The sequence below is a fragment of the Aplidium turbinatum genome, chromosome 15 (genome assembly GCF_918807975.1).
Source record: "Aplidium turbinatum chromosome 15, kaAplTurb1.1, whole genome shotgun sequence".
Lineage (NCBI taxonomy): Eukaryota > Metazoa > Chordata > Ascidiacea > Aplousobranchia > Polyclinidae > Aplidium > Aplidium turbinatum.
In genome coordinates, this window is record NC_137486.1 from 4,014,062 (window position 1) to 4,086,150 (window position 72,089).

Below are 72,089 nucleotides of genomic sequence, written 5' to 3' on the forward strand. Positions count from 1 at the left end.
CAGGCACTTGTTAAAAAAAGAAAAAAAATTGGTGCTGTTGCAGAATATGTTCCATGCTATCCTCGTTCGTTGAATTTAGTTGGTGTATGCGCAGCACAATCGTGTTCAGAAACAGTTCTGTTCTTTGACTTCGTTGAAAATATCTATGTAGGCCTAGTCTATTCTTTGCTACTTCAACACACCAGTGGTCCGTTCTGGAGTGTTCAGATGGTGGAGCGTTAAAGAAGCTCTCTGAAACACGATGTTCCGGAAGAGCTGATGCCATTAAGGTAATTAAAGAACGTTTTCTTTTCAAAAAGGAGGCACTGGAGAAACTTGTAAATGGCCAAGTGCAAAAGGCAGAATGTCGACAGCAGGCAAATGGACTCCTCGAGAAAATGAAGTTGCTCGAAATTAGAATCTTAGAGGTTTTTTAAAATAGCTTACCCGATCCCTTCCAGGCAAGTCAAGCCTCTCTTCAAACAAATTGGCAACATCTCAACATTGCTTCAGCGTTGTGTGCCTCTTTGGCAGGATCCCTACAGACTTTCAGAGAACAATTCGCTAAGTATGAGTCAGAGGCGCAGAAGCTGACTCAAGTGCCGGATTACCGACCAACAAGCACAAGAAGAATTGTACAAAATCGAACGCACGATGAGAATGTAGGCAGTGACTGTTTAGTTTCAAATGCAATGGATATCAACTAAAGACAGATTCCCGGTGGAAGTTTTCCTTGCAGTATTGGACAGCCTACAATCTGCGCTGGAGCAACGTCGCAAGGCATACACCAATTCGTAAAGCACATTGCTATTGATTGCTCCTCTCCAGAACTCAACTATTTCACTTCGATTAAAGAAAACAATATTGACACCACGTTTTCTAACATTGACAATTTTTTACGCATTTATCTATGTATGATGTTAACTAATTGAGTAATTGTACTGGAGAGTGGAGAGAGATCATTTTCAAAATTGAAGTTGATTAAAAACTAGCCTATCTGTGAAACACGATGGGGCAAGAGCGGTTACACTATAATAAAAAATTATCAAATCTATAAAATACCGGTATTCAATTTCTTCCCAGTCATTATTTGTAGGCCTACATCGAATCAATCTGCTACAGGCCCCGCACTTGGTTAATCCGGCACTGCAGCCAGAAATTAGCAAGAAGAAAACATTGAGACTTAGCTTTATTTCCGAAAAATGCCGAAGAAAACATGATCTTATCCTTTTGCTATGCCACCGGACAGCACCATTTTACAGGAATATTCATACCTACATTTTTGTTGAAAATGCTCTCAGAATGCACCAAATTCAAAGTAATTTTTCAAAATTTTCTGGGGGAGGCCCCCCAGACCCCCCGCCGCTGGGTCGTCAAAACCCCCCCCTTTCAAAATTCCTGGCTACGCTACTGGTCTTTTCTTCCTTTTTTTCCTCACTTCAAATTTTGGTTAGTTTTTTCTTCATTTGCTTTGTCGTTTCTCCCATAAAAATTCCAGACAACACATTATTCACTCTACATTTCAGCACTAGTACAACCAGAAAGAGAGAGCAAAACGAGGCGAGGACAAATCAGTCATTTTGTTTTTAGAGTGTTGCCAGACAATATTTATTCCTTTTTTGTTTTGTTGTGTAACGGGGATCGCCACACATATGTTTTCTTGTGCAGCTCGATCATACAGAGTGACCAAGTGAAGTGTTTTTAGTTATAGCCTATTCTTCATTGTTTAAAAGTTAGAAGACTACATGCACTACATTTTCACCTGACTCTTGTGGATTTGGTAGCCATAGAAATTTACAATCCAGATCATGTACCGTATAAGCAATCATTTATTAATCTATATTTTGAACTTCATGGCCTTTAAATAGCTTAGCCTTTAAATAGCTTAGAGCCTTAGACCTAACGTATACTGAATTGTTCTAATGATGTCTAATGAGGGGAAAAAAGCAGTTGGAGAATCTGTCTTTGGTTCAGAAAACACTCTCGGTGTTCAACCGTTTCGCGCCGCCAAACAGGTATCGTACTTAGCTCTGTTAATGCTCACTTTGGTTATTACTGATAGTATATCTTATGCTTGTTTACTTTTTCTGACTTTAAGGAAGTTGTTTTTAAAATTGTCAAAATCCTGGGGTTAGTTGGAAAACGTCAGTTCACTGCACGCTAATTAACTGGATACTCTTTTTTCAACCAACCAACATTTACATGGGGTTGTAAGCAAATTATGTTTACTTGCTTTGAAATCAAAATGCAATAAATTCTACACCTAATCACCGTAAAAACGTTTTTTAATGAACTCATTCTTAAAACTTGTGATACCGTATATTTTAAGCTATTCAAATTAAAATTTTACCAGTATATCTGCTCAAAAAAGTACATTGGAGCTTATAGTACGTACTATCATACCACGACGATATACTCGCATCATATTACATCATCATACTGGTATCAAAACATTTTCCAACTAACCCCACCCACTATTTTCCAACTGGCCCCATTAGCATATGTCAAACTATTTTCCTAAAATATTTAAGCATGGTGCATTTGACTGAAATTTGTTTATTTCTTGTTGGTGGTATAAACTACATCACATGGTGGTAGTAAATATTTAAAAAATTCATCGAGATTTTAAAAAAATGATAATTTTTCAACTAACCCCGCCTTCTAACTAACCCCACCCTCCCCTACTTCAAAAAGCGACACTTCACACTAGAAACCCCCAAGGCGTCAGCGCCGCCATTTTGAACACTGCGGGAGAATGCTTTGATCGAAGTTCCAACGCCTGGCATCAAACATTTCGCAACCAGGGTTGCCAGATGGCTTTTTTTTAGGCCAAATTCCAGAAAACTGGCCTTTTTAAATTGCAGTTGGCCTAAAAAAATGATGAAAATAAGGCCAGAAAATCTGGCCTTATTTGGCCCTTTTTATAGCTGCAAATTTTAACCGGTTTAGAAAGTATTATTTTAAGGAAATTCAATTTCAATTGGATTATAAAGTAGGCCTATCACTTTTTTCCACATGTGCTGTTGATGCAAAATAAAAGAACTTCTCTCTCTCACTTATCATCACTTAGAGCCTGACCTATATTCGTTTTAATTTTAATTAGTGAGTAGAGACATAGGTAGAGAGTAGAGAATGTGTTAGCGGTGGACAGGGCGGTTCTATTAAGTTGCACCATGGCCACCTGGAGATGCGGCCTGATTTGTCACATTTTGCAGATTTTGATTACAGCTACTGCTAGTGCTTGATTGACATTTTTTGAGATGTTTTTACTTTTTGCGGTTTCCTAATGACATAAAACTTTTTTGTTGCCTTGGGGAAGTAGTAGCAAATGAGAAAAAGTAAGTTGAAAAACGCAAAATCAGACTGTTATTGAAAATTAACAGTCTGACTAAAATTTTCGAAATCAAATTTACTTTGTTTTTCAACATGTGAGTATGTTAAAACCTATTGTGTCATCTGGGGAAAAGAACAAAGAAAGCTGCAATCGGCTGCTTCTATTTCAATTTTTCATGTGTAATATGCTGTATTTTTGTTTGTTTTATTAGGTGCCCTGCAAAGATGAGTGTTAAGATCAAACGCATCACAACTGCTACCAAGAAAGATCCAATGGTGTCCTCTTTTCCTCGTTACTTTGTTTTGTTACTTTTAAGGAAAAACACAACCACACTTTGGAGTCTTGTGCTGCATTAGAGCAACTTAAAATTCTGCCTGATACGAAAGCAACTTTTTTTTTTTTAGATATTTTCAAAGTGGATTTACTGCTGCTGAAGCTTTGTCAGTAGAGCAGTCAAAGCTTTCTGCAGCAGGTAATTTGTCAGACATAGCAAATAGCCACATGAACCCAAAGCGTGACTCCGTGTATTACTGGTGGAGGTTATGGCGCCAATTATGTGGTACATACACAAGCGAGAAAATGTTTCAATGCATCAAAGACTTTGCACAAACATTACAATCAAAAGTGCAATTAAAGGAATTTGGGAATGGTTCATTTGTTTGTGTGGTTGTTACCCCTTTGATGGAACGTGTTCATGGAATGCAACAATCTTGTGAAATAGTTTTGTGGACTCCACATTTCATTTAGGCAAGTAAAATCTACGCATCTTCAGTTGATGCAAAGTTGGCCGTCTGTATATTTTAGGTGTTTCCAACGTTTTTTGACCCAAACTCTACTACAGTTCGAATCTGTTAATTGCATATTGCAGCATTAGGCCTCGGCCCATTCTGGAAACTAGTAAGAAAAACTACTTTTACGTTTCAGCAGCAAACAACACTTCACACTTACTGCAAAAGTTAGGACTAACATGGGTTTTAAAACAAAGTGTTGATGGGCAGCCAAATAATAGACCTAATTTTAAGTGTTTCACACTTCATTCACAGTTGCCAGGTATTCTTCAAATTCTCAGATATATTGCAATGATTTAGCTTAATACTTGCAAGTTTAAATTAGGCCAAGAATTCCAAAATTATGATCCATCAATAACAAAACAGTAGCAATTTGTTGTTTTGGATTTGTTTGAAAGTATATTCTTCAGAAAGAGTTCTGTTTCGTTTCATTTCAGCTTTAAGAACTGCATTTGAAAAACTCGTAAACAATAATTATAACTGATATATGTTGCTTCCACATCATACAATTGCATAGCATTATTTGCAACTCCACAATAATACCTTGCGTAAATTGTGCACCTGGCAACTCTACCTCAAGCTAAAACATCACTCTTTCTCAGAGAAATTTTCTCCTGGGAGAAGTGTGAATCGCTTGCTGCTTTCTGATTGGTCAATTTTGCTTATGGTGCCGTCCAACAGGAGGTTTTACAAATACGCGTACCGGTTGGCAGTACACAATCCTGATCTGTCTTAAGCTAGTGCTTAAATTGCTGTTTGCTTTAAATGTTCTTTATTGCAATGCTGTATTTGAAGAGCCCAGTTCCAAAACCGCTTAGGAGCCACTTTTACCAAAATTGAGTTTAGAGTGTCATTAGGTAGAGTATTAGCATAGGTACCTACTATCCATTCCTTTTTTTCCAAAACCTTCTCTTTCTGCTTCAAATTCGACACTAAAAATTGCGTTTTCTTCCAAAACCGCTTACGCGCCATCACACTTTGTTTCCAAAACCACTTGTATCCGTATTAACTAATCACATTAAGCTATTGTGTCACGTGACATATCGCTGATCGTTGAACCGTTTTTCTCATTATTTCGTGTAAGCAGCAGTGTTACCATTTGGCAAATTTCACTGCCAAATGCGAGAACTTTGGCAGAATTTTACGTTATTTGGCAGTAAAATTTTGAGTTGGCAGAATCTTGGCAAATTTTTTCGGTGAGTTGGCATTCAAGTTGGCAAAATTTGAAATGTGTTTGGCAGTTTCAAGTTTAAACCATCCACTATCTGGCAACGATGATTAGCAATGTTGGTAGGCTTGTAGCGTACTGTTGCAGTACTTGTACTTTATTTTATTACTTTATTTGTTTAGTAGGCTACTTTATTTAGTACTTGAGCTTTAAGCTGTGTTTTAAATGGATTCTGGGGATGAATTTGTGGTGGTCAACCTGGAAAACCCCAAAAAAAGGAAAAAAAATAAGGCTGAGTGGAGAAAGAATAAGGCCAAGCGAATTCTTCATTCTCGAGAAGGTAAGACTATAGGCTTTTCGCTCTATAACCCCAATAAGTTGCTGTGGGATTTTACTCATTGCGACAAAAATTTGCTTAGTTTTGCTTAATAATACTTTGTCACAGTTGATTAAATAAGTTTTCGCAAGATAATGTTTGCTTCATAGTTAAACGTAAAGAATCTCAGTAGGAAAATCCAACTGTTTGAATGAAAGTAGGCTACAAGTAATATTACAAATAGGCTAAAATATGTATTTTTTGTTTGTTTGCAGGAAAGAGTGCTTCTAAAAATTGTCAACATAAGAGTCATATTAGTTACTGCAAACAGGAAAAACTGCTAGCTGAAGACGTTATGGAACTATTCAACGATTTTTACGTTGAATCAGACAAACAACGTCAAGATCAATTAGTCCTAAATTCAATTGTTCTAATGCCCATTAAGCGGAGAAGAGTTTCCAATAATCAACGCAAAAGAATGGTTGAGTACAAAATACACTACTATGTAAGTAGGCTACAGTGAATGTCAAATTCTTTCATTTTTCAAATAGCCTACGTTGATTTTAAGCAGAGAAGTCTTTCAAATTTGGTGACACTTTTTATTATTTTGCAACAGGTAAAAGATCAAGATGGCAATCACCATGAAGTCTGCAGCAAAACATTTTTGTCCATATTTTGTATAAGTGCAAGTCGTGTTAAATCCCTTGCTTCTCACAAATGGCAAACCATAAATCCCAGACTTGAAAGACGAGGGGGAAAGAGGTTGAAGCTTGGCTACGAAGACCTTAAGGAGGAAACAAAATTACACATCAGCCGCTATCGTTGTGTTTCGTCTCACTACGGTAGGGACAAAACGCCTATTAAAAAGTATTTGCCTAGTGCTCTGAATGTCAGGAAGATGTACAAGTCGTTTCTGGAAGGATATTTGGGAACACTAGATGTTAAGTATTCCCTTTATTACAAGATATTTGTGACTTGCTTTAATCTTGGGTTTGGAAACCCCAAGACAGATGTTTGCTCAACCTGCGTGAAGATAAAGTCTACATTCAGTGCAACTGCGAATGCGAACCAAAAAAGGGAGTTGGTCACTGAGCTACTGGTCCACAAAATGCGCGCAAAAAAATTTTATACCTTGCTCAAGGAGGAACAAGACGACTCGGTGCTAACAGTTTGCTTTGGCCTTATGCAAAATCAGCCTCTGCCAAAGTCCTCAATAGGCGAAGCTTATTATTCTCGGCAGTTGTGGCAGTTTTTCCTTGGTGTACTTGTTCACCGACCTGGTGAACAAGACAGAGACAATGTATCATTTTATACATGGGGTGAGCATGAACAAGGTAGAGGAGCCAACTCTGTGGCTAGCGCAATCACCCACTTTATCGAGGAGCGACTTGCAACAACTCCTAGCAATGGCATTACAACGATTCGCTTGTTTAGTGACTTTTGCGTAGGGCAAAACAAAAATTATTCAGTTTTACTTGCTCTGCACATACTAGCAGCTAAGCACAAACTGAAATTCATTCATTATTTTCCAGTTAGAGGCCATTCCTACATGCCTCCTGATAGGGCATTTGGAAGAGTGGAAAAAAAATTAAGACGTCATGAAACAATTTTGTTGCCTTCTCAGTATTTCACTATTTTCAATGAAGTTGGCCGGGTTCTCCAGTACGGCAAGGACTGGAAAGTTTATGATTTTAAAAAGGTCTCGGACAGGGTTGTCAAAAGGCAGCCTGGATTTAGAATCACAGATGCGAAGATACTGGAAGTGGCACCGCCACCATCAAAGATGACCGTGAAGAATTTTTATTCTGCCATGGGATGCCAACATTCTATCCTGAAAAGAGGCATCCGCCTGAGTTCGCTGCAAGCTGAAGAACTTCCTCCAACAAACAACGTCAAAGCGCTAAAAAAGCGAGATGTTCTTCAGCTTTTGCAGGCAATGGGGCAGAATGGGAATACTCCAGTAATGGATTTTTACCAGGCTGTATGTGAAACAACTCGAAGTGAAGCAAATGAGAGTGACTGTGATGATGCCATTCGAATTTCAAATGAAGATAGCTGGTAGAAGACCACAAATGTGACAGTTTTATGACGAAAAACTCTTTGTTTTTTTATTTCGTTTGTTTTGTGGTTAATATCGTTGGTTTGGTGAATAAACGAATTGGTTTCGTTGATTCTGGCATTTTTTTCTCCAGTTCATTTCCAAAAGCGCTTATATCCACATTTCTAATTTTATAAAAACGCGATTCTAAGCCCTGTAATATTCCTTAGATCTGGACAAACGTCATGGCTCAATTCAGTAGGTAGTTATACATCGTTAGAAATCAAAAGCGCATTACATTTACCAAGCGAAACTGTCATAAACGTTTTTCGTGGTTTTCTCGAAATCACCGAAAGTGGATGTAAGCGGTTTTGGAAACAAGCTCTTCATTTGTGTATTGCCTTCAGAGATGCACAATACAGAATATCGAATCTTAAAGATTCGAATCTTAATGTATTCGAATCGCATTTGCAGTTTCTTTTCGGATATCAGAATTCGAAAATAAATCTGTTAAATGAACAGTGTGCGACGTTAAACAAATGTAAAGTTGATATTTTCCGTCTTGCGCGCCGACTTTTTTCTTCATGGACTGTTTGTTCCAAGCGCCCTTTTTCTTCCTTCCATAGGGTTTACGCAGTTATCAGAACTGCAGACACGCAGTGCGTTCCCGTACGAGTGAATAATTTGTGTGTGCGCCCACGAATGATTCATTACGTCCTACAAATCCTACATTGGTGTTACAGCTCACTGCTTGGACACCAAGAGTGGTCAGTTACAAACTTTGTTATAGCTACTAAGCAAGTCATGGACTCACACACTGATGATAATGTAGCATATTGGATTGAGTCCACACTTGAGGAGTATTCACTGAGCCCTAGTCAAATATTTGCTGTGGTGTCAGACAACGGTAGCAACATGGTTCGTGCATGTGATATTTTAACTGAACGGCATAACTGGACACATGTTTGATGCTCGGCACATACTCTGCAATTGTGTATCAAAGATGCTTGTTATTTACCTGTTATAAAAGCTGCTCTTGCAGCTGCAAGACACCTGATGCAATATTTTAAGCAGCCACATAAGGCAGCAGAAGCTTTACGATTATTACAGCGGCAACAGGGTGAAACTGAAAGTGGTACAAACATTTTTGTACAAATATTTTTGCTTTTTGTTCCATATTATTTGGAAAAAATTGCCGCATAATTTCAGAATAGATTCGAAATTCTGGATTCGAAATTGAGTATTCTAGAATAGCCAGGTATTCTGTATTGTGCATCCCTAATTGCCTTTTATTTTTCAATATATCATGATCATGATGTGTAAGAGACAAAAAATGAAAGCACTAAATTACTTTGCCAGTGATGTTTTTGCTTGATATTACCCCCTGATTTCATAATTTTTAATGCATATTAATATTTAAGGTGTCTTCAGTGAATCTACAACTCTTGGTTTAGAATATTATTCCAAGGACTACCCAGCCTTCCAGGACACTGCACATTTTATTTCCTTTATTTTAAACGTATAGAAAGTGATGTCTTTGAAAACGTCATCAAAAGGTAATTTCCCTGGCATACCTGTTTTATTCACTTGATAGTTTCTTGCTGAAAAGTTTCTATCAAGTTTTCTGATAACACTATTGCCTTTTTAGATTTTAAAGTAGAAATAAAACATGATTCGTTTGACACATAGATCTCGCGAAAATCCACCAACACCTGCTTAATTTTAAATTATAACTCTTTTTGCTAAATAAATGGAAATCTGGATTGATTTTATATGGATACATTAATATTTATTTTAAAAAATAATGTGGGTTCATTTGTGAAAACCTTTATTAACCTCAGCAAGTCAGCAAGGTAGGCCATTGAACAAGAAACTTTCGAATGCTGAATGTGATTACTGATGTGCAGTCACTACCTCACTGGGAAATTTTTTTACATGTATGCTATCATATGGATACTTCATAAGTATGTGGCTTCTTTTGTCTTGCATATAATTCCTAATCAATTGTGGTACCATTTTGACTTAAGGGAATTTGGTATCTTTTCAGGTTTCCGAAAAAAGGATGAAATGTGTTACCCGCTGCAATGCATTGATGATGTCCCATCAAAGAGTGCAGCATTTTTGAATGAAGCAGCTACTGTTTTTAAAAGCTGGAAAACATCTCGAAATACAGGATTAACCAACGAAACTTTTCTCGCCTGCATCCAAAGCATTGAAGCAATGCAAGAAATTGCAAATGTTTTGTAACATGGTTTTTCTTGCTTGTTGCCTGGAAACTTTATATCCGATCCACTGGAGGCCCGTTTCGGTTGGTATCGGCAAGTGAATGGTGCAAATTATTTTATGTCTGTAAAACAAGTTTTCGAGGCAGAAAATAAAATCCGCATTTCATGCGCAATGCAACAAGAAAGCTTGCTAAGGGCATGCAACATGTCTGGTTTGAATATTTTTCCCTCTGCAACTTCTACTGCAAGAAACCTCGAACATGCATGGCTGAATGAGTTTCTTACTGAAAACAGTATTGATTTGGATATCATGTCAGCAGCTGATATGAATGTAACTTACTTTGTCAGTGGTTACATTGGTAGAAGCGTATCTCGACGCAGAAAGAGTCAGGCCTGTTCAACCGAACCGTTCTGTTGCTGTTTAGAGTTATTCCGCAATTTCTTCAGAAAAACTCATTAAAGATAGGTTCTTTTCTTGCACTAATCCTCTTTCTTCGTTTATGTGTGCTGTTGCTTTGGTCAATGATGTTGGATTGTCACGCACGTTGGAGGTAAGCATATTAAATTGATTGTGCAGATAATTATCAAATAACGTAACGTTATATTATCCCAAGACACGAATTGCTCAAACGCTGTTGTCAACGCCTTGATTTGTATAATGTATATTTTTGTTTCTAATCTATCGCAGAAATTCAGAGCAACGGAGATGATAAAAGATAAAGTGACTGATGTGCGATAAATGCTTATTTATAAATTATAATAAACGTGAAAATATATGATGCCTGGCTGTTACTATATATTGTCACTAATTAAGTATAGCTAATAAATCATTGTTACTGCTGTTCTTTCGGATTAGCCACGTTCACGGTTAAGTTTTTGGTGATGATGGAGGTTTGGTAAATGTACATATGCCAAGTTGCCAACGTAGGCCGAAAAAAAGAAAATCAGGCATAAAACATCTGCGTGACGTTGCCTCAATATATTCAATGTTTATTGGGTAACTGTTTTACCTAAATTTATGTAAATTGAAGTACAGAGTACAGTATATAGTTGCCACTATCGCATAATTGTTAAAAAAAATTGACATGTGACACTCAACTTGGTTCATTGGTCCCACATCAACTTGGTTCATTGGTCCCACATCACTTGAAATAATTTCTATCATTTTATCTTGTTTCCTACTTTGTTAACGACTTCTTAAATTGCATTCAAAATGAGGTAAAGCCTCTCACGAATACAATTGCACGTTTTAAGAGAAAAACGCTTTTCCAGAAAAATAATCAAAAAGTAAAAATGGGTCACTAAAGTCACAGACAAACAGGTCACAAACACAGGATACTACTTCACCAAAGACAATAAATTTGTTCTATTAATTTATCAAAAATAATGCAAATAAATATAACAACAAACTCCCATCTTTCCATGGTTTCCGTGGAAATCGTCATAATGGCATTCTTTCGGCCAGCCTATCGACATTTTTCTGAACTTCATAGCGTTCGGATGAGGCAATTCCAACCACACATACCACCTGGTACTGCGGTTTAATGAATGAAGATAAGGGCTTCAGAAACAGGGAACTTGAATTTACTTTCTTGCTTACCTGCGATAAAAGGTGTGAGCATTACATACGTACTGCATAAAATTATATAAATGTTTGCAGCTTTACTATAGCAGGCAATAAAAGCCAACGGAGTGGATACATAAGACTGTATATAAGAGGGTGCAGTGTACTCATTAGGAAAAAAAATGAAAATTTAAATGTTTGTTGAATTAATGATTTCAAACTGGGAGTGACCAGTAGAAAATAGTTTTATTGAATCTTCATTAATGTTACTCACCAGAGCAGATTCTACTTCTCTCCTTTGATGACTGGGATCAAAGAGCACTACACGTGAAGGCCTGGTGCATTTATCATTATATTCAACACCAAATATAGTTCTACTGTGGCCAGCATGCTGCAAATATACGGGAGGAAGCTTTTCCCTGTGGACTAAACGTTACAAGAAGAAATTATAGCTTACAAGGATATCAAGTCTGTGACTCTGTATTAGCAGCCAATCAGTTGTAATAGGCGTTTTGCGTAATAAAACATATAATTTACTCTTTGCAAATATTAATAACATTGAAGAATATAAACTATGATTTTGCAAAAAAAAAGTACATCCAGTCACAGCATGGGATGGAATAATTTGGTTGATGCAATACACTTCTTCATCATTCCATCTCAACGATATTAGATGTTTACTTCAGTCATATCTCGTACAATGTATCATGCTCCCCTTATGACTAATAGTGGTAAGTACACATTGCAAAGACTCTTACGGTTACCTTGATTGGTGGATTCACGGGATTGGAAGTAACCAGCTAACCAATCAAATAAAAGAAGGTGACGTCGCGATTTCATGTCTGAAAACCTGACAAAAAGATGACAAAGCAAACATTTTACTCAACCTTGTCATCATCTCTGACTTGTGTAAAAAGGAGTGTTCTTCCTGACAGTTAACACAAGGCTTTGAAGTGCTCTCTAGAACAGCGAGCAATTGCCATTCACTAACCCAAACGGTGCAGCCCAACCTAATGGGTGAAACACCTGTTGATCGCATTTTACAACACTGGCAATTGGCATGTCTGAGATAAAAGAGATGATCAGTCAAACACGTCCAATAGAAATATAAGTTTATCTTAATGTGTCAGCTAGCCAGCATAAAAAATCATCTTGTTTTTGACTGCTGATGTTACACATCCCTACCTGATTCTTTTACAATTATAAACTCCACATGGTCATGTATTTCAAATGAAAAGTGAAAACACAAACACGTTAAACTTAAATTAAAACTTTATTCGACACCTTTTGCGATTGCTCAAAGTACTCATCAGATTTTATAGATCATAACCTTAGCCGACTAGATAGCTTAGTCATGTAACAGGCTGTATCAAACGGCAAAATACATACATCGCTTCGTACAAGTTTCAAACACAGGAAGTAACAGTTAAGGAAATTCACAAACCTGTGAAAGTCAACTATTCTACAATGAAATCCAAGGCTTGAAAGAACAGTGAAAACCTCAGTGGAACCAATCCATTTTCTAGTTCCAACCAATTTATTCTCCAATTGAGCCCGCCCACTAGCATCAAAACCATTTGACCAAGCAGTTTCAATCATACGCTGTAGTTTGGGAATAGACGGGATGCTTCCTAAAATATATTTGTCATGTATAAAGTTTTGAATAGTTGTAGGTGTATGCATGCACCAGTATTGACCAATGACCGTCATCTATCAATCTCCATGACAACTTTTGGTTGGTTGAGCTACGCAAAAGGTTACAAGTGCCTTGACTACAGCTCTCTCATTACCGTACATAACAAGTTTAAAATCAAATGCAAAAACGTCGGCTGCATAGTCGAGTGGCGAGAGCCCTGAAACGACACCGCTCAAGCGCATGTGGCTGTGTCTATGGCAGGATACTTAAAGGCGTGCCTAATAAAGGTGGTCACGAAGATTGGCTTCCTTGCCTTCCCGTCCACTTAATCTAAATGTTCAACGACCGGGTGTAAGCCTGGATATGACAAACAAAATGCAAAAACGGGTACACCCAAACACAAATGAAAAAATCGACAGTAGGTTTTATTTCTAAACAGTGGCTTGGGATATTGTTTCACAACAAAAATTCAAGCATTGCATTTTACAGTGTCGTAGTTTTGAAGATTTGTATGCAGCTAGGAGAATTGCAATCACCCACCCAATAGATGGTACTGGAAACAAAAAAAAAAGTGGTCACGGCACTCAAAAAAAAAAACAATATAAACCTCTAAGTGATGTCAAGTGATCCTGGAAAATTGGTAAGCATTGCAAAGATGTAAGCATCATCTGAATGTTCCTATATCCACATCCCCATCCCGTATCTCCATAATCCCGACCTTTTAGAATGATAGATGATATTATACATGATAGATAATAATATTAAACATGTGAAACACTAGGGTGGAGTGAAAAAAGTTTTTTGTTTAAATCGAAAAAAACGGGGTTCTTAAATCCCGACAAATGACCTAAAACTTCATTAAAAATTGATTTTAGGGGGTTGCCCCCATTTTCCATCCGGCAACTCCCCAATTTATGCTCGCGAGGGGATAAATTGCCTATCTCGGTAACCACTGGTCGTAGAGTCATGATATATAGCTCAAAAGCTGCCAAAACATCATGTTTTTATCTGTCCTAAGAAGAAAGTTTGCTCTATTTACAATACAAAACGAGTTATAGCCAAAAAACCAAAATATACACACATTTTTGTTAAAATTCAGCATTTTTTCTGACAAATTGTGATCTGTCATAAGTTTTTTGAAAAAAAAATCTGATATGTTGCACAAGATATAGTAACACACTGATAATATCGAATGTAAAAGATGCAGGGAGGAACTACGGCAAGAAGAGCAACAAAATTTCAGTATAGTGAATGGTCTATAGGCTACTTTGATGGACGTAAAAATATAACACAAACGGTTGTGCAAGGTCCAAACAAAAAGCACTACAGATCTGTTCAATTGGAAGAACACTATACTGCAGTTGGCGAGCCGGGGAATTATTACCTCACCCACTTTTCTCCTGAAGATGGCAAGGGCAGAACCATAGCTCAACATCTATTCAATTCATTACAAGGTACAGAATTGCAAAATAAACTGGCAGTTGTTGGTACTGATGGCACTGTATCAATGACAGGAAAACACAACGGATGCATTCGAGGCTTGGAAGAGTTGCTGAATAAGCCACTTCAATGGATAGTATGTCTGCTACATAGGCTACTAATGAATTGCCTTTGGGACATGTGTTTGCAGGTCTCGATGGTGCTACAAGTGGCCCAGACACATTTGCAGGTCCAATTGGAAAAAAAAAACTACATGGAACTGTATCCTGTTGGCCAGTTACTCAATTCAATGAGCTCTCGCCACCACTTTTGGCCTTTCCAAAGCTCCCATCTGAAGTTGTGAATAACTTAAGTACGGACCAGTTCTATGCTTATAAAATGTGCTGGGCAATTATTGAAGGTAACGTTGATGATGATCTGGCTTATTTGGCGGTTGGACCAGTTGTGCAATGTGCATTCAAGATGGCTAACTTTGGGATGCAGAATTTTACGTTATTATGTGACAGTGGATAAACCGCCTTTGAACCTGGAGATTCTGGTTCGTTTTTGCCTTGAAGTATATTTTCCGACTTGGTTTGAAATCAAGCTAAACAACCATATAACGCATGGATCCATAAACTTTTTCAACTTGATTCAACGAGTTTTGAATTTTTCTGACCAAAACGTTCGAGAAATTGCTTTGAATGTGGTAACAAGAAACGGTTATTTCACACACCCCAAAAATATTCTGATTGCAATGCTGGGGGATGATAATGAAGACATACGAAATAAGGGTGTGACCAAGGTGCTTGCAATTCCCAAACATGCCGCTGAAACAAATTCACTTATGGACATTGAAAGTAATAGCAGTTCCAACCCATTGAACTGCAGTCCAATTCGTTTGTTCTGTGTTCCAAAGTTGAACTTGGAAGCAAAGGCATACCACGAGTTAGTTGATATTGAACCTTATCAACAAATTTCTCCAGCAATGGAGCACTTAACTGATGCAGAGTTGGAAGAATGCCGTGAGGAGCCTCTGATTTTGTTTTATCCATACCACAATCAAAACAGTGGAACGACATGTGAAACTCGTAACAAAAGCATCAGCACAAGTTTCAGGATTTGAAAGACAAGATAGACTCATTCGCCAAAAAGTTAAGTCTTGTAAACTGATGAAAAAATTTGACACAAAAATGCATTTTAAATAAGTCGTTTTAATTCAATTGACATACCTATTCAATTTTTTTTTGTGATTATCGTGCCATCAGAAGGCCTGAATTGTCATTTTAAAAACTGAGCCTTTTAGGATTAGCAAAGCTCACACTTGAAATATTTCAACTGAGGAATTACAAATCAACGAAATTATGAAAAAACGTTAAGTTTGGGGGCGACTGGGATATGAGTTTACCACTCTTCGAGTCTCCAGCCACCCAAATATATGTCAAACACAATCTGCCTCCAGCCGTAATCAAACTCGTGCTTTGCCGCTGCAGTATTGAAAACCACGTGCAGTTCCGCTCGGCCATGTCGCTAACATGTCACACCAGGCAAAGCAACTTGTTTTTGCAAAATGAATATGAGTTCTTTGAAGTTCATCACCAAACACTTGTGATATTTTTGCACTGCTGCAATTAACATTATGCTTAATGTGAGTGCTTCATTATGATGTTTTGAACTGATGTTAAAAGGACTGTGTTGTGAATATTTTTGGATTATGGGCCCAATCTTCGGTATTATCAGTGTGTTACTATATCTTGTGCAACATATCAGATTTTTTTTTCAAAAAACTTATGACAGATCACAATTTGTCAGAAAAAATGCTGAATTTTAACAAAAATGTGTGTATATTTTGGTTTTTTGGCTATAACTCGTTTTGTATTGTAAATAGAGCAAACTTTCTTCTTAGGACAGATAGAAACATGATGTTTTGGCAGCTTTTGAGCTATATATCATGACTCTACGACCAGTGGTTACCGAGGTAGGCAATTTTACCCCCTCGCGAGCATAAATTGGGGAGTTGCCGGCTGGAAAATGGGGGCAACCCCTTAACTGTTTGAAGGTTGGGGGGGGGCTGTCAATTCAACTTTTTTGCATCAACAGTTGTATCTCTAAAACCACTGAGGCTGCGACTATGAGATTTCTTGACTTTTCCTAACTTTCATTCACCTCTATTGAGCTGAAATTTTGAGCGAATAAAGGTTATAAATTGAGAGATATAAGGCATTTCTCAGCACATCCTCTGAAATATTTCATATTCTATTGTTCAAAATTTTCCCACCAGCTGGATGAAAGTAATTAATTTGGCCCATGTCTCGTTAATCCTAACTGCTTCACAGCGTGAAGGAAATTGACAGTATGCGTGGACCTTTTGTTCTCACCACGGCTGATAAGCGACGTCGATACAAGAAAAGCTTCAACTTTGATACGATGAGTTACCGTCGCTTGCGGTTGAAATTGCGTAAAATTAAACATAAGACTTGGTGCCAATGCATCTAGAGCGAGAATAGTTTTTCGCAGACAATTATGTCCTTTCAATCAAACAAAGCATAGGCTACAACGTTATTGCCTACTATAGAAGCTGCTCTGTAACATATTATGATTTTGGTTTCAAATCTTTCCTTTTGTCCGACACACTATCAAAAGCAGAAAAGGCGTCGATGTTCCCAAAGCTTCTCACATATGGGTCATTCCATGTCAACTCAACAGGGTGTGCAAGCTCGACCCTCTTAGATTTTCTTGAAATTCACACTAAAGTTTCATATTGATGTATAATGAACACAAAAAATATTTCAGCTCATTATCTCAAGACGTTTAGAAATTACAGCCCTTCAAAGTCACCAAGATCCCTCAAAATGCGTTCGCATGTAAATTTTCCTCCATGTTTGGGTCTTCACAACTTTTCATGTAAAGCATTTACAAATCTGAAATTTGGTATTCTGATTAAGAAGTAGCCCTAGTTTTCATATCTACCATCGAAATTGCTAATTTCAAATTAGTTTTAGATATAGAACCTTTCAAAAATTGAAATTTTTTACATTTGAAAAAATTACATCAATTTTTGATGTCTGCTATCTCCCAAACCAATAGTCCCAAAACTACCATTTTGCATCTTATTATTCTATACTAGTTGGTAATTAACCTCCATGAGACTTACACTAAAAAAATGTGAAATTATTGAAGTTTGGAGGGTGCAAAGATGAAGCGCGAGCAAAAAAGCGCAAAATGCGCCATCTTGTGGTTAATATTTGACCCTGTGGACAGTCATTCAGGAAGTTGAAACTTTCAGAAAAAAATCTTCTTTGCCTAAGCTATAAACAGTTCAAGTTTCAAATATGTAACCCAACTCCTTCAATAGTAAATGCAGCTGTGAAATCATGAGTTTGACCATCACATTCAAAAGTCTTGGGGGTGTAAGGTAGTGTGGCTTAATTGGCAAACATGAAAATGTTTTGAATTTTGCTGAGGACACCCTTTTAAATTGTGAAGTTGTCAGAAAAAATAACTCCTTCAAAACATTTTTGAATTTGAAATTGATTTAGGGGTGGCCCTCTCCCCCTGAAGTTCTGCGCCCTCCCCTAAAATACCAAATCTTCATATCTCAAAAACTGCTGGAGCTAGAGATACAGTTTTTGTGTCAAAAGATGCAGAAAACATGATTTCCTATCTGCTTTCTGAACAGTGATTGTGTCTATCTTGAGTAGAAAAGCAGTTATTTAAAAAAAAACTTGTTTTGGGTATTCTAGCACAAAACAGCGCTGAACAAGTATTGTGGTCCAAGTTATTCAATACACAAAGTTCATAAACTAACTTGTATATAACTGGTTAGTTTCAAGATAAAAATGAAACTAAACAAACAAGCAAGCAAACAAAGAAAAAAAAGTCAAATGAATCAGTAATAGGTCACAACTCGCAGCTATAACTAAGTCAAAACAGGAGAGTTGTATTGTTTCATGTTTTTGTGAATCTCTGCTATTTACTGTTGACTTTTTAAGATCATAGCATGCATAACCATCACAACGGGTAGATGGCTTTTCCGTGTTTCAGCATAATTATCTTTAAATGCCTTGCTCTATAGCACATTGAGTTGGTAACAGTAAAATAAAGCAGCACTAACACAACAAAGCAATTATGGTACTGTAGTTAGCAAAGCACATTCAACAGTATGAGGCAAAGAATATTGCACAGCAAAATAATATAACTCCATAAGTGTACAGGATATATTTGTCACAGGACATCCCCGGCCAGGAATAAAAAAAAAAAAATTAACACTGAGATTTGCAAGTCAGAACATCTTACATAAGACTTAAACACTGGAAGCAAAGTAACGGACACAAAAGATTGTGGCAAGTCATTACAATTCATTTGCAGTGTGATGGCAAAATAATCATAATTTGATCATAGTCCATTGTGTTTAATCTGTACTGTCTGCCACCATGCCCTTGCAACTGTAGAGGACTTATTATACACAAAATATCCCGGAATGGAACCCAGTACTCATTCGTGAGTTGTGAGAGCATCTTCTGATGTGATGCTGCTACTACCTATTGCTGATTCATTTGTTTTTTTTCTTTGTTTGCTTGCTTGTTTGTTTAGTTTCATTTTTACCTTGAAACTAACCAGCTATACAAGTTAGTTTATGAACTTTGTGCATTGAATAACTTGGACCAAAATACTTGTTCAGCGCTGCTTTGTGCTGGAATACCCGAAACAAGTTTTTTGAAATAACTGTTTTTCTACTCAAGATAGGCACAATCATTGTTCAGAAAGCAGATAGGAAATCATGTTTTCTGCATCTTTTGACACAAAAACTGTATCTCTAGCTCCAGCAGTTTTTGAGATATGAAGATTTGGTATTTTGGGGGAGGGCGCAGAACTTCAGGGGGAGAGGGCCACCCCTAAATCAATTTCAAAAATGTTTTGAAGGAGTTATTTTTTCTGACAACTTCACAATTTAAAAGGGTGTCCTCAGCAAAATTCAAAACATTTTCATGTTTGCCAAGTAAGCCACACTACCTCACACCCCCAAGACTTTTGCATGTGATGGTCAAACTCATGATTTCACAGCTGCATTTACTATTGAAGGAGTTGGGTTACATATTTGAAACTTGAACTGTTTATAGCTTAGGCAAAGAAGATTTTTTTCTGAAAGTTTCAACTTCCTGAATGACTGTCCACAGGGTCAAATATTAACCACAAGATGGCGCATTTTGCGCTTTTTTGCTCGCGCTTCATCTTTGCACCCTCCAAACTTCAATAATTTCACATTTTTTTAGTGTAAGTCTCATGGGGGTTAATTACCAACTAGTATAGAATAATAATATGCAAAATGGTAGTTCTGGGACTATTGGTTTGGGAGATAGCGGACATCAAAAATTGATGTAATTTTTTCAAATGTAAAAAATTTCAATTTTTGAAAGGTTCTATATCTAAAACTAATTTGAAATTAGCAATTTCAATGGTAGATATGAAAACTAGGGCTGCTTCTTAATCAGAATACCAAATTTCAGATTTGTAAATGCTTTACATGAAAAGTTGTGAAGACCCAAACATGGAGGAAAATTTACATGCGAACGCATTTTGAGGGATCTTGGTGACTTTGAAGGGCTGTAATTTCTAAACGTCTTGAGATAATGAGCTGAAATTTTGTTTGTGTTCATTATACATCAATATGAAACTTTAGTGTGAATTTCAAGAAAATCTAAGAGGGTCGAGCTTGCACTTTTCCAAAAACCTGTTGAGTTGACATGGAATGACCCATATACTTGTAAACTTATATTTCACATGAGACAACTTGACAAGTAAATACACAAGAAGCGGATTCTTCTCCGTCAACTTCCGCAACAGCGATTCCGATCGAGATTGACGACCAGTTACCTTCCATGGGCGATGTTCAACCGGAGTTTGCGCCATCAGGACGGATTATAACATCAAAAAGACTGGTGAACAGTATAGATTCCTATCTCGACATGAACAACTACGATGCTGTTGAGTTTTCCTGACACACTGAAGTCTTATACAACTTTTGTAGAAAAGCCAAAGAACAGACAAGAGGGCGGCGTCAGCATTACTTGGTCTAATGCGAGACCGGTGCACAATGGGAGAAGGGGCCGGGCTAACATTATATCTGGCCCGATTGGTGTTAGAGGACGGAATGGCCCGTTTCGGTGAGTCCGATTCGGTGAGTCCGATTCGGTTAGTCCGATTCGGTGAGTCCGATCCCTTAACGGGGGATTTTTTTAATTTTTTTTTTAAATTATCGGGTACCGTAGCCTAATTATCATTGCCGTTTTAGGGTTAGGGGTTAGGAGTTAAGGTTAGGGGTTAGAAGTTAGGAACTCACCGAATCAGACTCACCGAATCGGACTCACCGAATCGGACTCACCGAATAGTAGCAGACCCGTTAGAGGAGAAGCCAAAGAAGCCAAGACCCCTCGGCAAGCATGGGAACTATTTTTTTCTTTAAACATTTTGAACATTATTGTTCAAGAAACAAATAGAAAAATTGCCACACTCATTTCTCAATTGCCAGAGAGAATTTTAGATGACAGCAGGTACTGCTATTTTGGCCCAACCAACAACGAGGAGATGCTGGCCTTTGTTGAATTGGAGTATTTTCGGGGGCTTTTAGGACAGGCTGGTCATTCCACGGATGTATTGTTCAATCAACTGCAAGGACATCCCGTGTTTAGTGCAACAATGAGCAAGAACCGCTTTAAATTTTTATTTTCAAACATTTCGTTCGACGACCAAAATACTAGGCCGCAACGTTGGAAGAATGACCGGTTGGCCGCATTTCGAGTCGTTTTCGAAATGTTTAACGAAAACTGCGGCAAACATGTCATTCCAGGTGACTACTTGTCGTTGGACAAAACGCTATACCCCATGAGGACACAAATTGCCTTCAAGCAATATAATCCAAACAAGCCTGCGAAATATGGCCTTCTGTTCAAGTCGGTAAACGCCAGCAGATTCCCATACACATTTGCGGCATCGGTCTATTCAGGTAAACCAAAGGAAGAGCCATTTAATTTTTACGTTCGTGGAACAGAAGAACTGGTAAAAGGAATGGTGATGAGCCTGGAACAACACGGTGACCTTCAAGGTCGGAATATTTTGTATGACCGCTTTTACACCTCCATACTACTCGCGCAGTGGTTGCTTGACAGGGGTATAACGTCAGCTGGAACCCTCAACGCTATACGTAGAGGAATACCCCTGGAAGTGAAGCAAGTGAGTGGTAGGGAGAAATCTTCGTACGAAATTTATTGGCAGACGAGTGAGGCTGATCTCAGCCTACATTCTTATGTAGTAAAAACGAAGAATTCTGGCATGCGGAATGTGTTGATGTTGATGACCATGCAACCTCTATTGGGGATTACCAAGGATGACGGCAAAAAGAAGCCAGGCTTGTATAAGCTTTACGACTTCACAAAGGGTGGCACCGATATCATCAACCAAAGGATGGGTTGGTTCATTCACGTGCAAAGCGAAGTCCCCATGGTGGACAACTACTGCGTTTGCTTATTGAGAAGGTGCCAAAGCCACAAAAAATAAACTACCAAAAAACCGTGGCCAATGTCAATGCTGTGAAAAGCCTTTATGCCCTGCACATTCCATACGAGTACGTCAAGTTTGCTTTTGCGCAGAATAAACTATTTGAATGATTGCGGTTTTATAAACTTTGGCTTCAACCACAGCCTAAATAAAACGCGGAGCTCAATGAGAGATTTTCCTTTTTTCCTTTTATTAGACAGATAGCTATTTTTACGTTGATTCAACATATCAAGACGTTGAATACTTGTAAACATGTGCGGTTTTGCAATTAGATTGCTTATCAAAATCATCTATCCTTTTTTGTATAAAAAGTGGGTCATAAAACTAATCGTAATACTCGATGTAAAATTCAGCATTTTTATATGCTGAAACAGTATTGTATTCATATTTTATAAATCCATTTTCTATTTAGAAAATATCAATATAATGCGGTTTGAGCATAGCTGAATTTTAGCACGGATACAACGACTGATTTTATGACTTTTATACAAACAAGGACAGAAGAGAAGTAATCTAATTGCAAACCCGCGCATGTTTACATCGTCTTGCAATGTTGAATCCACGTCGAAATGATTGTATTAGCGTTGTATTCAATTTCTCGTATTATCGAACTGTAAATGTGCAGCCACTTGTAATTTCAATGTGCCTCATTGCATATTCTTAAATATTTCTGAATTTGTGTGTACATAACCTGACAGAACACAGGTTGCTTTACCATTGAATCAAGTTGAAAAACGTTGCTGCAAGAGCCTTGTGCCAATTGCTGCAGTCCGGTATTGCTGTAACCAAATCAAAATACTTATCAATATTTTGCTGCCAAACTGACATTTTTATCGCATAAACGCCCATTAGGCAAAAAAAAAAGGCAGCTAATTCTTTGTAAAGTACTTCTCCAGGTTCACAATGATTTGACGCATAATAAATACTACTTTGAATAAATCTAAATATTGTTTGGATTTTAGTGTGTGGCATATGAATCTTAGAGAGCTTATTGAATCCACAAGAAAATGACCCGAGGCATTACAGATTTTCTTTTTGATGAAAAGCGTTGTGACGTTCTGTTAATTAATGAACCGTAACTGTTTTATTTTGAATTTCTTTCTGACTTCTGTTTATGTAAAGCATCATCGACTTTATCGGGTAATCTTACTCCTAGTACTAGCCTTGTATGTAGCCGAGTTCACATTGAACTTACATTGAGAGACGCTGTTGCAACTACAATACATTGCATTTAAACCGCTTTTTTTGTTGCATGATCTTCCATTCGTTTCGTGGATTACATAATAGTATTTGATAAACGCCACCCTGCTTCTTCAGCTGGTCTACATTTGTTAATAAAGCGTAGGAGTTGCTGTTCTTGGAACCGAGGTCACAAGATCATAATCCAAATTAGTGTGACACGCGTTCAGAAATCTCATTACTGCATGTAATTGATGAAGCATTGTTCTTTTAGTCAAGAAGCGAGCTTTATTTTGAGCGTGGGAAAAGTTATTATTTTGCATGAAAAATATAGATTCAAATTGAGATTATGTAAAAAAAATTTAATCACAACATGGCAATGCATGTTCTTCATTACTCTACCAAAAAATAATGTGTAAACTCACGCTACAATTGCTTTAATCGCAAAATAATCCAAAAGTCATAAGTCACCTCAACATTTCAACGTCTATGAGCAGTTCTAAAATTCACATAGGTTTAATTTTCGGATATGCTCAGCGTGAATAATTTTACAAAGTGAATCCCAAAGTTTGAAGCCGTACCTTAAAAAATAACAGAGATATCACTCCTAAAGCATAAGAAGAATCGACAGCCCCCCCCCCAAACTGAGCAAGACTCCAGGGAGCCCAACCTCGTAAGGGTTAAAATCAATTTTTAATGAAGTTTTAGGTCATTTGTCGGGATTTAAGAACCCCGTTTTTTTCGATTTTAACAAAAAACTTTTTTCACTCCACCCTAGTGAAACACGTCAAGTAAATTCAAACAAATAATAATAAACAGTGAAAACAAAACATAAATAACCCAGTACAAAAATGACATAGCCTACCCACCAAAATGACTGCCATGAGCACATAAGACCCAGTGCAAGTCTAATGGCTTATAGCGCTGTAATTTATCAGCCAGCCTACTACACACATCGATGGTACACGTTGAAGCATCATCAACTCCAGTATCTAGGTTTTCAAGCAAATCAAATTTCTTTCTGAAAAAAAAAACAATCTTATCAGATGCAAGTGATATCGGGATTGTAATACATCAAAGATGTTAATAAAATACTTAATGCCTACAGATTGCTGCACTTTTCATCACGGCTGCAGCGCTGCTAAAAAGAAGTCTGGCTCTGGCTCCAGAGCTGTCAGGTTTAGCACCAGTGCCTCAAAAACTGTCAGGCTTATATGTTATATCAGTGGCTTCGACTTCAGCCCCGGAGCTGTAAAGCTTTATAGCAGTAGCTCCAGAGCTGTCTGACATGGGTTTCATGCCAGTGGCTCTGGAGAGAAAATAGATGTATGTCCAACATAAGTGCATTTTTTAAATTCTGATGAGGGCTTAAGTTGAGCCGAAAACATTCAACTGTTTATAAAACTATTTGTGAATGTGTAAAATATAGTGTTATAATTAGGGCAACCAAAAGCCAATAAAGTCAAAATTTTTCTGCCTTGTTCAAAGTGTATAAAACGTCTATAAACTAAATTTCAGGCTGACACAAAGAAAGGTTTCAAAGGTATTAAGTAAAAAAATGTCAAATTTTATGGTTAGGTCAAAATTTTCTTTTAACGTAGTTTTTCTTCTCTCTATTCATATTTTATTAAAGCTACACAGATACTGATTTTTTGTTATAATTTTTTTTGCTATTCTGACATATTAATAATCCATTTATTGCAATTTCTGAGGTAATAATCTTGTTTCGCCCACTACCGACGATTGAATATTAAGTGGGCTAGGCGTGGAAGGCAGGTAACGTTATTTTTGTTCTTGGTTAGATGAATACTCAAACCATTATACACATAGTATTGAGTTTTAGGGCTTCCTGATGTTCTCAAATTTGCCTTTAGCTAGCCTATAATTATGCAAATTCTTCTAAAGTTTGTAGTACACTGCTTGATTACGCTTCTGAGTTTACCTCAACCCCTAAAGGTGAATGACAGAAGCCAGAAACTTTAAAGGCAATAATGTTAAACATTACTTGATGTTGAAGTATAATACTGCAGAACCCTCCTAGTAATTTTGGGATATTTAAAGACAATCCATATTTATCTTTTGCAGTTTTTCGAGTTACTTTAAGTACTTGTTCGTTAGCTGTGGTGTCGTTGAGTCTTCTACATTTTTCTTTTATTTCATTAGAAAAAGAAGATATCCTTACCTAACGGTTTAATTTCTAATATGCTTTGTATTTAGATTTGGGTTGCAAACGCAAAAAACTATTGGTCAAAATTTGTAAATTATATATAAAGTCAAAATTTCATGTTTTTAGGTCAAAAAATTGGTTGCCCCAGTTATAATGCTCAGTCAAACAGTGCTGTATTGTTATCTTCAGTATTTTAAAACAGTGCTGTATGGAGTATTCTAAAACGGGTCTGCTACTATTCGGCGAGTCCGATTCGACTAGTCCGATTCGGCGAGCTCCCTATTCGGCGAGAGCCCTTTTCGGCGAGTGCCCTATTCGGCGAGTTTTTGAAATTTTTGAAAGGAAATTATCGGGTACCGTAGCTTAATTATAATTGCCGTTTTTACATCGTTTTAACGTCGCTAAACGTTGAAATCGTGCAGAAAAGAATAAAAAGAATATGTTTGAACTATTAAATTAAAATTCGTCATGTCAGTTCAGTTGTTTTTATTTCTGACCATCATATGAAAAACAATACACGTCAACATAGCAAAGGTAGAAGCGACAAAACGCGAACGTTAAAAAGTGCTTGAATTCGTCATGTCAGTTCAGTTGTTTTTCTTTCTGATCATGATATCAAAAACAATACACGTCAACATAGCAAAGGTGTAGAAAAAGGTAGAAGCGACAAAACGCGAACGTTAAAACGTGCTTGTGACCGAAGTAAGTTATTGAGTTGAAAGAAATTTGGCACAGTCGCAACACTTTCTAAAAAATTAAAGATATGAAGGGAAAATAAAACAAAGAAAATGTTCCAAAAAAAAAAAAAAAAATAGATCATGTTTATGTCTATAAGTTAGTACTTTTGAATAGTTAAAATGATTAGTTTGGACCAACAAATGTGTGGCCTACAGCTTGGATTGAAAGGAAATTATCGGGTAGGCTACCGTAGCCTAGTTATCCCGACCAGCAAAAATTTGTTCCAAGAACACAGTTCATTTTTACATTGTAGTAACAGAACGAAAAGGCTAAACAAATGTGTGGCCTATCGTGTTAACGTCGCTAAACATTGAAATCGTGTAGAAAAGGGAGCTTTTGCTGACTAGGATACTTTGAAACTGAGAAACATTCACAGAAGCCCTACGATTTGTTCCAAGAACCCATTTAGCATAACATTTCATTTGTACATTGATTCAACGTCTGAATACATTATCTTAAAAATGCAACGTATCGTAGGGCTTCTGTGAATGCTTCTGTGAATAACTCCGTAGAACGTAGCGATAACTCCGAGTGTGGCAATAAAAGCAATCCTAGTGTGACGACATAATTACGTCATCCATCTGCGTGACATTTCGCCGAAATTACCTTGCTGCTGATGAAACACGCTTTCGCCCCCACGGCCAAAAAAATACTTAGGCGCCTATGATTTTAACTATTCAAAAGTACTAACTTATAGACATAAACATTATTTTTTTTGTAACATTTTCTTTGTTTTATTTTTCCTTCATATCTTAAATTTTTCTGAAGGTGATGCAACCTTGCCAAATTTCTTTCAACTCAGTAACTTACTTCGGTCACAAGCACGTTTTAACGTTCGCGTTTTGTCGCTTCTACCTTTTTCTACACCTTTGCTATGTTGACGTGTATTGTTTTTGATATCATGATCAGAAATAAAAACAACTGAACTGACATGACGAATTCAAGCACGTTTTAACGTTCGCGTTTTGTCACTTCTACCTCTGCTATATTGACGTGTATTGTTTTTGATATGATGGTCAAAAATAAAAATAACTGAACTGACATAACGAATTCAAGCACGTTTTAACGCTCGCGTTTTGTCTCTTCTACCTTTGCTATGTTGACGTGTATCGTTTTTGATATGATGGTCAAAAATAAAAACAACTGAACTGACATGACGAATTTTAATTTAATAGTTCAAACATTTTCTTTTTATTCCTTTCTGCACGATTTCAACGTTTAGCGACGTTAAAACGATGTAAAAACGGCAATTGTAATTAGGCTAAGGTACCCGATAATTTCCTTTTAAAAATTTCAAAAACTCGCCGAATAGGGCACTCGCCGAAAAAGGCTCTCGCCGAATCGGACTAGTCGAATCGGACTCGCCGAATCGGACTCGCCGAAACGGGTCTGCTACTATTCGGCGAGTCCGATTCGGCGAGTCCGATTCGACTAGTCCGATTCGGCGAGTTCCCTATTCGGCGAGAGCCTTTTTCGGCGAGTGCCCTATTCGGCGAGTTTTTGAAAGGAAATTATCGGGTACCGTAGCCTAATTATAATTGCCGTTTTTACATCGTTTTAACGTCGCTAAACGTTGAAATCGTGCAGAAAGAAATAAAAATAAAATGTTTGAACTATTAAATTAAAATTCGTCATGTCTGTAACAGTTATTTTTATTTTTGACCATCATATCAAAAACAATACACGTCAACATAGCAAAGGTGTAGAAAAAGGTAGACGCGACAAAACGCGAACGTTAAAACGTGCTTGTGACCGAAGTAAGTTATTGAGTTGAAAGAAATTTGGCACGATCGCAACACCTTCAGAAAAATTTAAGATATGAAGGCAAAATAAAACAAAGAAAATGTTACAAAAAAAAAATTATGTTTATGTCTATAAGTTAGTACTTTTGAATAGTTAAAGTGATTAGTTTGGATCAACAAATGTGTGGCCTACAGCTTGGATTGAAAGGAAATTATTGGGTACCGTAGCCTAGTTATCCTGACCAGCAAAAATTGACGTTTTTACATCGTTTTAACGTCGCCAAATGTTGAAATCCTGTAGAAAAGAGAACTTTGCTGACTGGGATACTTTGAAGCTGAGAAACATTCACAGAAGCCCTGCGATTTGTTCCAAGAACCCATTTAGCATAACATTTCATTTGTACATTGATTCAACGTCTGAATACATTATCTTAAAAATGCAACGTATCGTAGGGCTTCTGTGAATGTTTCTCAGTTTCAACGTATCCTAGTCAGCAAAGTTCTCTTTTCTACACGATTTCAACGTTTAGCGACGTTAAAACGATAGACCGCACATTTGGTTATCTGTTACTACAATGTAAAAATGAACTGTTAGGCTAACTGGGTTCTTGAACAAATTTTTGCTGGTCGGGATAACTAGGCTACGGTACCCGATAATTTCCTTTCAATCCAAGCTGTAGGCCACACATTTGTTGATCCAAACTAATCATTTTAACTATTCAAAAGTACTAACTTATAGACATAAACATGTTTTTTTTTTTTGTAATATTTTCTTTGCTTTATTTTCCCTTCATATCTTAAATTTTTCAGAAGGTGTTGCGATCGTGCCAAATTTCTTTCAACTCAATAAGTTACTTCGGTCACAAGCACGTTTTAACGTTCGCGTTTTGTCGCGTGTACCTTTTTCTACACCTTTGCTATGTTGACGTGAATTGTTTTTGATATCATGATCGGAAATAAAAATAACTGTTACTGACATGACGAATTCAAGCACGTTTTAACGTTCGCGTTTTGTCGCTTCTACCTTTGCTATGTTGACGTGTATTGTTTTTGATATGATGGTCAAAAATAACTGAACTGACATGACGAATGTTAATTTAATAGTTCAAACATTTTATTTTTATTCCTTTCTGCACGATTTCAACGTTTAGCGACGTTAAAACGATGTAAAAACGGCAATTGTAATTAGGCTACGGTACCCGATAATTTCCTTTTAAACATTCCAAAAACTCGCCGAATAGGGCACTCGCCGAAAAAGGCTCTCGGCGAATAGGGAACTCGCCGAATCGGACTAGTCGAATCGGACTCGCCGAATAGGACTCGCCGAAACGGGCCATTCCGCGCCGAAACGGGCCATTCCGTTCTAAAACACTGTCTTTCAAAACAATGACAAATATAAACAGTATGGACAGTGTGGTAACATCTGCTTATAAGTAATTTGTAGGATGTATGTAGCATATCAGTTTCCTAGCCTACATAGTTTCAATATATATCCTTCATGTGCTATGTCTCTTGATAGTAGGCTACTACATAAAAACTTCTCATATAGTGTGTGACTTCATAATTTTTGTTACATACTTCAGCAGGTAGCTAATGGGCTAGCCTGCAACTAACTGCGCATTATTTTACACTCATCAAATGAAACGCATAGCTGCTCATTATTTCACTACCAACTAGCGAGATTCATCCATATTTTTTATTAGACAACATTTACATACAGTATGTTTTATGTACGGCATAATAAGTATATATGATTTTACTAGTTGATCTGTGACAAAACAATATGCTTAGTAGAAAATGCATCAATATATGACATAGTTGATCATCTCTCATCATAGTCTTGTCGCATAGATTTAATAAAATTAACTCATGAGTTTCTTAGCCAATTAGAGCATGAGCTGTTACATTTTTGCGGAATGGCCCGTTTCGGTGAGTCCGATTTGGTGAGTCCGATCCCTATTCAGTGATCTTTTTAATTTTTTTTTTAATTATTGGGTACCGTAGCCTAATTATCATTGCCGTTTTAGGGTTAGGGGTTAGAGGTTAGAAACTCATCGAATAGTAGCAGACCCACATTTTTGGTGGCTCCAGCTCCACAGCAAACAGAGTTAAAGGCTCCAAAGTAAGCAGAGTTAACGGCTTCGGCTCCATTGAAAACACTTGGCTCTGCGGCCCTGCTTTTCACTAACCAGATAGCCAAAGACAGTCCTGTTTTGTAAGCTCTTATCCCTAGCCAAGTACAACCTCAACAGCAAACACAAAAAATAATCTATGGGCACACCATTCGGAATTTAGATTCACGTCTACACCACCCTGCCATTTGAGTACCGTATAAAGTCATTATATACGATTTGAAGGGATTCAGGTGTGGTTAACAGCATAAGGCTCATGTCATAATAACTTGTTCTGAATTTAGATTTCCAATACCTACACATAATACTCTGTTATCGAAAGCTTTTTTCTGCCAACATCCTTTTCCATGGATTTAACAGCTTGGGAAATATAGTTTCCACCAGGGTTAAAATGTTGTTCTTCCTTCAGCATTTCTAATTGAACTTCTTCAGCCACTTGTCGCCCCAATTTTTCTTCATGCATTTGACGTATCTCCTCCTTTTCAAGTTCTACAACAAATGCAGATGCATTTATAGTACATTTACTAATAACATAGGGTAGGCTATATATTGTAATAAATTCAAAATGACTACTTTTTAGTATACGCCAATTTTTTTTGTAATGAAAAGAGCTTTGTATAAATGATATTTCTCAAATAACAAACAACACACTGAAACACATAATGACAAGTGGGTTATATCTTTCCTAGCAATAGGTGCAACGTTTATGATATGTGATGTATGCAAAAAGATAATCATCATAAACACCTAAACTTTTCAGTAGGCTATTAAGTACACGGTAAATATTTAGTAGACTAAATACTGACATTAAAATCCAAAATTATAATGGTTTTCATTTTTTAAAAAAGGTAGAGGCTATATTCCGCTGTTTACTCAAGACAATGACCTCAATATGGAGTGCACTCTGGCGTGTTGTTGCATAGGCTCCCTTTCTGTTTGCGCACATATAGAGTGCCAACTGCGAAACGTAAAGTTGTGCAAGCTTTAATACACGTATCAAGGAGGCAGCATCAAAAATTTGGCAAAACTAAAACCCTTAATACAAGTGATAAAACTATTTTGTTGAAATTAGTATTGTTAATTTTTGCAGCCACCAAACTTACTTGCTGACAATAACAATTAGAGTGCATAAAATCGGTCATTTTTGTAAACTTGGCTAGCAAATAACATAAAAAGAAATTTGACTCAGTGATCAAGAGCATGTGCAAAGGACGTGGTCAACCCCTTTTTGTGAATGAAAATTTACCAAAAAAAATTCTCCAACTCCAACAGAATTAAAGAAATTCTAAAAATTAAACTTAATTAACTGCTGGAAGCAGCAAAAAGCACTACAGACGAAATCGGTTAATCGTATCACCTATTTGCCAGACGTTTTGATACGATTATTCGTTTTAACCAATTTGCTAAAAAAAAGGTTTGTCGTGAACGGGTGTAATTGTTGAGAAGACGTCTGTGCTGAATAGGCTGCAACGCACATTACAACTGATACTTCCTACAACTGTTTACAATTCCGGTTAAACTTTAAAGAGTTTCCTAGTTTTCTGTTACATAACACTATGCTGTATGTTCCAGCCAGCAAAACTGGTTCTTTTTACATTGATTTATCGTCTGCAGACGTTGAATCAATGTAAAAAAGACCAGCTTTGCTGACTGGGAGAGCTTGTATGATCAAAGCATTTTTCTGCAAACTGCGGCAATCGGACTTGCTTTCATCTCACCGATCTCTGTGACCTCTGTGATGTCACAACGCGACCTTTGACCGTTGAAGTTTTTTTATTCAAGCTTGCTATTTTTAGCCTACCAGTTGTGTAGTTTTGAGAACGGAATGTGGCCTACAAAAATAGAGGTATGGTAGAAAAACACGGCTCACACTTACTGTTTGTTTTGAAATCGCGTAGATTTTTTTCAAGTCTTTTGCGCTGTCTGGTAAAATAATTAATTTGCAATGTTCTTCAACTGAACGAAACTGCACAAATGAAATTACGCACTGCATTTTACAACAGTAGGCTACTTTTATTCGGCAATTTTAAAAAATTCTCCAAAGTTTTCTGGTTTAAACTTTTGGACATGCTTCCCTCTCAAGCCAAAATAATTTGTCGGCGTCCATTCCTTGAAAGGCTAGTCGCCGACGGATGACATCAAAAGCATTTAAACTTCTTTATTGGGAAGTGTGATTATTCCTTTTGTCTGCTCTTCTGTTTTAATGAAGCCCAGCCGTGCGAAAATTGGTTGTTTGCAGTGCGATGTCTAGCACATATTATGGTCTGGGATTACAGACACTTGCCTTTGTTTTGATCGCTAGCGTCTGTCACGCCTTTGCTTCATTTCGCCTTTGAACATTGCAGACAAAATGAGACATTCTCTTTTTGCTTACGGGTACAATTATACGATTAAATAAATGAAGTATGCAAACGTGAAGTAAATCCTGATGCTTTTATCCGACTTATTCTTTTAAGCGGTATACGCTTAACCGATGTTTTTACTTAACATTAGATTAGATTTGGTTTGGGATTTCAGGTTTTGATTCAAATAAACGATTGATACGTTTAAGCGGTATACTATTAACCGATTTCGTCTGTATTATCAATCAAGTTCTAAAAAATGCTTCTGGGAATATCAAACTGGCGCCGTTTGGAATCTGAAACTGATACAGTTGCTATGAGCAATGGACATTCACACTAAAATCTGTCCTATTTAAAGGTAAGAAATGCAGCTTTTTGTTGTTGTTAATATAAGATAATTCGAGAAAAATTATGTCATGCTTTAGTGAACAGGTACAATGGTGCATATAGCCTCTGACACTATATCACAATACATAGTAAGAATAGCCACTGTAAAAAAAATTCTTTCAAACATGAATTTAAACTTACGTTGTGCAAGAATTCTATCTGAATCTGTATAATCTGATGAAATAACTTGATGACTGCATGAAGGTGCAGCATCATCTGTAGTTGCCTCAGTTGAAAAGTCTTGCCAACAACTTTTAGTTTTTTTAAGATGATTAGTTTTTGTAAATGCTGCTCTTGAACCATTTGGTTGATTATCATCTAAAAAATGTGTTTCAACATGCATGGAAATGCTTGTGTTAGGAAAACTGGCATCACATACAGGGCAGGCTTCATAACTTTCTTGGCCTTTCATATATTTTGATCCATCATTTGCAACAGAACCTAAAAAAATTCATTGAATATATATAATACTCAGAAAAAATGTAAAATTGCCTTAAACCTTGCATACATGTAAAATGTGTTGTAAAAACAAAAATTAATTATTTTTTTACATACTCTCTGGCTTCTTTCTGCTTATGCTTTGCAGAACAAGCAAATTACAACTAATTTAGTAAAGCCATGAAACGAGCTTGCATGCAATCCACAGTCCACACACTATATTTGTTGATTCCAATCTGTGATGTACTATGCCATCACGGTATTGTAGACCAGAGCAGAGACTTGCACAACAGCTGTGAAAAATATCAGGCAATAAGCATATTCAACTTACTAGTATGTTTAGTTGGTGTCTTCATTTCTTCAACATGAACTGTTGCAACATGGATCTGTAGTTCACTGGTATCCAAGCTTGAATAAGGACAAAAAGGGCATGAGTTGACATGATCAAAATGTATTTTCATGTGATGCATTAGCTTGGCTTCACTGTCATATATACCACCACATACATGACATGTGGAATCTACACATTCTTCAAAACATGCCATTCCTAATGTGCATTCTTAGTGTATAAAACTTGCAGACATTTTGTGGATGTATTTTAATATTGCAGACTGTAAGTTGCTAAAAACGAGCAGCCCAGGCTCATCAGTCAGTTATCCGGTCTTTCCAAAAGAAAACCCAATAACCCATGCAGCCAGAGTTGCCAGAGAAAGTAGCCCAATTTCTGCACGATGTTTTTCTTTCAAGAAAAGTTGCATTTTGTATGTTGCATAATTTTCCAACATGTCCCAATTGTAAGATATTGCATAGTATATCAGTTCCTACAGTACAGTTAAACTTTGCAACCTTAAATTACCTAAACAGAAAAAAGATTATATTTCCAGTCAGTAATCGGAAAGATCACAAGAACTATCAAATACAAGAGCAGAAATATATGCAAAATAATGCTTACACCAACAGACCAAGAAATGAACACCACTACCGTTAATTGTTTTAATGAAACCTATACGAGTACTCAAAAAAAGTCTATTGATTGTTTTACAATACAATACCACTAAGTGATGTATATAACACAAAAATGTCAACATAAATCTTACAATTTTCTATGTAACCTTGCAGTAGCGTATTTAGGGGGGAGGATAAAGGGCGATGGCCTCCCCCTAATGATCAGGTAAAAAAAAATACAAATTTTGCAAAAAAAAGTTTTAGCCCAAGACATAATTGCTTGGATGATTCGTCCTAGCGCGGGAAGGGGGCGGGAGTAAAGCCTACTTTTTGCAATGTAATTTGTCAACAGTTTTTCTTCCTTGACAATTGCATGGCACAAATTCATGAGAGATTTAATGAACACTGCTCGCTAGCTTTTAAAGTCAGCACATTTCTGCCTTCATTGATTCATGAAGATGAAGACTGCCCGATCGAGGAGATTTTCGACTGCTACCATGAAATGCTGGATGTTGAACCAAGCAATTGCTTTGCAGCTACTGTTGAGTTGCGAAGATGGAGAAAGAGAATTGGCTTGCAGTTTCTGTGGATAAACAACTCGGCACTTATCCGATTATCCATGAATTACTTCGAATCTTTGCTTCGCTTTCAGTTACAACTGCCTCCAATGAGCGATGTTTCAGTTCACTAAAGTAGCCTACCTGAAAAATTATTACAGCACGACCATGACCGAGCCACGTTTGGATGGTCTAGCTCCGATGTTTTTAAACAAGGATATTGTACTCGAGTATGATGCAGTCATTGATATATTTGCCAACTGCAGTCATTGCATTAAACTGTAAATTGTCATTGCGAATCGCCGAGAATGTTCAAAAGGTATTCGAGGTCGGAAGGACTAACTTATTGTTTATGTTCTAAAGTGTCTGATATCTTTCGTTGGTTCATTGATTGCAACAGTAACTTAATTCTGCGGATTCGCTCTTGATATTGGACCCCTCCCCTTATGTGACGGTTTCAGCTAACCCTCTTCCCCCTCCTTTCTGACGCATCATATGACATTTTGGTATAGCCTACAGCCGCCGAGTCAGCCGCCACGCGGCTGACTGACACAATGTCTTGGCCTCCCCCTAACAAACTTTCTAAATACGCCACTGTAACCTTGTGTGTTCTGTGACTTGTGTTGTGTTTATGAATATGCGCCTGTCTCTTTAGTGTCTGATGCAAATAAATAATTATAATAATAATAACAATACCCACATGGCAATGACAAATCCACTTACGAAGTTAAGACATTATTTATGCATTCATATCTAGGTAGTACTGCATAATTGTGCTGATTGAAATATTCATTGCTATCAAATATCTCTTTTAATACCGGTAGGCCTATATGTGATCTAGACAGTAGAGGCTACAATGCTCGGCCAACTGGGTAACTCAGCAAGTCGCCCATTGGCTAGGAACGGTACACGTGGTCACGTGGACCTGGTCATCACGCCATTTTTACCAAAAAAAGAGAGAAGGGAAAAACGTAAAAATGCTCGAAAGTGAGAGACGTGATGTAAGTCGATTATTCTGTGATTCTTTCCACTTTCATCTTTGTTAGGCATTGGGAAGTAAAAAGTAGCTCAAAAAGTCGCAAATGATGTCAAAAAATTGCAAACTTTCAAATTCAAGTCGCGAAGCGAATTAAAAGTAGCCCAATTCGCGATAAGTAGCCCAATCTGGCAACTTTGCATGCAGCCATGGCATGTGAAGTTGTGATTTGTGAACATTTGCATTTGTAAGAGCCTGCAAAGCATGAACCAATCAGAAGCTGCGTTGTCTGTGACGTCATTACGTAAATGGAAGTGTTGTCATTGCTGGTGCGAAAATGCAAAGAACGATTGATGATTATGTGCCTGATCTGATACAGACGTTGGCGATCATGGTCTTCCAAACTTCTCTGTCATTTGCCATTCGTATAAAATCGTTCGTTTTAACTGTTGTGTTTGTGGCCCATTGATTCAAGCTGTTTAAATAAGTTAATCTTTGTCGACCTCTGCTTCTTTTTCCCTGTATCATCCCCAATAGAGCTAATTTTTCCAAATCTCCATGTCTGTGAATATGACCTACAAATTGCATCTGACGCCTTCTAACTGTTGTTATTAATCTCCTTTCTGCATTTGCCAATTTCATAACTTCGTCATTACTCTTCTTTTCAGTCCAAGATATCCTCAACATCCTTCTGAGAAACCACATCTCAGCAGCCTCTAGTCTTTTCTTCATATCTTTACTTATTGTCCAGCATTCACATCCGTAGGTTAGAATTGATTCTACATATGCTTTTAAAACTTTAATTTTGGTCTTTATTGTCATGTTGCGATTCCTGAAGACTGTGCTCATTTTACTGAAAGTATCCTTTGCTATGGCGATTCTCTTTTTAATTTCAGTGTCACTTTTGCCATCGGAAGTTATAATATATCCAAGATATTTAAATTTATCAACTTGTTTCACTGTAACACCATTGAGTGTTAGGTTGCAATTTGGATAAGTTTTCTTTTTTGATACCGTCATGCATTCTGTTTTTCTTGAATTTAACTCTAAACCCATTGCTTTACTGTTATTGACAACAGAATTTAATAAGTCCTGTAGATTGTTTGCAGATTCTGCTATCAAGACTGTATCATCAGCGTATCTCAAGTTTGTTATATTTTGTCCTCCAACCTTTACTCCATTCATATTTTCGATGTCTCTCAAAATCATCTCACTGTAAACGTTGAAAAGATCTGGAGATAGGACACATCCTTGTCTGACGCCACGTTGTATCGATTTGAATTCGCTAAGATCGTTATTTATACGTATTGCAGCCGTTTGTTCCCAATAGAGGTTTCGTATGACTCTGAGGTCTTTACCGTCGATATCTAAAGAATGCAGTATATGGAATAATTTGGCATGTTGAACCTTATCAAAAGCTTTAGAAAAGTCTATGAAACATAGATAAAGATCCTTGTTCTTTTCTATACATCTCTCTGTTAACATTTTTAATGTAAAAAAACAGAAATTTTAGAACGAAAGAACGAAAGAACGAACGAAAGAACGATTAAGTTGACTGATTGATTGAATCTTTATCCTCGGACTGGGAAAGCTGCTTGCAGAGCTTAATCCTGGCAGTTTCGCATACTTGTAGAGGCTTTGAATCACTGACGCAGGCGCGGTCACCGAGATTGACAGAGTGAAGTTTCCGATTGTTGAAGTCTTGTTGCCTGGAAACTATTTCATCCATTAGATGCCGCTAAATGGAGAGCAGTCCTTAACGTGCGTTGCTCAAGCGCACACCCCGTGTGTCGAACCAGCGCCACTTGATCTTGAAGCTTCTTCGTTCCAGAAGTGACGCGCTAACCAATTGAGCTATCGGGGCGGAAGTTAACACAAATGTTTATCTATTTTTCTAACATGCCGAATTGGATTTTTTTTTTTCTCTTTCACTTTTGTTATGGTTTAACGTGTAAAACATACGGTAGCCTAACCCAAATTTATCATATTACTGTGACATGCCACTACTACATCCCAGCTGGCGATGCCTGTCGTTTTTGCATTAATTCAACGTTTGCTAACTGTCATCAATTATATCTGTATTTTTTGTCATGTGTGATTTTGTTTATAGATAAACTGCCATTTAAAACACTGGTTTTGATGTGTAAAAACCCGGGTTAGATGTCGTGTAAAAACACGGGTTAGATGTCGTGTAAAAACACGGGTGTGGTGTCGTGTAAACATACGGGTTAGATGTCGTGTAAAACACGGGTTAAATGTCGTGTAAAAACACGGGTTAGATGTCGTGTAAAACACGGGTTAGATGTCGTGTAAAAACACGAGTGTGGTGTCGTGTAAATATACGGGTTAGATGTCGTGTAAAAACACGGGTTAGATGTCGTGTAAAACACGGGTTAGATGTAGTGTAAAAACACGGGTTGCGTTTGTGCAAACACCCGTGTAATACACGGGTGCACGTCACGGGTTTTACACGAGAAACTGGGGTACAAGGACACCTATATTTCTCGTGTTTTTCACAAGCCAATGTTTATGAGAATGTTTCATGTTAAGCATACGTTTACATAGCACTTCATAGTGTATTATACAAAGTACAAATATGTAGGTTACAATATAGAGTGTGGCCGCGGGCCACATTATCATGTAAAGACCGGAAACTGTCTGCGGACCGCTCAAAATCTCGTCGCGGGCCGGATCCGGCCCACGGGCCGTATGTTGCCCGCCCCTGGGCTACACATTGCTTGATAAAATAAAACAAACAGTAGGCTAAACCTAAGTTTTTGATAGACTAATAAGCAAAAAAGCGAAGAACCTTAAATTGCTTAGTCAGGGTATGACGACTTTATTAGAACAACTCAAACAATGAAAACCGAAGTTTATTGCTGCGACAGCATTCTTACACCACAACAGCAAAAAGGCCAAACATGAGATAAATTGGATTGTGACGACAAGGATTTTTCGTGCTTCTAAGCGCGCAACTAGCCTGCATTCAGTGATGGGCATTATCGGCGATAATTTATCGGCGATAATTATCGGCGATAAATTTTTATCGCTTATCGTTATCGCTTAATTATTTTTTCAGTTATCGTTTATCGTTATCGCCAAAGGCAATATTTGATTATCGCCGATAATTAATCGCCGATAAATTTTATTTCGGATCAACACACAAGTGGAAAGATCATGAAAAGTAATATTTTTACTAGCCACCTAGTTAATGATACTAAAATTAAAACCAGTTCTTCTTCAGTGCCTGAAGTGTGTGTGCACAGGTCGTTGTCAGGGGAGAAGACACGCCCCTCTGCAGCGACGGCCCTGACAACACAATAATTCTTAGAGTTGCAAATTGCAATGCAATGAAATGCATGCAACAAGTCTCTTGTTGTTTTGCTGCAATGAGCAATCGCGAGTGAATTTTACAATTAAAATGTAAGCGCATGGCGGTACAGATTCCTTTGAAGCGAAGCGAAAGAAATGGGCAAGTGGTTTGTGAAAGTGTCGCAATACGAGGCCGCTTTTACATCGGAAACATGGTCTTTCGCGCCACCTCACGATCAACTATTTTATTTTTGTGTTTTCTTTTTTTGTTGGAAGTGTTAGTTTTTAGTAATTGTCGTAAAAAAATAAAATCTCTCGGGTCAAAACATGAAACTTACTGTTTTAAGCGCACGAAATCTTTAGATGAGTAGATTAACTAAAATTGTAAGAACTTGCCTTGAGACGTGTACGTCACAAACTCAGTTTAAAAGACAAAATTCATACATAATAACAACACAAGATCGGTTATAGACTGTAAGATCGATTTTTTTCTAGCTTGGCGATATAACTTTAATCCAAAATAATAACCAAATGCGTAAGTGCCATTTAACTTAAAAAGTTAACCCATTTGTGCCGAAAGTGAAAGTAGGCCTACTTAAAAAAAAATTCGGAAAATTTAAATATTGCATAATTATGACCTAAAAAATATATCACAATTATTTTTTTCCTAATTGTGTTTGTACTTTGTAAAAAAAGCCGTCCTATATATAAGACGCTCGGCAAATCCGTTATCAAATTTCACAAGTTTCTTGTGCGTAATGCTTAAGTGTTATTACATTTTACTTATTGCTCAAAGTGATAAATGGGAAATGTCTTGTTCATGTTTTGTCATGTCAATATTGTCATCGAGCATTTTATTGAAATGAAAGTTCAAAAAATATGAAGATGAAAATTAGCAAAGTAACTCAACATCACTGAAACAAGTCATTGCGGAATATGATATTGCTTGAAGCATTTGACATGCAGACCGACATCATATTTTTTGCATCTTGTAGTAGTTTTTGCATGACAATAGGCGCATCGAGTTGCGTGGTAAAATTATGCTAAATACAGTATTACCTTTCTCATTTACTTATGCGAATGCGACATAGCCTACCTCAATCAAATATTTTTATTCCCACTAATGCAGTGCCTACATTGTAATTCTTATCTCAACAACTCAGCGTTCTGCCATTGCTTTAATGATGGTGTTCACAAAGAAAACAAAAAAAATTATCAGTAAATTACGATAATTATGTTATTGCTCTAAAACAAACACAACTAATTTGACAAGCTTGATAGATTTCACAGTATGCACATTTTTACTACCAATAACGTTTAAGATTACTGATAAATTTTCAAGCATTTGGCGTTTTTTGGAATTTTTTAAATTATTGCTGACTTTGCTGTAGCCTAAACAGCCCTTTGAGTAGAAAGCAAAATACAAAGTTTGAAATTTTTTATGGTATTTTCATTTGATTTATTCATTTTGCCTACTGCACGTAAGCGGCAGTGTAACTCAATTGATAAAAGCAGCCAACTGGCATCTGAAGGTATAATTATGAGCACGGCGGTTACCTCAGTGGTTTGATTCTGGATCAAGAGGTTGAAGATTCGATACCTACTGCCGCTGTTGCGATTCTATTCATGCATAACTTTAAAAAAGTTTTGTCCCTTTACACTACAGTAACTTATATTATGTTCGATTTTTCGTCATGTTGATGAAAACAGTTCGTGCTGCATGGAATGGGGCAGCGCTATAATCAAGAAAAAAACAATTATCGTTATCGGACATTATCGGCGATAATTTATCGCTTATCGTTATCGCTTAACTTTTTTTTGATTTATCGTTTATCGTTATCGCTTTAGGCATTTTTTGTTTATCGATTATCGTTATCGCTTAACTGAAAAATGAGTTATCGCGCCCAACACTGCCTGCATTGACATAGAACACACTAGTCACGCATCATCGCCACCCATTTGTTCATTTTAAATGCCATCTCACTTGTCTGGTCACCACAGCTGGGCAGTAGCGCGTTAGTTTTTGTAGTGGCTGCAGCGCCAAATTTTAGTTGGAGTAGCGACGCTACTTTCTCCTAATGTAACGGAGAGGCGCTATACACTTGCTTCTGTGGCATTTCCGCTACTGGCTACTTTTCAATTATGAATCGTTTCTAGAGATTTTTGATGGAAACACTAGAGCATAAGAATAAAATTTCACCAAGAACGTGTTTTTCGTAACGACGTACGTTGAAACCGTAGTGTAAACAAATGTGATAAGTTATTGAAAGGTGATAAGTTATTGAAAGGTGATAAGTTATTGAAAGGTCATACTATTCGTTTTCAATGTCATTTTTAATTTACAAGGCAAAGCTTTCCAGTGTCAGTTTTAGACAAAATTCCGAAGTAATTTTGTAAGAATTGAGGTAGCACGCTACGTTTTATCGACTAGTAGCCTAGCAAGTTGTGGTAGCGGCGCTCTTTTGGTAGCCTTTAACGGTAGCGCGCAACTTTTGAGGTAGTAGATGCCCACCTGTGCTGGTCACGCAGTGCATGCATTCACCTTAATGTTATCCATTCAAAAAAATGAGAAAATAAATATAAACTTCAAGAATCTACAGACAATTCGAATTCATGAACATGCGTTTAGTGAAAACAGTAAAAGCGTTTACAGGCGATGTCAATATAAACGGTGATAAATAATATAGAGCTTATTCTTTAATTCAGCTTTACAATAATTTAATTGAATAATTCAGATGAAGAATACAAAAAGTCTTGGCTGATATTGAAAGGTATGATATGAAGTCGATCAATTTCATTCACGGCAGCACATTTAACAAACAATATTTTTTCAATTTCACGGATCTCTTCTTCGAGCTCCTTTGCACTGAACATTGCAAATTTTGTCGCTCAGTTTCTCTGTGAAAGCTAAATCAAGGTCTTCGAATCCGCCTTCGGCTGTTAGAAAGTTTTCTTTTTTCCCTGCCAGCTTGAGAAGTTGTCCTCTGTTCTCCTGTGTTGTGGGGCTAATGCCAAGAGCGAATGTCTACAGACAGAATAAATAGTTTTAGTTCTAATAGGCTACTGGCTACAATATAATTTAGAGCAGAAAACATCATGAATGCAGTTGCAGCATCATTGTGAGTACCACAACACTGTGTAACACATTAATCACTAACATAGGCTTGATCGCTGAGATTGGTAGTTTAAAACTTCCACTTGTAGCTTATCCTAATGATGTTACCCATTTACAAAATGTCGATGAATAATAATCGTTAATAGAATTTGCGCATCATCTTTCATTTCTTGCCTGATAGGTCGTTTGGTAAACACTTTGTTTTCAAAAGAAGAAGCATCAACTCTGGATAGGTTTGTTCAACTCTCCGAGTGCACGGTTGAACAAAGACAGTTTCCTATCTAGCGGCGTCTATAACTTAGTAGCCAGACGGAGTAATTTAATTTTAAGTGTTTCATAGACTCGGTTGCTGTCAGCAAGTGTGCGAATGTGAATGCTTGAATGCTTCTGTGTGTCTAGTTGCTAGAATGAAGACTCGAAACAGGCTTTTTCAGTGGGAGATCAAGATCCTTGTAATCATTTTATCATAGTTCTTACGCAATATGGTTATATGCAGTGGCGTACGCAGGGGGTGAGGAGCATTGAGTTATAACCACATCCTTCCAAAAATATTTTTTAAATATCTTGGTGATGTAACTTGAAGTAACTTATATTGAAACGTATGTCAAATTAAATCAAGCGCATTTGAATTCAAAGAATTCCGTAACAGATCTGCAATAATTGTATGGTATTTGCCAAAATGGAAGAGGAACAAGAGTGGAGCCTAATAGTGAGGCAGAAAACAAGCACTGTAGGATGGATAAACACCACCGGAGACTGGAGTGTTGTAATCTGACGCCAGTGAAAATATATTTCTAACGGTTTTCCGATAGACTGTTGAATTATACTAGTTTAAAATAACTTTGTATCTCACTTCAACGCCTCGTTTTCTCAGTTGCTTCGCAGTATACTTGACTCCATCATCGGACAAGCCATCGGTAACAATAAGGAGAATATCATCAGCATTGGGTCGATTTCCATGCTCTTCCTGCAGCAACTCGTCTCTCACGTATCGCAAAGCGCTTCCAGTATTCGTACCTTATAAAATAAATGTTCACATTCATCAAATTTACCATTTTGTTATAAATTAAACTGATCTTTAGAAAAAAGAACGCAAAACAATTTTTTTTCATTTCAAAATGTTTTTGAAATATTTTTCCATTAACATCCTTTACTGTGAATATTTAAGGATGTAAAATTCTTCCAAGAAGTTGGCACAAAGCTACAAATTTTTGTAGCCAGAACATAACTTTTGTAGCCAGAACGTAGCAGGAACTTCTGTGTTTACATATTCTTGTGTTTCGTTTTCAACTAAGTCGAAATGGACTTTTTTTATTCGAAATGAAACAAAAAACGTAAATCGAAATGTAGGCCTATCCTATCAATTTCAAGACAAATAATTGTGCATCGACAAGAACTATTTTCAACATCCTATTTGGCTCACCACGGCCATCGTAAGGGATCCTTTGATACGCATCCATGAATTCGGTTATGTTTTGAACCGAATTGAAAAGGATTTTCGAAGTTGTGTCCACGTCATCGTTGTAGCGAATTACTGAGATTTGAGCTGCATCGGGAGATATCGTGAATCGGCTGCAATAATAATAATGCTTGTTTTTTTATAGCGCTGTATCCATCGCAGAATGCGTTGTCCCTCACCGCTTTACAAAGCAGACAGTGTCAATAGAAATTGTTCATTTGTTTTTTTGTTTCATTACAACTCTCAATAACAATGCACTGCAGGCAATGTCAATAACAATAACATACACGATGCACATAACAATGCACAAATTTCAAGGTTGCGACCGTGCCACATTTTAAACTGATTGTCCTGCTTTAGTATCATGCACGTTATAAGGTCCGGGTTTTGTCGCTTCTACCTTTTTCTAGACCTCTGCTATGCTTGACACATATTTTATTTTCGTTGTGATGGTCAGAAATAAAAACAAACTGAACTGAACAATATCATTTCATGTTTTGAAAGGTTTCGTAACCACCTGTAGCCTATTATGTCTATTGTGGTCATTCAAAGAAACGTAAGTACAGCAGGCAATTTAGTTGTTTTATATTAGAAACATTTGAACTTAGTCAAAGGGCTTAAAGTAACGTGTAGCTGGGTAGTATAGAACTCTGCAATGTGTAGCCTTACAAAAAACGTAAATGATTACCATGACGTATTTCTATTAAAGCATGCTTTATTGTAGCATGCTGCATGTTAGTATGTGTAATCCCGAGCAAACAGATACATAGGTAAAAGCCTGTGCATTACACAAGTCTATATAGATAGGCTACAATAAAGCAAGTGACATAACATTTACTTAGTTAGATTCGAAACAAATTCTTTCATTATCTTCCAGTTATCGAGTCCGATTGAGGAAGAGGAATCAAGAAGGACAATTAAGTCTATCTTTGCGTATTTCGGACAGATTTCTGGAAAAAAGTGTTTTCTGATCAGAACCAATACAACGTGAAAAGAGTGGGCTATAGCCTAATAGGCATAATTACAAAGTCACGCTATAGTTAGTGTCTTTATAAAATTTGTAATTTTCCAACTAGTTTAACGTGTTCATAATGTATCTACTCTAGCCTATAGGCTACAGCTTTAATGAGCTATCCTACGGATTGATATCTATTTAAGAATTCAGGAAGATGATTGATAACAAATACTCCAGTTTTCGCCTAGCCTACATTTCCTTTTGCCACACTGATGGAAAGGTTGGTGTCTTCGGCTAAACTTAAATCTTACAACATATGAAAAAAGAAAAGCTTATTTTGATGCAACTTGCATTTGGAAAATGTGCCAGCAAAGAAAGTGCGACTATCTATACAAGTAGCCTACTGAAAAGTTTGGGTGTTCATCAGGATTATTATTTTTTCCAGCAGTAGTTGCAACGCTCTTCTGATGAAGCGATAACGAACAATATATCTGCTTTTTACTTTCGCTTTCATCGGATGAACGTTACAACTACAGTATTACTAAACAAATGTGTTGCATGAACGACCACATTAAAAAAACACAGCCGCACACAAATGTTTCCTTACGGATACAGCAGGGCTTATGGGAAGACCACTTCCGGTTTATTTGGCAAAAATTTGTGTCTACGCCGGAAGGGTGGAGCAAGTAGCCATTCTCCTTATCACAAGTAAACGTGCAGTTGGAAGAAGTGAACGCCCCGTTTGTGCATGACATGGATCCGTGTGCTGGTGGAGCTTGCCGAGGACACTTCAGATCTGGTGCAAGTAGGAACATTTCAAGCACAATTTATATAATGTATAAATATATAATAATATTTAAGGGTATAGCAATAGCTTACTAAGTAGGCTACGAGTAAGAAGATTGTTGAATTTAGGGCTGTGGAGTCGGGCGAAAAATAACGACCCCGACTCTTCGGTTAATAACTGGCCAACTCCGACTCCGAAAACATATATGGTGGCAAAGCTATAATTATAAAAAGATAAGAAATTGTTGAACTCCCTTTAACAAAAAAGACACACAATGGTCAGGGGCGCGGGAACGATTTTTGACTGGGGGGGGCAGGATTATAAAAAAGGGAACTTTTATTGCTGAAAGACCTTTTTTTAAGTTTTAAGATATAGCGATGATACTCATCTATCAGCTCATTATCGAGTAATGATACAACTGTCCGATATACAAAGAACAATGGCACGGAAGGGCATCATAGGCTACTATGCAGTGGCGTAGCAACGCAATATGCCGCCCTTGGATTTTTGCACAAAACACCGCCCAAACCCCCTTGACACCGTCGTAAAATCGGATTAAAATTCCACACAACAGAAGAATTAAAGCATTTTTTTTACTTTTATTGAAAGTTCAATATAAAACTACTTCTTACTCAGACAGCTGAAGGATTCTTTGTCTCCTTTAATTACTCTAATCGGTGGCATAAATGGCCCTTTTTTATTCTTAAACCTTTCGGGCCCTAGTTTCATCATCTCAACTCTCGTGTTATGAGTTAATGTTTCTGGCCAAGTAGCCACATCGTTATGAGAATAATAGATAGCATCTGTTTTATCTTTATCTGAAAGTATTTCATTCACAGGCTGACTTCTTTCAATGATCACTTTGTCATTGTTTTGCTCGAGATAGCCTACACTTCTTCCGTCTCAACTTGTGGTAGAGATTTACTGTGCTAATCTCTTCTGTTTTTTTAGCAGAGGCAATTTTTATGAACTTCAAAATGACTCCTTCATTTTTTTAGTTCCTCTTCTCCAGCTTTCTTTTTCTTTCTAAATAAATCTTCACTTTCTTTTACTCTCGTCATAGGCAAAATTAACTTAAAAAACTGCAACTTAAATCTTGTTTTGGAATCTGCAGCACATTAGTTAAAAGCAATAACCACAAATGCAAATTTGCTGAGTTAAGCTAAGTGATCTATTTCAGACCTGAAACTTTAAACCTTTCACTAACCTAACCCATCTTCACACATAAATATGGAGGAATCCGTCTATCTACCACAGACAGATGGTAAAGGTGGCAGTTGACTCGATGACCTCAAGGTCCATTCCTGTCTCCTCCCGCAAGTGAAATAAACTTAACTATCAAAGCTAAATTGACTGAACAATGCTATATATATAGCTTACAAGTTACAACCGACATTCTATCATTACTTCAACAGTATGAATATCATTAAACCGTTACAAATACCACATAGGGAGACACAATCTAAAAAAGTTGCAAATTAGTTTGTAGGCATAACTTGTTTAATTTTTTGGCTTCACTTAGATCAGTGTTAACTTAGGTCGTTTAGGTCTGAGTCTCTCCGAGAATAAATTAATGTAACTGTCTTTGTTCGTTTATACTTTAAAAGGTTATCAGTATCACATTTTGCCGCCCTCTAGCAACGTACCGCCCCTGGATTTATCCACAAGATCCAATGGGTAGTTACGCCACTGCTACTATGTTAATGTTATAGTGATGTAACCTACCGTGATACAGAATTTTATATCGTGAATAGGCTATTATTTTGAGACAAAAATGAAAGATTATAATTAGGCTAAAGCGAATAGCAGGAATTGCAAAATGTGCAGTAGCTTACATAACCTTAAAAGGGCACCATTGCCCCTCCTGCCCCCCATCCACAGGAAAATTGAGGGCAGGGGGAGCATTTTCCCCTTTACCCCGCTTCCGGCGCCCCTGACAATGGTGTCACTGAATCGACGACGAGGAAACACAAAGTTTTTTCTCTAAAGAATAAGCGATCTCCAGCACCAAATAAATTCAATGAAACACAAGTCAGAATTTGATATTCCTTCTGCGAGATTATACTTTTGATGGTAGGCTTACATTGAAAACCTATTGGTTATTGCAACATAAGCTACATACGTTTGCACTTCGGCGTACGACGGTTGAAAACTGCTGTATTAGTTCTTCTGCGGTAGACGCATTTGCTTGCTCTTTTTCCAGCCAAACGATATCCTGTTGCAGAACATCATATTTTAAGAAGTTGTAGCCTATAATTACTCTATAAGGGCCTATATGTAGGCCTATTTGCTTGAGAATTAACCAACCAACAAACAATAGCCGACTAGTCACCATTGAGCGTCAAGATAATCTAAGAAACCAGGCATCAGCTTTAAAGAATTTAACTACACTTTTTGGTGTAATTTTTGAAAAATGATATTGTTTGTAAAGTTTGAGTAAAGTCCAAAGAAGTTTAAAATTTTACAAAACACATTCCTTAGGCCCACACCGCCAAGCTACATGTTTACAGAGTAGCAATTGGGTATTGACTTACCACTCAGTCAGCAAATTAGTCCATTTTACATTGATTCAAAATTTGCAAACGTTGAACCAATGTAAAATAGGCTGACTTGCTTCTGTCCTAGACTGTTTCCTCTCAAGTTAAATCAACTCAGGCAACTATTCACACCCTAGGGTAGCAATCAAATGAATACTTGCCCCTAACTAAAGCCTCAAATGACAAAAATAATATTTATTACACAGCATATAGATATAATACGCTAAATCAAATGTAGTTATTACTATCTGAAGCCTTTACAAATTGTTTCACCTAACGGATCATCAGAAGGTCTTATTCAAATAGAATCTATTTGAATATTTGAATAAGATTTGAATAAGATTCTATTTGAATAAGACCTTCTGATGATCCGTTAGGTGAAACAATTTGTAAAGGCTTCAGATAGTAATAACTACATTTGATTTAATTCGCTCTGCTTTGCCTTTTTGCTTGGCATTGAGCACTTTTTGTAGTATTAATAGTTTTCATTGTTTTGATATAATACGCTATATTATTTATATCTTTACCTTTATTGCATGCAAATTTGCATATAGAGCCTATTTTGTTTTCCGGAACTTTCGAGCATTCTTTAATTCCAAACTTGGGGGCTTCTATCACCGGACAAACTTTTGGACGAGGCAAGTGATCCTTGGAATGCTTCTTAGAAGGAATACGTTCTAAAATTTGCAACTACGTATCAGTATCTTTCAATTGAAAGCAAAAAGTAAAAAATCGGTTGCCAGATGTAGTAGCCTACTGTAAAGCTGGCTAAAAAAATAGGAAAGCTTGACTCGTAGTTCACATTAGCTATTCCTGGCTCACCAGCCAGAGCACATTATCTATGCCATCGCCTTCAAATTGTCGCATGATTGCTGATCAAAAAGAAAAAAACAACTAGGGACAAATTTGTTGAAATACAATTTCTAGTTTAGTTTGTCGCTCGATGATAGTTTCCGTTTTCATTTTTGTGCCAACTTTGATCTTGTATCTTTGACGTTTACTTTTCGACTTATCGTCAAGGCTTTGACTTATAAAGTTTGCAATGGGCACACAGCCAAATATTAAAGTCTTTGGTATGACCAGACCTGAAATCCAACCAAAGGCTATCAAAACCAGGGGAAGAGATAGTCACCAATCCCTATGGAACTGCCCAGACAGAAAATCAACCATTTTCGGCTACATTGATTCAACGTTTGCAGACGAGGGGGGGCTCGCGCCACTATGGGGTGCGAGACCTGTACCCAGCCGATGCGTGATAGTTATAAAATTGCATAAGAAGCTATGACGCGTTATTAGTGGGCTTTCCACCAACATTCTAGACTGCAGAGGATTACATTGTAGAAGGAGATGTGAGAATAGGTTGAGTTTAAAGTGGTGCCAAACAAGAAAAAAGTTAGAATCCCTTTGGATATATCGAGGCTTCAAAACGAGAAAACATTGTACACTGTTTGCTATTGACAAGCCCTCCAGACATGATGCAATGATATTGACAATAATTACGTGATTGGCAATTCATTCCTCTGGCATTGCAGCCGGTGAAGTTGCAGCAGCATCGGCAAACAGAGTTCAACTTTGGACGACGACATCTTGCGTTCTGCAAGATGAATCACAATGATATTTTGATAATCATAATGAATTTTATCTCTTGTCGTTGTGATGTAAAAAGACGTAATAAAGAGCAATTACAAAATGAGAGAAAAACAATGATGAAAAGAGTAGAAATCAGTGTTACTACATGTCTTGTGGTAGCTGTACAGTAGTGTTAGGGTACTACATAGTAGACTAAGTCTAAGCCCTACAAGTATTTCTTTAAATTTCCGAAGCAGCTCACATTTAGGTCATTTTGACAGGCCAAATCTTGCTTGCATCTCTTTGTGATACGGTATCCTCCTGAATCTCTCCTGACTTCACTTAGACAGGATTGCTGAAAAAATTGCAAAAATTGTATTTCTAAATTCAATCAAATTGCAGCGTCATCACTTTTTTCAATTTTGAAGCAACTCACGTTTTCAAGTAGAAATCTTTCTGTTATGAATCAAATGTTAACTTCATTTTTAAGTTTTAAAACGACTAATTTGTATAACCTTAATAATAAATATTTACCTGGTTTGATGAGCAGGTGTGCAATCGGCCTCTTGTTTTGCATTCCTTAACTGTGCGAGCATTTTCGCAAGTCCAACATTGTAAAGCTGCGAAAAATACAAGTGACAGTTAATTTACAGTTTCAGTTAGTTAGCTAAGATACAGTCACACGACCATTGCTTAAAATATAAATGAATGGCAATATAGCCTAATATTAAAATGAAAAACGAAATAGGCGCAGACCATCAAGAATGTGGTATGTGGACAAATAATAATTAACGACTATAGACAGGATTCGTCTATAAAACTGGATTTAATATGTCAAAAATAGAAAAACTTGGCCTTTCATTGCCTCCAACCCTAAATGAAAAAAAGGAACTCGATGAAGATGATAATATTAGATCTACTCTAAACACGAAAAAACAAAATACTATATGAAGCAACGAAGCAAGGCCAAGGCAACATCAAACTTTAATTTCTTTTACTATTTGATGTTATACCAACCTGGACAGCAAACTAGTAAATTTTTATATTGTTTCAACTTTTGTGAAAATTAAAAAGGGCTAACTTCTAGGCTAGAAGGATACATTGTTTCTTCTAGTCTATATTTCTTAAACAAAGCCTGTGCTATTTTTCTACAGTCTGGGTTTCCTGCTTAGCCTATTTAAATGTATCCCTTTGATTGGTGTAATTTACCAAGAGTTTGGATGATGTTTCATAAATTCAAGAAATGCGAGAACTTGTTAGCCTATTCTTGTTTTAGAACGCAAAGTTACTTTGTTGTATTACTACATGACATAGTCTAAAATTTAAATTTTGAAAAGTTTTTAATGATTCTATTGAAATAATTTGACTTTGCACCTATCCTTGGTTGAAACCTGTAGTAAATCGTCAACTGAAAACGTTATATAAAAAATCTCACCTTTTACGCTGAAAAAAATTGCGGAAAAAGTAATCAACAAACATTGAAGCTTCATGTTGTACAGCAAATTGAATGATAAAATGTGCTATTTTCTTCTTATGGTTTTCTGCATTCACCAAAATTTGGCAACTATTTCTGGGCTGCAAAGTTTTCAACTTGTTATTTTATTCACTCAATCAAGGAATAGAATGTTCTCGATTGGTTATTGCTTCCGCTAGCAAATTGCTCAAATATTAGTATTTACTGATAAAAACTGTACTTCAACGTTAGTTGACGGTTTATCAACGTATGAACAGAATTTCACTAAACTAGACGAAAACCTGAAATACATATTTTCGTTGATTTTTTATTTGTAGGTTATCTAGTTTTATTCAGATAATTTATCTCAACGACATTAGGTTGCAGTGCTGCATGTAGAAGTGGCCGCATGTTCGAGCAATGTCGTATTTCTCCATTTGAAACTTGCAACCAAAAGTCTGATGTGGATGTGTTGCGGCTGTGCCATATTTTAAACTGATTGTTCTGCTTTGATAATCATGCACGCTATAACGTCCGAGTTTTGTCGCTTTTACCTTTTTCTAGACTTCTGCTATGTTTGGTATGTTGTTTTTTTTCGTTGCGATGGTCTGAAATAAAAATAAACTCAAACTTAAACTGGCTAAAATTGGTTCGAATTTCTCATTCGACTTCCTAACCCCAACACTGATCAAACCGTAGTTTATACAAGAAATTGATCTAAAATCAAAGAACCGGGAGTTTAAAAGACTATCATTGTTGAGATTCTAGCAATTCATTGCATTTGGTTCTGTGTAAAGTTCGTTCTCAAGAACTTGTAACAGTCAAATACAAAATATGCATAAACATTTCAGCATTTCGAAATGAGCTTTCTTAGTTGGATATACACCTTTTCGTGGTCTGGCAATCAAGTGCATGATGAAACTAAACGAAACTTTCGCAGTGTTTGTTTTCTCAAAATAACTAATTACAAACAATTTAATTATTTGTGTTAAGCCTGCATAGTAACCAGAACTTGGCAAGTGAGTAAATATCAAGCGAATAAACACGTCCAGGTACGTTGAATCAACGCAGTTAGCATGCATCGCATGAGATAGTGTGTTGCTATGGATAATTAAGATGGGGATTGATTCGAAATTATTCCGATCTTAAACTAAGTGGATTCAACCACACCGCTCGTTTATTACGTGGGCGCACGTCAGCTCATATTCAGTCCTAACTGGTTACAAACTGATGTTAGCCTTATGCTAATGTAAGCAAATGGATCAAGAACATGTGAACAAAATCATCAATTTATCTTCCCAAACAGCAAAATCCGTCATTTTTATATTGATTCAACGTCTGCAAGGATTTTGCAGTCTGGGTACTATCTTGATATTGTACTGTAGGCTAAATAGACTATGCCCATTTCGGTCTTTATTCTTTCTTTTTCAACCATCTGAATATGCATAAGAAAACAAATTGATAGTTTTTTCCACTTTTGATCTGAATATGCATAGCTTGTCAATTTGCTCTTGTAGTTTTTAAATTCATACGAGATTTGTTTCGACTTGTTTAATTTTCATTTCGGTTGTTTAGTTTTTGCGTCACAATGATTCCGTGCCACAGGTTGCCTGTAGGCCTGCAGGTGTCGGTTGTCTGATGTAGCAGCTGTCTGAAGAAATCAGTCGTCCTGATAGAAGTTATAAGTGCAATTTTACGCAGATTATCACTTGCAACACTTGTTGATAGATAGGTCGCATCCTCATCAGAAGGAAAATTTTTGCAAATGGAAAGAAATTCAACATGAAGTCAGTTTATATTTATTTTGGAAAAAAGTCCCTTCTCCTCTATTCATATACTACAGAAAAGAATGCGGCGTAGTAGCCGATATTACTAAGAACAAAAGTGTTTCAAAATACAAGCACAAAAATTACGAAAAATTGTTATTTTTTGTTAATGTTTCAGAAAAGTTTACATGACATCAACAAACTTGGCACTCCTTCAATTTTGAAACAATAAACAGTTGGATTAACGTTTAATAACGCAAAGGATACGTTTCCGAATAAAGTCATCTCAAAAACAAATGTTGTTGTCATGTGCAGTAGCAGTCTGCACTTATTGTGACGTCATGAATCATGATCACTGTTTCAGCAAGCAAAGCACTTTCGCAGCATATTTCACGGTTAAATGTTTCGAAACTACTTGTTTTTATGAAAATGACGAATTGAGTTGCTGTAAAAAGTTATTAATCAACCAAAGGAAGAAAAGCAGCATCGGCCAGATGTTGTGAAACAACGTTTATTAATTGTGACGTCACGCTCAATAATGTCACGTGCGCTGAAACTGATAAAACCCACACAAAAATTTTGAAATGGTAAACATATTTGATTTGTGTGAGAATAGTTTCACTAAATCCAAAAGAAGGAGAATCGCACTATCCCGTAGGAGAAAAACGTCTGAACTTTAATCTTGAGCAATGGATGGTCTTTAGGCGGCTTTGGCTCAAAGTAGAATTTCTATCTTTTCAACTGAAACAAGTAAATGAAACGGATCCGGAAACTGATACATAATTTATCGAGAGCCTTCGCTACCACAAAGGCTGTTTCTTCGGTATCTTATTCAAATGGTAAGAATCGTCAGTAACTTATCTTTTCGACCGGTAACCGACCCTGCGTCAAAAGCCTCTACAGGCTGAGTACGCGAAACTACCAGGAATAACCTATCAAGGTTTTGTCAGTCCGAGGATAAAGATTCAAAACCAACCTCGTTCTTGTAGGCTAGGTTGGTTTGTGCAGATAAAATTTAAGCAGCGGCCACGCTATGGCAAAAAGCAAGGTTGCTTGGAATTTTGTGTCAACTATGGATTTTGGTCAGCATCATTTACAATGACATTGAAAAAATTTAGTGTGTACCTGGTGCTAGTTTGTTTGAAAGTTCTTTCAGTTTCAACAACAGTTCTACGCATTGACAAGCTTGTTAAAGTCATACTACAAGAAAAACCTGACTTAGCGATTTTCCACGTTCTTTGTGTTTAACATGCTACCATAAAACGATTTTGAAAAAAATTTGGCCCAATTGCGGTCTGACCACCATTGCGCGCGTGCTTTTGTCAGAGGTTTGAAAACCGGAATGGGTTTGAGCAGCGAAGCGTGCGATCATACAGTCTACGTCACAAGCGACTAGCAATCAGTTGATCGGGCAAGAGTTTTTACTGCGTGAGTTTCAAATGGCAGATCTTGTTCTTCGAACAGTAAATCAGCTTCTTTTACATAGATTCAACGTATTCAGGTCTTCAATCAATGTAAAATGAAAATGTAAAAAAAAACAAGTTTCTGAAGGCAAACTCCACAAAGGCATGTGAAACAATTTCAGTTAGGCAATTCAGAAGGCGTGGAGTAATCAGCATTTTTTACATGGATTCAACGTTTCCAGGCCTTGAATCAATGTAAAAATTCTTGAAACGCAACACGTTTGAACTTTCCAACCCAACGCGGGAAAACACTTTTGATAATGCTATGCTACTGGAGTCGCTTGTGACGTAATTCTCGAGCAGTTTTTCCACTTCTTAGTCATTTTGCAAAAAATAAATGAAACACTGGACTTTGCGCCTTGCCAGCGCCATTGAAAACAATTTTTTTTCAGTAATTTTTTATGAAATGTGTTCTTGAGTGCTCAGTTTACCCATTTTAATGCTTAATTTCCATTTGAAAATTTCATTTAGTATGCCTTTAAAAAGATGTAGCACCAACCATCTCGCTGAAACCGGTTTCAATAAATTCATAACTGCTATAAACTCGAATGGCGAAAACGTAGCTTTTGTTTGTTATTTTTCTCCTGTAATTAGCCAGGCTTGATAGGAAATCGAAAATGTAAGAAGCCAAGCTTTTCAACGGTATTTTCAGTCAACGTTCTGAACTACAAACACTAGGCTACAGCGTCTTAAGAGGGGATGCAAAAAACGATTGGAAATTTCTCGACAGTGCTAAAAACGTAAGAACCACTGTTCATGCGTTTCAAGGGCGGCTATTAGACTAGCGGTTAGATTTGTAAGTAATCTCCAAAGAGCTATTTTCTACTCCACTGTAAAGACACTGTACCTTTTTAGCCACAACCAAAGACATATGAGTAGCCTACATCTACAACATAATGAAACAAACGATTCGCATTATAAGTACAGCATTGGTAAAAAAAATAATCAAAGCGCATGGTCGTGAGTCGTAATGCGGCGAAATCTTCTTCAGTGAGCCTGTGTATCTCGCTACCTGATGGTTTTCACTTATCAACCAAGTGTAGCGGACTATCTGTCAAGACCAAAAATGGAGGTAGCAACTCTTTCTAGGTTTTATGATCATATTTGCTGCACGTCAATCCCAAGGTGAAGGCTTCGAAGCCTAACCTCGGCGCGGTTTGGGCTCTACCTCAAGCACGTCGCTGACCACCAACACTATCGTGTTCGAAGGCGATGGCGCATTGATGACGCAATCAGGGTTGCATTCCTGGGGGGGGGGGGGCTCGGGGAAGTTCAGACCCCCGAAATATGAAAAAGCTTGATGTAGGGGGGGCTCAGGGGGGGCTCGTTCAAGCTTACACTTTTCAGCTCTTCTGGCTGAACAACAACTTATCGACTGAACAAGTGACACTTTAACAGCTTTTTCACAGCAGAACTGCAAAAATACACGAAGATAAGTTGGTAGCCTAGCAATCGCCGTTTTTCGTGATTAGGCCCCGTATAGTTAGCTTAAGTTTATCATGCAATCTACATGTATGGTAAATCAAACTTTTTTCAAATGGGACAATAAAGAACGGCATAAAAATTTTGTGGCTCTTTTGACATTCTAGATGTCTGTGTGTGATGTGACTATTGCATTGAATAGCCTTTCTCACCCATGTGCCCAGTGGCGAATTTAGGGCAAAATTTTAGGGGCGCCAAAGAAGCATGGAACAACCTCGCCGCAAATGGCTTGGGACATTTTTTTGCGTTTTTATCAATAAAATTGCCTATCTAAGTCAGGTAGTCATTCCCACATCACAAATCAACACCACAAGTGACAATCAGTTGTAGCCTAAAGTTGAGGCAATGCCATAATGCCGCTCGTGGCAAGTAAAAGCAATAACGAACGTGAAATGATAATTTAGGTATTTTCCACTAAAACTTTAGGCTATACAACAGTGATTGCTCCAAGTGAATGAAAAGGGGTAACTACCAAAATCTATTTCAATAAATCACCAATCTAGAGTGCCTGAAGCTCACTGGTGCATAGCCCAAAAAATGCATTATAAAAAACATTCAAACGGTGAGGCCTATGACCCAGGTGTACTTATAGTACAAGTGAGTGGTACTTAGTTAAGATATTGCAAATAAACAAATAATTCAAATATGAACAAAGCGCTTGCAGCAATAAGAATCTACTATTTTTATTTTGTAGAATAAGTGAAATCGGGCCTATGCCCTATCAGCAAAACAAAATATTGTGAACTGACAATGATGCAATTGAGCAAAATAACAATACGATTAAATTACTCATGCTGATAAGGTTGCAAAAACGTCTCAATACGTAATTGTAATTTGTAACAACCTACAAAAATGACATTAGATTTCCTCAAACAAGTAATTCGATCACAAACATGTTTTAAATAAAATACGTTATAAATTAAGCAGAGATGTGTTCAAGACCAGATCCAGCTTTATTGTCCAAAAGGTTGATGCATGGCATTCCATCCTATCTCTCTACCTACACTGCCATAAAATCTGGATTGCTACCATGCATTATATTATTTAAACTTGAGTTAAAAAAGTTTCTTTATTAGTTATTAGTATTTTATATAGTGTCCATTGTCTCTTGTACCGTTATCAGCGGTTATTAGCGGTTAGTAGGTCTACTTGCCGAGACAAACATCACGCATTGTTTTACGTTAGTAAAATGGAAATTTACAAGTTAAAGGAAATTTGCATGCAGACATAAAAAAATAAATTGGAATTTTAGGGGGCGCCGCGGCGCCATAGGTAAATCCGCCCCTGCATGTGCCTTAAAATTTAGGAAAGTGGGTAAAATTTTCAGTGTGCGTTGTGTTGTGTCCTCACATCGTGGTATCAATGCTCTGTGGAATAGTTTCCCAGCATCGTATCAACACTTCACAGCCCTCGCAGAAAAGGAAGAATATTAGAGAAACAGATCGGGCCATATTCAGAGGTCTCTGCATCAAAATGACCATCAAGGAATTCATAGAAGATCTGGCGCTTTTAAAAGATTGTCTTCGGCAATTATTGCTTTTGTCAGAAAATCTCCAGACTGAGAATGTCAACTTCGTGGTAGCTATTCGTCATGTCAAATGGACTATTAATTCTCCATTTCAAATAAAAAAGCTGTTTAAGAAGGAAAGTATTCGTTGATGAAGTTGTTAACTTGAGTCCTGGAAGTATAAAAACTACTCCTTTAAAGGCATGGGCTAACGTTGGACCAGTTCAAAGCTCGACGTAGAGACTATCTTCTTTTGATCGTAATCAGTTTATTCAAGCTTCAGTTGACAACATTGGAAGCAGGATGGTGGACACTAACAATGAAAATACTGTGAAGAGCTTGGAAATTATTGTACCAGAATTATGGCCCGCTGTAATCGAAGTTCCATGGCAAAAAGGGGAGCAGATATTATGGAAAATAGAGGAGAGATTTCATGTCACCATTTTTATTTCCGATTGTACGTTGACAATCCTTGCCATATACCAGATACGATAAAGCTGCTCAAGAATGTAGGCTAGTACTAAACATGACTGCTATATAGCCTAAGTACTGCTGAAGCCGAACGTGGATTTTCGGAAATGAACTTGGTCATTATACAGCTACGATCACGGCTGACCAAATCACTTGTTTCAGTAATGTTGTTCATCAGCATCAAAGGACTACCTCCTCATATATGGAATGGCACTGCGACAACTCAGAAGTGGTTGCGGACTCATCGATCGGCTGTGGATACTCAGGTTAAGCATTCTAAGTTGCCTACATTGAATGAACTCAGATGTGTGCAAAAACTGTCGTGGTGCTTATTACTTAGCCCATAAAACCAAAGACCTGGCAGACAGGCTATTTGTTTTGTAGCCTATAATCTTGTTTGCACCAACTTGGAACATACTTTTGCTGTATTTGGAGTTGTACTGTTCGTTAATGTAACTGTCACATTGGTAGCTTATTGGTTCTTACTCGCAAAGCTGCAAACATAAGTGTTCATTTCAGGAGATGCATTTCCTCACTTTCCTACAATCAATTTTTTTGCAAGTTTGCTTAGAATTGGCTCATTCGAATAGGCAGCCTACGATTGAGTTAAGAGATTGGAATTAGCTCATGCAAAGCGAGTTTTAAGTGAAAGCCTACGCAGTAAAGAAAAAGCAAAGGAGATAGCAGTGTAGCAACCAAGCCAAATTTCAAACTTATAATTTTATTTCGGATTCAACCACGTTTTCCCGTTTTACTGCTTCTACCTTTTTCTGTAGGCTACTTCAAGCTATGTTTTAGCATGGGTTGTTTTTCGATATGATGTTCAGAAATAAAAACAAACTGAACAGTGTTTCTTTTTAAAAAAAGATAACGATTGTTGGCTCACCGACACCGATTACTCATACTTTTTCTATAACAACACAGCTAGGTGTTTATAGAGCCCCCCCCCAAATAAAATGCTAGGAATACACCCCTGGACGCAATGTAAAGATATCTGTGGGAGCTTTGATCAAATTGGTCATGGTCACCCAGATTCAAGTGAATTGAACAGACCATCAGTGCTATGCAATGAGAGAACGACACGAATCGATTGTAGGTGGTGGCATGCTGCAGTCTTCACCTTGATTAACACCCGTTGGAGCAGAGCTGATAACTTCATCCGCCTGGGTGGAGTCGCGGTGAGGGACCACCCTTTGTCTGGATTCAGCCTTTTCACTGCCTACCTAGACAGCAAATCAGTCGTTTTTACATTGATTCAACGTCTGTTGGTGACACGATTCCCCTTCATGAGAAATACTCTGTCTAGTCACAAACAGATTAATCGATTTGATAACGACACGACCGGTTCTACGAAATCACTCCTGATGACGTAACAGAGCCAACATTAACAAAAGTTTTGTAATAAGAAATACATGACGTAATGACGTAAAGAAGGATGCAATGTTGCCCAAAAATTGTCACGTGTAGCAAACGCGCGGAATGACACCTTTGCCACGGTAAGCACAAGTAGAAAATTTGTTTTTTTACATTCATTCAATGTCAGCGGACGTAGAATCAAAGTAAAAAACGTATTGATAAAAGTAAAACAACATGTCAAAAATCGCTAATCCTTGAGACACCATTTCGATAAATTTCTCCTGTTTCTCAACACAAAGTCATTAACGATAAAGACCAAGCTACAATTCGCTTGTTGTAGAAACCTTAATTTTCAAATCAACAAGCAAATCGATAATAAACAATAAATCCAAAGTCTCAGCATCCATTTGTGGCCTTAACTTTAATCAGTTGAGAATGAGTACCTTGTGACATCATCAAATCCTAACAATTACGTTTTTTGCGCAACAAAAACATCAATTCTGCAATAAACAAGCAACGTAAGAACTATTAGGGTAAGTTTTGTGAAATGATAATAAAAGTTTTGTGTTCAACAAAATTTCCTGCAAAAAAAAAACATTTTGGTCAACATTGTCTCAATGCAAACAATGCGGCTTTAGAAGATCCACATTTACTTTGCATTGATTCAACGTCTGATGATCGAAAATTAACAAACATCTTACAACTCAGGTAGATACAAAAACAATTGCTTGAGTAATGTCAAATTGAAATATGCGCACAGCTGCCCCACATGAGCAACCTGTCTATATGGGGCAGATCAACTACAAAATAGTTGAAACGTTTGTCCAACGTAAGAACCCACGGTAGGTCACAGTGAAGATCCCGATGAGCAAAGCATTGTTAGCATCACAAAGCGCGTCAAAGCCACGTCACAACCCACCAAGGTCAAAACAAATAGCCCAATTTGAATATACCCAGAGAGCAAAATCCGTCATTTTTACATTGGTTCAACGTCTGCAGACGTTGAATCAATGTAAAAATGACGGATTTTGTTGTCTGGGTAACAACATCATCACCTTAAAAAGCATAATTTAAAAGGATACGTTTAATTTGGTGGAAGAAGACCAATCGATCGTTGTCTTCATCAATGAAGCAATTGTTTATGAAGGAAAGTTAACCATTGCATTGTTTCATCATAGACGATCACTTTCGGACTTCTCAAAGACGATAATAGAAAGCCGTGCAAAGCTAAGTTTAATCATTTCACGCTTAGTTTTAATTTCAAATGGTGTATAACAGAGTAAGGGACAAATGTGAAGAGACAAAGAACATACTCGGCCGAGAAAGATTCGTATCCTTACATAACTCAAGAACATGCAAAACTAATTGGTGTCTCTTATTAAAGTCTGGTTTACACTGTACGCATAGTGTAAATGTACTTTCTGGTGGCACGCAAGCAGCAACGTTAAAAGGCGACATCTTATTGGAGAAACAAGTTCAAAAACAATCAGTTGCTTGCGTTCTGATTGTGTCTTTCGGCAATGTCAGTTTTTTGTACGTGCCTGTGCCACTGGCACGTATTCTGCGGGAAAAGTAAGTTTCACCTTGTCCCACGTTCAACTTTGTTTTCCGTGTCCTCGCTTGTACAAACAGTCTTTTTGCGTCGTTTCAATGTATTCGTACATTAAATCAATGCACAAAGGACGATGGATTCAAAGCTCTACTTCCTCCTGGCAGGCAAGGTCGGTCTTCTGTCACGGTCGGGTGCACACGATGACGTCAATCAATAGGTTGTTGCCAGATCAACTTTTTGTACCCAGGATCACCTTCTAGCGGCGTGGCACAGAAAGGACAGGCGGCGTTGTAGGCTTGAGTGCCGTGGGGAAGAGCGGTTTGCGACCAGTAACTGAAAAGCCATGAGTCATACTTTACTGGGCATGGTTAAAGCAAAGACTTAAAACAAAAACCAATAGAATATAAACAGCGATGATGCGCGTCAAAGAATGCTGACTCAGAGGCTATGACTGGCAAAAAGTCAACACATGGCTGTCAACTATCTTGCATGTCCCTAAAATATAATCCAGAGCAGACCGCCGCCACCTATTGGTTTGTATCAACAATAAAAACAACAGTCATTAAATGTGGCCAGCGCATCCGGTCAAGCCATCACTCAGCTGTTAAAACTAAATTGATGAAACCTTCGATTTAGGAAGAGAAATTGTACCAACTTACACAGCAGTCTTGTGTGAACAAACATGCCCGCACGGGACGAAGCAGTGGGTGGGGGGGCCAATGTCGATGTAGAAAGCTGGCTCATTACCAATCCACAAGGGGGCGTATTTTCCAACCTGCATCAACAATAGTTTATAATGTTAAATAACGATCATTAGAAAGTATAAGCACTAAGCAGTTTAGACTTTTATAAGATACTTTCTTGTGATTAAAGTCATTTTACAACTACAGGTAATGCTGTCGTAGCAAAAAAGTGTTCGATAATTCGGTATTCTTTGAGTGGCCATTGAGTTGAGTCACTTAAGATTTGCATCCCCTTCAGCTATTGAGTGAGTAGGAGATAGGTATTAGGGTACTGTACCACGCAACTACTAACTCTTACTCGGCATAAGCTTTCTCAGGTCGTTTGCATCTACAGTTGTGAAATAAGTAACGATCAAACCACTAAAATCGAAACCTGATCTATTGCATTTCAGCACAAACTTGCGTTGCATGTCTTGTGTTCATTCAGCACACCTATCATTTTTGTTTTCACTGTGCTACGTAGGAGTCAAAGTTAATGGCAGGAAGCACCCTGCTTAACACTATCTCAATTGGTTGTTCATTTCTCAGAAATAAGAATATTAAAATCAACTAAAATTATATCCCAACTTTGCAAGTATTGCTTCAAACAGTGGCACAAGGTACTGCACAAACAAAAGAATTAAAATAAGCTTCTCACCGATCTACAAAGGGGACACACGCGTTCCTCCTCTCCTTGGTACCCCCAGGCAATCCGTCCATGCACGTGACCGCATTCCAAATAAACCCAGGGTTGCTTTTCGGTTTCCCTTGTCGCCCTACTTCTTCGGGGGAAGGCTAGGGTGGTTAGGCCAACTGGGCACTGGGGGCGGCCCAGGTTGATGTTGTGGATAAGCTGGTCTATGTGACGAGGGGTCTAGAAACATTGTCAATGTCAATCTACATTCTACAAGTTGGTGCAAAACCACTAATCATCCAACATAGTTGTGGTTTATGATGATCAACGATGCAGAAGAGCGAGTTAGGTAATCTCACACAATGAAACTAATTTATTTGTATGAAAAGCAAACCAACTAAAGACAATCGTGAGCAGGTTGCCAGACGTCCATTTTTAAACACCATAGAGAGCTATACAAATTCAAATTATCTCCAGATAACTGGAAAGCACAATACAGAAACAGGATAGAGCAAAGATACCGGGCGCCATGTCAACGCACGCGCATCCGCGTAAGTGGGGCAGGTGCTGCAATAAGATGCGACCTGCCTTTACTTACCGGCATAGACACGCTGTTGCTGGATGACCTCCACAGCAAGGTGGCGCCACAGAGGTCGATGAGAGTCCCGTTGACCAAAATGTTGTTGTCACTTTCGATCTGAGGAAACCAAAACACGCAACTAATGATTGTACAAAGCATTATCAGAATGAAATCAAAACTGACACAGAAACATCCTCAGCAATGGAAGAAAATGGTTTCTTAAATATAATAAATGTTATCATTTCTGCTGCCGTCATTAGCATTCAATCAAATCAAATGCGACCGACGAATAAAATGCTGACAAATGCTGACCAATACGGACAAGACAGAATGGAACAGTATCTTGGCACTTAACAATCTGGGTTGGGTAAATGGCAGGAGAAGATTGGCAAGCAAACATCCAAAGGTCGTTCCATGTGCACAAGCCTGTCAGGAGCAGTAACGTTTCAGGAGCAGTAAGTTTGAACCAACCATGCATCTGGTGGCCATTGTATTCATCAGGCGGACAAAAATTAAAGTTACTTTTTGTTATCATTCCACAATAGAATTTTATTATCTTTTTATTATTTACATTTCATTGATACACCCCCCTCCCCCAGCTTTGTATACAGTAGACAAGCACTCATCTTACCTTCGCACCACACTTCTGAGATGACCGGCATTCGCGTAACCTGTATATGTCGCCACATACAGAAGACTCTTTCCACTGAGAAGGCTCGGCTGAGGCGGTAAAGCCATTCTTGGGCTGCATGAGCAGTACACCATTGGTGGTGAGACCATCGAATGTCTTTTTGCTGTTTTTATCCGTAATCCATTTGGGGGCTTTTTCCTTTCAACAAAACAGGAACTTGATTAGGTTTGTTATTTTTCTTACTTTCAGTTTCTATTGAGACTTTCTGTTGAGAAATAGAAGTCAGTGCAGGATCATTGAAAATCTAAAAACTGTTCTCTGTGCAGTAAAAAAGAAAAAAGTTATAAGCAACAACTCCTGGCTTTCAACCTCGGTGATCAGGCCTGAGTCAGGGGATCGAATCTCAAGCAGGGAACAACCAACTTCATGATCATGACCAATGCCCGGTTCAGCTTCATATGAACAAAAGTTCACCGGCATTGAAAGAACAATTTTTTAACAAAGTTGTAACAATTTTACAATTTGAACAATTTTATAACACTTTTAAACAACCTTCCTTTTGAAAACCCAAAAGTACTTACCCCTAAAACGATGTTCATGGAAGTGTCAAAACCAGCAGCGTAAATCCGTGCAGTGTAGGGGGGATTTCGATCACACACTATCCGACAAGCAAATCTGAAAATAATCACGAAACGGTGGATTGCAAATTTTTGAAAGAAAATAAAAATACAATTGTATGTTTGTACTAATCCGTAGGAACTAAGAGTACTCAATGCTTTTTAACAAAACAAATCTTTTAATCAACTGTCAGCTTCATTTCCATCGTCCAGATTTCACTTTTCAAAGTGTTCAATTTAGTTAACAAGTCGACAAGGTTCTCTCTTTGAGAAGCTTCTCTGGCATTAGATTAACAAAGATGGACGGTTCTTCTTCTTGAATTCTGCTTGGTTGAAGTTCTTTTTAGTGTGTATGCTGCGGCACCAAGCGGTGAATCAGGAAAAATTGGTAGTTTTTTTTATTGTTGTATCCAATTTTCTGATTGGTGCTTGAAGATTTAAGATAGTGAAAAGATTAACCAAGAAGCTAAGCTTTGTGGCCACCTTCAAGCATGTCATGAGGTGTAAAGATACGGATGTGTGTTTGCAATAGGTGTCGATTATAAGTGATCCATCCACGGGGCTATGTAGCCGATTGTAGCGACCAAATTCATACTATGAAAGCACGTATCAGATGTCTGATGATCTGCTTGGAGTTTGCAGGAAACTATGAATATGAATTGTAAATCACAATCCAAACAGCAATATGAGGATTTTTCATATTGATTCAATATCTGCAGACGTTAAATCAATGCAAAAATGATGGACTTTGCTGTCTGGGAACTCAATAGAATTAGAAATATACGTTCGGTTGGAACTGATTTCAGCACTAGCGCGACAGAGAAACTGATCAACCCAGTGAGCAGCATTCAACACATTGACATTTATGCAGTGGTTGTGAGATTCCAAAAATTGAATAACCTTCACCAGGCATTTAGTTCATTGAAATAAGACGAAGCTAAACTATCACAAGATGCTTCAAGTGGTAATCTGCATGTGTTGTTGCAGAATGCAGACGCAGCACAAACGTGGTTGGTTGGAACATAGAAAGACACACTGCCGATGCTTGGTGCTGATTTGTTGGTATGCGGCCTGTGTTGCTAATCGTGATCTCGTTTATCTTCATCAATGACTGTAACCAGCTCAGTGGCCGAGTGGTTTCGCCTTCGGCTCTGGTGCTGGTAGATCTGAGATCGATTCCAGGTCGGGTCAAACCGAAGACTTTAAAAACGGTACCGATTGTGTTCTTTCCTGCATAGCGCAGTGAGAATGAGTCGGGTAATAATGTGATAACACAGTAAACCTGATACAAATTAAAAATGAGCCCTGTCGCTAAAAGACCTTAGCTGTTGTAGAGCGACAATAAATAAAACCATAACATTATTATTATTATCAATGACTGTACCATCTTCAAGCCACCTAACGGAGTGGAAGGTCCGCGCGTCATAGATGATGAAACCAAAGACTGGCTGCTCTCTAGTAGCCTTCCAGTGTAGTTCGGTAACGTCGTGAATCTGAGGTGGTAAAGGATAGACCCTCGGCCCCAGAAGCTCAGACGACGACGATCAGCTGTAATCCCCCATACGAACTCCCTTCATTTTGCTCTGACTTTTGTTTTTACTACTGCTTTCGGGATACTTTTCATTCCTGTAATTTGCTTGATATTGTCAAAATATTTCATTTTTTGTCATCCCTTCGTTCGTTTGCCTTGCACCAGTCAACATTAAATTTTCCAACGAGTTGCTTCTTGCTATTTGTCCGAAATATCTTAATTTTCTGAGGTAAATATTGTTAATCAGACTCCAGTCATCGTCAATTGGTAGGGCAATAAATTCATTTGTTTTTCTTTTTATCCAGCAGATGCGTAATAGTCTTCTGTGAGACCACATTGGTTTAGATTTAGAATTACTTCAATACTGAAAAGTTAAGTATTCATCAGAATCGTTGCAACGTTTATCTGATCGGTGCCAAAGTAAAAGTAGAAACATACAAGTTGTTTTATTGCTTCTTGATGGGCCGGCTTTATGCCTAATTGGGCACAGTTGGAAACGTCCTCGTAATTTAATTTCGTCTCGAATATTCTGTTTGTCTCAACTGCTTCGGTCTTTAATGTTCGAAAGTTTTAAGTTATCCAGATCTCATCTCTTGGTCACGTTTTTGAAATATAGTTTCGGGAGAGAGTTTGCTTTTTTATACCAAAGATACCAAATATACAAAATATACCAAATACCAAAGACTTTGAAATAGAAAAGAAATGTGCCATCAAAGACCATATGATGGAGTGTCCTTTTTGCACAGATCGAAAATTCTCTACCGACTCATTTAAAATTTTATGCAAAGGCAAATCCCAATTTGACACAAAATTCAGGAAGCGCTGTTACAACGCTACAACCCAAATTTAAACACACAATTACTTGTGGGAAGCGCGTCCATTCTCTTCAACATTTACTAGATGTATAATCAGGTAGCCCGTGGTGCAAATTCTTTTGGAGTCATGTAGTTGCCCTTTCCTAATGTAATTTGTTTTCCATCTGTCTGTCTGTTTTCCACACTACTGTATTGCTTTTAATCGCTGCGTGTTTCTTGATGCATATAGTCAGTTAGTTAGTTACCTTCAAGAAGATGAAATTTATTGCATTTTTATAAATATTTTCAGATTCCTGATGAGGGCTTAAGTTAAGCCGAAAACGTTTGACTATTAAAACTATTTGTAAATATGTAAAATATATTGTTATATAACATGATGCATTTCAATTTTCAGCATATATTGTTAATGTTATAATGCACAACCCTGTTGTATGTTGTGCGTTGCCTGTCTTTGGTACATTGATGAACCTCTTTATCAAACAAAATCAACTTAAATCGTGAATCGACAGCAGTGACAGCTTGATACTATTCTTCTGTGCTTATATTTCAATTGGCATAACAATAATAGTGTAATTTTGACTGCAATTAGGCCTAACTCCAAATTCAATAGCATCTGCATGAAACGACCTACTTCTAAAATCTTCTTTAGTTTCTCGCTCTGCTTTCTGTAGACCTATTGTTGGCGCTCTTGCGGATAATGTTGGATATATTTCGCCTGTCCCTAATTGGCCACTCATACTTTTTGTCAACTGTTCGATTAGCTTGAGAATTTCCACGCGCTATTCTGCAAGTGTCCATTCAGCACTACTCGTGTGGGCAGCTGGGCATGTCCTCACCTTTAGCACTCATTAAAATAATCGCGCGTTTTAGTTGTTGTAGACGCGCTTCTTGATGCAAATACAAATTCCAACGGGTCGAAACGTGTTGGGTGACATTCAATAGCGCCATCCTGGTTTCACAAAATAGTGGCAGAACACCAGTTTCAGATTTAGGCTTGCAGCTTTTCATTTTAATATTATGTAATCATCAACTCAGAATATAATTTTTATGGGTGTTGATATTATCGGAGTTTGCTTTATTTATTCGTTTATGTATTTTTCAAATTTTCTTTTTTACATGTGCAAGCTGAAGATGCTATTACAATAGCGAAATCGATTCTTAATAAATTACACTAAGAGGTTAGATTGTTGTGCAAATGCCAGCATTTGGTGAATCCCCATGACCTTAAAATTTTTTCAATTTAACATTCCTTATTTGGCAACACTAATTGAAAATGGAACCCGGGCTGAGGCAAATATGACAAAGAGAAAAATTGAGCACCTCGTAAGCTTAAATTTTCTCATTTTGTGAGTTGCCATTATTATCAAACCTTTGAAAAACATGATGTGAAATCACTTTTGGAATATGATTTTTTGGCACTTTTTAAATTCCCAAAATCTTGTATCTTCGTTTCGTTTCGAAAGCAAAACGAAACGAAATGGCTCGGACATCGAAATGAAACAAAACGTAATTCGAAACGAAACGTAATTCGAAACGAAACGTAATTACTCAAAAGCTATTTCGAAACGAGAAAACGAGAAGTGAAAAAAGGACTGAAGAATTGTTGGATATGCTAGAGATGAGAGAGACCATAGACCAACTGGCAAGGGCAAATGGAGTAAGATGGTATGGACATGTGATAAGGAGGGAGGAAGGAAGTTTTCTTAGAAAGGCACTAGATCTAAAGGTGGATGGGAAGAGGAAACGCGGTCGTCCAAGAAGAACGTGGAAACAACAAGTGAAGGATGAATTTAAAAAAGTCGGACTGAAGGAGGAAGATGCAAGGGACAGGGTGAAATGGAGAAAAGGGATTAAAACAATTGCTGCGCGGAAACAATCGGCCACCCCCACTAGTGGAGAACAAACCGACGATGGATTATGATGATGATGATGAAACGAAGCGAAATTAAGACAAGGAATTTCGCTTGGAAACGAAATAGGAATATTTGTTTCGAACAGTCCTAATTTATAACTCATTTCAATAACATCGCAGAATTCTTCAAGACGGATTATGTTTTGGTTCACAGTTCACACCTCTGTGCCAACCTAAATTTCAGAAGAGGTACGTCATCCTCTGAGAAGTGTACTTATTGCAGAGCAAAGTATAAACTTTTGATATCACATCAGCACTACGCTATTCAGATGACACACCCAAGCAGTATCAAGTACTTTTGTTTTAATTTTGATAAGGAAAATATATCTCAGGTGAAATTTGCTCAGTGTCTTCCAGAGTTGGGTCAATTACGATTGTAATTGACACTTTTTGTTGTTGTGTAGTTGTAATTATAATTCTTTTTAAATGGTCCAAATTAGAATTACGTTCGGTAGGTTGCACGTCTGCAGACGTTGACTCAATGTAAAAATGATGGATTTTGCTGTCCGGGTAGCACCCATCTTACCTGGATATAGTGCTCTGCTGGGGCTGGAGTTCTTCATGGTGGGTAGGCAGGGACGCTCCCGGTGCGATGTCCATTACGACGAAGTCTATCGGTTCCTCTGTTGAACGTCCAATCTGAGAAATAAATAACGTTGTTCACGGTTGATCTAACATTCGAAATCATCACAAAGCCACAAAATTTACTTTCAAGCCACACAGTTGATGTAAATTTGTAATTTCCCTTGTTGCGATGAAACAGATTTGTGGATGAAGTTCTTGCACTGCTTTCATATGAAGTTACAGCTCGACAATAAAAGAAAATTCATGGCACTACACGTCGCTAGTATAAGTCTAAGCCTGTGTTACGAATTTGTTACGAAACTTGTTACTGACATTGTGGGTACTACGACAGTTTATCGAACGACAGTTTATCGAACGACAGTTTATCGAACGACAGTTTATCGAAACGACAGTTTATCGAACGACAATTAATCGAACGACAGTTTATCGAAATGACAGTTTATCGAACGACAGTTTATCGAACGACAGTTAATCGAAAACCTAACCCTAACCTAAAACCCTAACCTATACCCTAACCACTAACCCCTAACCACAACCCCTAACCATAATCCTAACCCCTAACCATTAACCCCTAGCCCCTGAGTATTCCATTGCATATGTGCTTCGTCGTTCGATAAACTGTCGTTTCGATACAGTCGTTCGATGAACTGTCGTTTCGATACAGTCGCTCGATGAACTGTCGTTTCGATAAACAGTCGTTTCGATAAAAAGTCGTTTCGATGAATTGTCGTTCGATGAACTGTCGTTCGATAAATTGTCTTTCGATAAATTGTCTTTCGATAAATTGTCGCGTCACGCACATTGTGGTACTTTAAAATTGCTGGATTTACAAGGTAGAATTTGTGCGCTGAAAAACGGATGTTGTGCTGGGAATAGGTAGTACACCGGTAAGTATTATTAAATGAAATATGAATTGCCCCACAGCGAGAGATGCTGCAAAGCTTTGGTTAATTAAATAAAATAAATTTTCGAATCACAGCAAAATAAGACTGAGGTGCAGACTGCCAGACTAGTGGTTCCCAAAGTAGGAGATATCGCTCTCTCAGCGGTAATTTTTATTATTTAGGGAGCGAAAACATCAAAAGGGTGATGGCAACTTGCACGGGCTGTAGGACTATGTCGTAGTATGCAGGTTTACGCAAGGTGGTTGAAAATTTAGATTAAGTGAACGGACGAGAAGGCAAGAAAGCCAATCTTCATGTCCACCTTCAAGCGTGCCTTTAAGCTGCATGCTTTTGAGCCGTGTCGAACCGGCGCACTTTCGAGTGCTGCATCAGAGCTCTCACTAGTCGGCCACGCTGCATGAAAGACCCACACGCTATTCAACCAAAGGATTGTATGATGGGGGGATAATGTCTTATGCCCATGGCATTATTTCGTCCATGCAGATGTTTTACAAAGAGGATTTACTGAATACTGAAAAGTTATCAGGATAATTATCGTTTTTAGCACGAGTTGAAACGTTTATCTAAAGAAAGTGAAAGTGAAAGCAAAGACAAACAAGTTGATTCATTACTTCACTGACGTTTCAGGTACCATGACAATGCACATCCTCAAAACAAATTACATAAAAAATAAAATTTACGAAGTTGAACGCTTCAAGGATCAAAGTTGCTGAAGTGAAGCAAAAGAGCAGCTTGCTTTGATTGGTATTCAACCTCGAGCAAAGCAGGCTTTTCTTTGGCATTCACCCGAGCCAAACGAAGGTTTTATAATGATTGAAATCTGTGGTGCAACACAATTTGACGCCTGTTTGAAAATCCACTCCTTGAGAAGCATCTGAGCATGATGTTGCGCTGATTCGTTGCCAGACATATTGTTTTTTTGTTGCAAAGACGTAAAATTGATGTGAAAAGTGTAGTTAGATAGATCGACATTCGACAAAGATGTGAAATGATGGATAAGAGTGCTGTTCGAATTTTATGAGTCTTGCCACAACATAGCAGTGATTGGCTGAGAACAATAAACTTGTGATGTAAAAATTACAAAACCATTAACATGTTTTAGGTTGACCTTAAAAAAGGTAAACATTTTGTCCACAAAGTGACGGTAGTTTGAAGTCAAATAAATTAAACAATACCAAAAGCAATTAAACTTGTGAAAGCAACCTTCAAAAAGATTTTGCAACTTTAGATAACTGCATTTTATTCCCGCTTGTCTAACACAGTTGGAGGTAAAGCCAACATGAAACCAGGCAGACTGCACAGACAAGAGCCATAAAATGCAATACTATCACTTAGATTCAATGCCTGTTGAAGTTGAATCTACGTTTAAGCCACAAACTCTCTCGTCGATTCGATAGTCATTTACTCATTTTAAATAGCATTGCAAAACCATAGCTGCAGGGCTGGAAATGAACTTGTCAACAAGACCAAGAAAGCATGCACTCCACCCTCGCACAAAGCTTTGCAGTGAATTTTGAAAGGTCTTTTATTGTACATGTTTACCCAAAACCAGTAAGCATGATACAGATATTTTTGATGTTATCTACATCCACAACACATTGAGCCTATTTGGAAGTTACTTTCGTGAATTCATCACTAGCATTCCAATACGATAATTAGTATGAGACCAAACAAACTATTGATTAAAACGTACAAGCAAAAGCGTGGCCTCAAAATTAATTCCAACTACAAGTCGATGCATCGAATTGTAATGATGTGAATCGACCAAAGCCGCTAAGCGCAAAGTTTCACTTACTTTACAAAACAACATTCTTTTTGAGCCCTGCATTCGTGGGAACGAAAGCACTGCTTTGTGTCGTGCGAGTGTTTCTGTTGGGGCCTGTCTGGGCATGTCCATGTTGCTAGCCTGGCAGCCGGATGCTCTTTGTAGAAATATATTAACGACCGGCTCATATTTCCCGCCACGTAGTAAATTAACCAGTCGGTGAAGACGAATGAGATAAGACCCATCTTCACAACACGTTGAATCAATGCATTACAACAAAGGTTTTCTGTACAACAACCTAGCCAAAAATTAGTCACCTTTCACATTGATTTGACGTTTGCAGGCGTTAAATTAGTGCAAAAGATCACTAATTTTCTTATTTGGGTTGAAAAGCTGTTAAAAAAGCATCACCTATTGTTGATGACAAGGAAAAAAGATAAATTGATGATTTTTCAACGTCAATTTTTGCAGACGTGTTTGCCCGCAGGTAGCTTTTTTGTGAATGAAACATTCTTGGGCATGAAAGAAGCAAACATATTTATGATCAGTGGCATCTTGAGCAAACGACCACGCAGCACGAAGCGTTTTCCTTTTACAACACGGACAAAATTTGACAGGGTTTGAGAACAAGGATGTAGGAGACAAAACCAACTTTCAAATTGAACCGAAACTAGAAGCTTCCGTTGTTTCATCAGTGAATACAAAGATGCCTAGAAAAGTTTTTAGTAAAGTTAACACGTTTCAACTGAATTACTGTTGATTTGGCATTGTTTCCCATATCGTACTGTAACTTGTGGTGTAATAACCAAATTTTAGATTGGTGAAAACTTTAGTCCCTCACCCTAAGATTGGAAGTTGTACCTTGGCGTTTGCAAACTAGATCAAGATTTATACGTAACACCAACGTTTAGGCACTTGAAGATACTTTCATCAAAATTTTCTGTGAATAATTTGCTTAAAAAAAGATTGGGTTTCTTTTTTGCA

General features: G+C 37.5%; 4 protein-coding genes across 4 annotated transcripts in view; all 4 read right to left on the bottom strand.

The window, feature by feature from the left end:
* Nucleotides 1-10,866: 10,866 nt before the first annotated feature.
* Nucleotides 10,867-33,782, bottom strand: LOC145784775 (zinc finger-containing ubiquitin peptidase 1-like). Its single transcript, XM_082596627.1, has 9 exons — nt 33,478-33,782; nt 32,850-33,149; nt 30,279-30,468; nt 24,070-24,221; nt 13,656-13,766; nt 12,857-13,043; nt 12,177-12,262; nt 11,687-11,838; nt 10,867-11,448 (listed from the first exon to the last, which is right to left on the bottom strand). Exons 1-9 carry the CDS (start codon nt 33,689-33,691, stop codon nt 11,290-11,292), a joined length of 1,551 nt encoding a protein of 516 aa, XP_082452753.1. The 5' UTR covers nt 33,692-33,782; the 3' UTR covers nt 10,867-11,289.
* A 7,692-nt stretch (nt 33,783-41,474) lies between these two features.
* Nucleotides 41,475-45,225, bottom strand: LOC145784833 (cuticlin-6-like). The gene is made up of 5 exons (XM_082596674.1): nt 45,073-45,225; nt 44,349-44,460; nt 43,475-43,623; nt 42,905-43,068; nt 41,475-41,961 (listed from the first exon to the last, which is right to left on the bottom strand). The coding sequence occupies exons 1-5, from the start codon at nt 45,218-45,220 to the stop codon at nt 41,773-41,775; spliced, it is 762 nt and encodes a 253-aa protein (XP_082452800.1). The 5' UTR covers nt 45,221-45,225; the 3' UTR covers nt 41,475-41,772.
* Nucleotides 45,226-47,366: 2,141 nt separating this feature from the next.
* Nucleotides 47,367-51,029, bottom strand: LOC145784707 (uncharacterized). The gene is made up of 6 exons (XM_082596566.1): nt 50,794-51,029; nt 49,893-49,978; nt 49,621-49,713; nt 49,290-49,383; nt 48,317-48,466; nt 47,367-47,467 (listed from the first exon to the last, which is right to left on the bottom strand). Exons 1-6 carry the CDS (start codon nt 50,846-50,848, stop codon nt 47,367-47,369), a joined length of 579 nt encoding a protein of 192 aa, XP_082452692.1. The 5' UTR covers nt 50,849-51,029.
* A 7,861-nt stretch (nt 51,030-58,890) lies between these two features.
* The window catches only part of LOC145784155 (E3 ubiquitin-protein ligase pellino homolog 2-like), a 22,320-nt gene continuing 9,121 nt past the window's right edge, over nt 58,891-72,089 (bottom strand). The window contains exons 4-10 of the mRNA XM_082595914.1: nt 68,377-68,489; nt 63,557-63,650; nt 62,976-63,173; nt 62,363-62,461; nt 61,789-62,004; nt 61,068-61,183; nt 58,891-60,741 (exon numbers count right to left, since the gene is read on the bottom strand). Of these exons, the coding sequence (XP_082452040.1) occupies nt 60,615-60,741; nt 61,068-61,183; nt 61,789-62,004; nt 62,363-62,461; nt 62,976-63,173; nt 63,557-63,650; nt 68,377-68,489 (963 nt within the window). The 3' untranslated portion in view covers nt 58,891-60,614. The remainder of the gene's footprint in view (nt 60,742-61,067; nt 61,184-61,788; nt 62,005-62,362; nt 62,462-62,975; nt 63,174-63,556; nt 63,651-68,376; nt 68,490-72,089) is intronic.

Excerpts from the sequence above, each read along its gene's own strand:
- LOC145784775 (XM_082596627.1), bottom strand. The coding sequence starts at position 33,691 with ATGGCATGTTTTGAAGAATGTGTAGATTCCACATGTCATGTATGTGGT. Across the intron at positions 30,469-32,849 it reads AGATAGAATTCTTGCACAAC|AACTTGAAAAGGAGGAGATA; the intron begins GTAAGTTTAAAT and ends CATTTGTTGTAG. Across the intron at positions 13,044-13,655 it reads TCACTTGACATCACTTAGAG|GAAGCATCCCGTCTATTCCC; the intron begins GTTTATATTGTT and ends AATATATTTTAG.
- LOC145784833 (XM_082596674.1), bottom strand. The coding sequence starts at position 45,220 with ATGTCATGCACAAACGGGGCGTTCACTTCTTCCAACTGCACGTTTACT. Across the intron at positions 43,624-44,348 it reads TTTGTTTCGAATCTAACTAA|CCGATTCACGATATCTCCCG; the intron begins GTAAATGTTATG and ends TTATTATTGCAG. Across the intron at positions 43,069-43,474 it reads GATCCCTTACGATGGCCGTG|GTACGAATACTGGAAGCGCT; the intron begins GTGAGCCAAATA and ends TTATTTTATAAG.
- LOC145784707 (XM_082596566.1), bottom strand. The coding sequence starts at position 50,848 with ATGAAGCTTCAATGTTTGTTGATTACTTTTTCCGCAATTTTTTTCAGC. Across the intron at positions 49,979-50,793 it reads AATTTTTTTCAGCGTAAAAG|CTTTACAATGTTGGACTTGC; the intron begins GTGAGATTTTTT and ends TATTTTTCGCAG. Across the intron at positions 49,384-49,620 it reads CCTGTCAAAATGACCTAAAT|AACGCAAGATGTCGTCGTCC; the intron begins GTGAGCTGCTTC and ends TTCATCTTGCAG.